The sequence below is a fragment of the Rosa rugosa genome, chromosome 1 (assembly GCF_958449725.1).
Source record: "Rosa rugosa chromosome 1, drRosRugo1.1, whole genome shotgun sequence".
NCBI classification, from domain to species: Eukaryota; Viridiplantae; Streptophyta; class Magnoliopsida; order Rosales; family Rosaceae; genus Rosa; species Rosa rugosa.
In genome coordinates this window covers 29,100,359-29,172,447 of record NC_084820.1, presented here as the reverse complement: position 1 = coordinate 29,172,447, position 72,089 = coordinate 29,100,359, and the positions used below count along the sequence as shown (strand labels likewise).

The window sequence follows — 72,089 nt, the reverse complement described above, 5'->3', positions numbered from 1 at the left end:
TAAAGTGTTTAGCATTAAACAAATGATAGTCGAGCATTAATTGGAGATCAGAAATGATAAATTTTGGAGATAAGGAAGCATAATTGGAGATAAAGAATTATGAATTTCGGAGATAAGGAGGCATAATTGGAGATAAGGAATGATGAATTTTGGAGATAAAGAAGCACTTTCGGCTCTTTTATTCCTTCAATTATATCTCCATCAAGAATTCCGAATTTGACCGTGACTTCTTCATAACAAATGTTCCACTATGAGTGTAGATCATCCTGGTCAAATTTCAGAGCTTTTCATATATTGGTTGGGCCGGAAACGCTGCTGGACCTCTTACAGGTCCAGTTTTCCAGTTTTGCTTTTGCAGAAAATTGGACTGATTGTTTGAAGACCTTACACTCAAAACTAGCTCTGGTACTCTGCATAAGAAATGTTCCACTATAAGTGTAGATCATCCTGGTCAAATTTCAGAGCTTTTAATATAGTGGTTGGGCCGGAAACGCTGCTGGACCTCTTACAGGTCCAGTTTTCCAGTTTTGCTTCTGCAAAAGATTGGACTGATTGTTTGAAGGCCTTCCACTCAAAACTAGCTTTGACACTCTTCATAAGAAATGATCCTTGGGATGTCTAGATTTAATCTGGACAGTTTTAGCTCATTTGAATTTCATTTGGTCAGTCTTCCGCCCCTCCTTCCTTGTTTAGCTCGGTTTCTCCTAGCCGAAGTAGGAAAATGTGCTAAAGTTGACTTTTCATGCTTCCATGCTTACATAGTAGGCTTTATTTAGCCTCTAAATATATATTTTGAACTTGTCAACAATATATAGCTTGAGCCACTGACATTGGCTCAATTTCTCCAAGACGTGCCTTGTCAGGCCAAAATGCTCATTTTGGGTCCAAACAAAAATGTCATGCGTAGGTAGAGTAATTACCTCTAATATAACTAAAATTACTGCAAAAATAACTCTAATTACCACAGTAACAACAATTTTTTTTTTTTTTATGAAAGCGAAATAAGGGCTGACTCATCTCCCTCATTCGAAATTTTATTAAAGTAATAAAAAATAGAGTACAAATAGGAGGGAGGACCAGGCCAAGGCCACTCCTTGAAGTGCCAAAAAACATTGCTAAAATAGAACCAACAATACATCCACAGAGAAGAACATAGTACAGAGGTGCAAACATCACTAAGAAACACGGTAGTAAGGGTACCCAAACATCTGTAAATGTTTGTTTCACAGACATGTAGGTACGGTAGAATTTTCCTAGTAAGGGTACCCAGATGTAACGGAAGGAAACCTAATTAAGGTATGCAAATATAAAAATTTAATAGTTAGGTATGAAAATAAAAATAGACTCATAATTTGGTAGGTATTTTGTAATTAATCTTTATTGGTATGCAATATTCTGTCCACTTTGATTATCTACCGAAGACTGATGCTGATACCATGATGAGAGGCTGCATTTGGTCTATGATGAGAAAAAAGTACAGTGTTTGATGATTACAGGACTATGGTGCGTTCACCCTTATCGTAGTCTAAGGCCCTCAGTAAGACAAGCTGTTCATACCACCTTGATCTTTGCTGTAAATGCCAAAAGGAATAAGGCAAAACAAGGATGCCGAGCCTCCCTCGGCATCTCACCAAAGGGTCACCCGCACAAGAGGTGGGCCGCCTCTTACGCTCCTGCTCCATTTTTTAAAACGTGCAAAGCTCATTTGTCACTTTTGAGAGTACACACTCTCCCACATTGGAAATGAACAAAGCTCCAATCCCAACATAGAGATGGGATAAGTAAGTCACCACTATCTCACTCCCTTAATTGTCAACATCTTACTTGACACTGACTTAGGCATTGATTCACATGCAATGTACGTGTGTTTCTAGCCCTAATTACCTTGAAATTAGCGAATACTCGAGCATTATTTCGTAGTATTACTTTGTTTTCTTCATTTGTAGGAAATTATGGTCAAGAGATGGAAAAGATGAAACAAAGAGCGAATTTGAGCAAAAAGTCAACTCTGACTAAAGGATGAAAAGTCAACTGATTGACCATCGGGTCAACCAACAACTTGGCCCAATAGCAAGAAGTTCAAGGCCCAAGACCAAAGAAGCACACAAGTGAAGACCCAAACCCATTTGTATTACATCTTTGTATTTAAATTTCAAATTCAAAATTGATGTAATGACAATAATAATTAGTGGACCACACCTCACACACATCACACATGTGGATGGATAAAGATATTTATTTGTGTTCACACTAGGCACACACTCACTTACATTTTTACCCTCCGGTTTTCTTTTTATTTTCCAAAATGTTTTCTAATCTCCTAATTCTCAACTTTTTTATTAGGTTATTTTAGTCTTTTCATTTTACCATTTTTCTACTTGTTTTTGAGCCCTTAGATCTAGGGTACAAGTCTAATCTTGACCCTTGAACCCAAGGGAGTATTTAAGCACCTTTGCACACACATTTCACAAGCTTAAGACCCATTTTTCTTCACCCTAGGCCTTTTGGCCGAATTTGGGACTTCTCTCCCTTCTCACCTCTTTCTCTCTTCTTCATCCCCCATTCTTCACATGTAAGCTTGCACAAGGAGGAGGCACACACATTTCCGATATCTAGCCCACCATCTCTACACCATGGCTTCATAAGGGTAGCAAGAGAAGCCATGAAGTTATGGCAATAGCTAGTGACAAGCTTTGCCTTGAATTTCATGGATTTCTCCTCTCTTTCCCTCTTCTTTCTCTCTCTTATTTCTTGCTTATGGTGTTGTTTGATGTGTATTGATATATACTTGTGTGTGACCTCTCATGGTTTTAGGGTTTTGAAACCCAAGTTTAGTTTTGTATGATTTTGTTGAGGAATTAATAAAATTGATGTTTATTCATATGTTTTGTGTACTCTTGCTTTAATTTCTTCACTCTAGATGTATGGTTTAGGTTTTCCCCTCCTTAATCTATGTTTGGTGTGTTGGAATTGGAATATTAAATTGGGGAATTTATATTTCAAATTAAATTATGGCATGAGTATGGTGGAATTAATTTGCCCATTGCATATCTCTATTTCCATTTGGATTTCTTAGATTGTGGTTCTCAAGTCACCCAATTTTGAGTATTATTACCCTTGATTGTCGGAATAGTATTCGGAATTGTTGGGTAGGGTAATTGTTATCACAAGTACTCTTTTCGACCTTATTATTTGTGGTGATGGTTGCTAGAGTGTGTTACAATCGATTGTCGAAACATAAAGCATTTAGTTTTGAGCACTTGTGGCCCTAACAAGGCATAAGGTTTGAGACTAGAATAGGGTAGCCAAAAACTAAGTATTCTTTCTTCTTCTTGTTTTTGCTTAGGGTTTGACTACTATTTTATGACAATCAATTTAGCTTTCTTTTCGACCTCTTAATGCTAAATGGAAATCCGACAAAACATTTGAAGCATCATTTGAATTAATCATCATCATTCCATATGATTTTAGATTTGTGTGGAGAACCTTGAATTCCATGGTGACCCTTGATGCGATGCATCCCATCCTTCTATCTATCTTATTTTTATGTTGTAGTTAGTTAGTTTATTTATCATTTATGAAAATCCAAAAATATTGTGACTTTCCCACTACCATTCATTTGTAAATCCATGTGGGCGTGAGCATTACAAGCACTTTTGTGTGTTTCACGGCCCTATATAGGCCTTGCTTGGTGCAAGGCCGTCTATGTGACTTTGTGTGATGCAAAGTCATGCTTGAATGAGGCTCGGTGCCTTGTTTAGCATTTTTTTTAGTTTTATTTGTTTGTGCAAGTGATTGTCGGTGACCTAGAACCATAGGATTCTTAGCTAGCTCGTAATCCCCGAGGTACGATAAACCGGGACGTAAATACTTCCCATCTTTGATGACCGTGTTGATTGTTACGGGATAGGCGAATGAAAAACGCTCAAATCAAATGGCGCCGTTGCCGGGGATTGGAGTTTAATTGCTCTAATCCCTTGGTTTATGGTCATTTAGTCACTTGTTTATTTTTCTAAGTTTTTTTTGTTTAGTGATTGCTGGTTATGTTTTCTGGTTTTGAGTTGTGCACAACCTGTTTTTGTGTTCTCATTTCTCTCCTCACCCTTTCATACATGTTTGAGGTGCTTGATGTGTATATATGTTTGTCTCTCTTGTTCAAAAAAAAAAAAAAAAAAAAAAAAAAAAAAAAATTATATTTATGTTGTTCTCTTGTTTTCCTCACAAAGATTAGATACTCATTGCTCTGCTTTCCCACCTGCAGATCAGTTGATTTCTGAGGCTATAGTTTTCAACTTATTTCAAACTGGAGGTGCTAATTTATATCAACCTCGAGCCCCACATATCTTCTGTCATTCTGTGAAAGGCCTACTTTTTCTAAGCTCTGGAACACTGATTATTCTTATTTGAAGACACAGAGGTCAATCTGCCAAAACTGTGCATTGTTTCTGCAAGTCAGACGACTTTGAAAGACCACAGTTCTTAAACTACTGGGATTTTGGGGAATTCTTGCATATGGACAGAAAGCCCTGAGTGCCTAGTTTCATATCCAAGTGACAGAGCCTGATTTCAGTTCTTGGTTTTTGACTTATGAGCATTTGAGCTACTGAAGGTCGAGCTGTCAGTTTTACTGGCGAGTTTCTGTTTTGCTTAGAAACTTCTTCACGGTGCATAAGTCCAGCTACATCCCCTAAAGAGTATAGGGCTACCAAAAGGAGAGTAAGGCAACCAAGAGTATATGATTGTGCACCCTCAACTACTTGTTCACCGGTTTGAGAGGAAAGGGATCCGTGCATTCAAGTAGTCACCATGGGAGATCAAGACCGCCACTCACCTATTGAGGCAAGCTGCACTTTTCCTTGCACCAATTCCCAGTCAGCACAATCAAAGAAGGGTAGGAAGAAGCAAGGAGTTGCTAAAGAGATAGCAGAAATCTTTGGGAAGGTCCACTTGAATATTCCTTTTCTAGATATTATCCAAGAAGTTCCCCCCTATGCTAAGTTCTTAAGGGACTTGTGTTCAACCAGAAAAAGATTCAATGAGTACAAAATGGTGGAACTTCGAGAGGAAATGAGCTCAATCATCACTCAAGGAAAAGTCCCTTCGGAAAGCTTTAGGATGGCATGCACTATTGGTGGAGTAACTTTTGATGGGGCTCTGATGGATCTAGGTGTAATCATTAACTTTATGCCTCTTTCTATTTGTAGGAAATTGGGTATGGATCACCTACAGCCAACATCTATCTCTTTGCAACTAGCTGATAGCAGTACCCAGAAACCCAAAGGCATTGTGGAAGATGTGTTATTAAAGATTGATAAATTTATATTGCCAGCAGATTTTGTGGTCGTGGACATGGAGGAAGACCCCTACAACAAGAAAGAGCCACCTATCATTCTAGGCCGACCTTTCCTTGCTACGGCTGGAGCAAAAATAAATGTTCAAAAGGGTACTCTTAGCATGAAGGTAATGAGTGAAAAAAGGGTTTTTCAAATGTTCACCCCCTCTCATACACCTGAGCAAATGCATGAAGTCTTTGTGTTGAACAAGGTGAAGTGCAAAGGTAATGAGGCAAAGAGAGAGCGAGTATTTGGACTCATTGACTCACTCTCCACTTCTCCTTCTAGTCAGAAGCAAGATCTTTACATTCCTCTAATTCCTAAGAAAGAGCATGCTAGCTGCTATCCTCCTTGGGAGAGTGATTCTGAAGATGATAGGATATGGGACGAACCGAATATAGAAGTAGCCAATGCAATGCTCAATGCTAAGATTGAAAGGTTGAGAATAAAGGATGAGGAAGGAAAAAGGAAAGGCCTATTACCTACTCCTGCGCCTCTTCTTCTTTCTGGGTTCCAAGAGGAGGAGAAGAAAAATGAGAAAGTAATGAGCTTGAAGGGAACAACAGGTAAGAGAAAGATGAAGAAAGCATCAAAATCTCTTGAGTGGAAGCCTAGCTCAAGTCCTGGGGGCAGTGGCATGAAGACCCCACACTAGTTGGAGGAACAAGAGAAAGACCGGCTTGAAGTCTTTAATCTCAAGCGCTACTAGGAGGCAGCCTAGGTGCATTTTCTTTGATTTAATAACTAGTTCAGCTGAGAATAAGGTCCTTTGACCATTGTTGGGTGGTAGGGAGGTGTGTGAAGTGAAGAAATCAAAGAGCATTCACGTTTGTGTGAAGTACAGTTTCTGCCCAGTTTTCTACAGTGAATTTGGGAGCCTATAGCTTACATCTCAGGAAGACTGTGATCATGAAAATTTCCAGAAATGTAGTCCCAAATGTTGAATATATGCCTCCAAAACAGTTTTCAGTTTGAAGCCATGGAACTCTATTTATTCAATAGTTACTGCATGAAGGTCAGAATCAGAGCAGCTTCTGTACAATGATTTTGGGAAGCTACAACTCCTACATCTGAATGAATTTTGAGCTGAAATTTTTAGGAGTTGTGCCTTGTCATGTCTATTGTATCCCAGAAAAACAGTTTTCATGTTGGTACTTCCTAGCTTCATATTTGGTGTTCCAAGTAGGCAAGGGTCAGATCCAGAGTAGGCAGAAACTGGCAGTGCAGAACAGTCAAATTTGAAGGAGAACTATTCCCAGATGTGGAAGAGTTTAAAAGTGAAATTTTATGGGAAAACATTAGTATGTGTTAGCTTTCATTTCCAAGTGGTCTCACCCCCTTTGCATCTCTGGAGCTTCAGTTATTGCAGTTTTGGTGACTGGGGGTCAGCAGCAATTGTCAGAAACAGTGTGTCAACTTTGCCTAGCTGCTGTGAGCAATCTACAATGAATATTGGGGACTTTCATACATGGAATTTCAAGCTCCAGATCTCTACGTTTTTATCATTTAATCAGATTTCCAAATAGAGAAAGGGTGAAGTTTCAGTTCCCATTCAAAGAGGCAAGGATCTTCATAGAATGCAAAACTGGGACTGCAGCTCAGTCATATTTGAAGATCCATATCTCTTGACTCACAATGACTCCAAAGGAGAAATTTACATGAATTTAAAGCTCAGGGAGTCTGGTTTCTGTTAAAATTGGCCACACTTGATTTGAAGCAACATTGAGCCCTAGAGAGCAGTTTTGATTTCAAGAGGTCAAGCTGCAAGTTACTGTTTTCATGGTGTTTTGTGAGGTGCACTTTTATGGTGGTATTTGGGCTATTTGCACAACCTTGGAGCATAATTGGAGTATCTTGATGAAGTACTTATACCTTGGAGCATAATAGGAAGTCAAGGCTTCAAGCCTTGAAGCCTTGAAGCCTTGAGGTTGGTGTCTATAGTATCTTCACCGAAGGTCGTGTGCATTGGGAGATCTACAAAGGGAGTACTCTTTAACTTTCTTGACCATAGTTGTTAGTTGTTTTGGGCCTTCGCCAAACCTTTCTTCACACTTGAATTTTTCATTGCTGTGATTACAAAATTTTATCATTTTAACATTGAGGACAATGTTGGTTTTAAGTGTGGGGGTGAGGACTCGAGCGCCCTTTAAAAAAAAAAATTAGATTAGCTTTATGTAATTATATTTTAGTGGTTAATGCCTTTTTCCAACCCCAATGACGAGACATGGACTTAACTTGTGTGATTGTGAATAGACTAAGCATGATCTAGAACTTTGAGTTTGTTTTGTAATTGAGCGTATATGTGATCTATGCTTGACTATATGTGTGCACATAGCCTATGGTTAGGTTGGTTCATCATAATTAGAGAAGCATATAGAGGATTTGATTGACTTGCATGCCCTTATTTGTGAGCTTTTGTGCCAATATCTATAGTGTATGCATCGTTCATTCACTTATTCTTTCATGTGTGTACAATTTCATAACATTGCGTATCTAGAACTTGCTTGAGACCTCTCGAGACTACTTGTTAGCTTGCGATGGGATAGAAAGGATTGAGGCAATTAGGCATAATACCACCATGGCCAAAGAAGCATGTGCCCAAAGATATTTACCACTAGATTGCCACTTTGAGCCTATTTATATATTTAGCCTTTTTGTTCATTAGCACCACAAATTCCTACCTAACCTATACACTTTTATCCTACCCTTCCATGGTAGTTGCTGAAGCGATTCGAGAGAATGACTTTATATTTGAGTGCTTCAAAAGAAAACAAAAGTCAAAAGTGTGAGGTTACAAAAGAATAAGTGTGGGAGTGAGTGATTTGTATAGAAAAAAAAGTTCTCAAAAAAAAAAAAAAGAAAAAAAAAAGAAAAAAAAAAAGAAGTAGAAGAAGTTGTGAAAATAAAAAGAAAGTTCAAGGAAAAGGAAAGTAGAAAAGGAGAGAAAAAAAAAAAGTGTTGGAAAAAAAAAAAAAATAGCTAGTATTATTTTTGTTTATAGTATAGTGTAGTGTGGGTTGTACATTAGGTTTAGAGTAAGTGAGTTAGCATTCGAAAGCAAAAGTCTAATATCTCTACAAGAGAGAATTGCTTCACAGACTTACATGGACTTTGTATTTCCCTTTCCTTCATTTCTTATAGCCACTTGCCCTTAGCCCCATTACAACCAAATAAAAGACCTCTTAATCTTGAATGTTGTGAGCTACCTAGCGGAGATGAGATCGAAGAGCAAGCATATGGCGGCGCGTGTTGTGAAATTGCTATTGAGTGAAACACATATAGCCCCTAAACACTTGAGCGGTAATATTTAGTGAACCTATGTGAGTTTAGTGGGTTATATCGGGTCTTTTATATGCCTATTTGATTATGATGGATTGATTTGACACATGGTCAACACATGCATATACTTGAGCATTTCTCACATGTGCTACTTAATTGCCTTAGAAATTCATAAATCCTATGTTGTGCTTTGTCAACCTCATGATCAAATACATAATTAGTTCTCCGAGGGTTATGGTTGGAAAGGCTAATACCACACTTTCTTTAGGTTGAGCATATGTGTTGTTTGATGTGTATTGATATATACTTGTGTGTGACCTCTCATGGTTTTAGGGTTTTGAAACCCAAGTTTAGTTTTGTATGATTTTGTTGAGGAATTAATAAAATTGATGTTTATTCATATGATTTGTGTACTCTTGCTTTAATTTCTTCACTCTAGATGTATGGTTTAGGTTTTCCCCTCCTTAATCTATGTTTGGTGTGTTGGAATTGGAATATTAAATTGGGGAATTTATATTTCAAATTAAATTATGGCATGAGTATGGTGGAATTAATTTGCCCATTGCATATCTCTATTTCCATTTGGATTTCTTAGATTGTGGTTCTCAAGTCACCCAATTTTGAGTATTATTACCCTTGATTGTCGGAATAGTATTCGGAATTGTTGGGTAGGGTAATTGTTATCACAAGTACTCTTTTCGACCTTATTATTTGTGGTGATGGTTGCTAGAGTGTGTTACAATCGATTGTCGAAACATAAAGCATTTAGTTTTGAGCACTTGTGGCCCTAACAAGGCATAAGGTTTGAGACTAGAATAGGGTAGCCAAAAACTAAGTATTCTTTCTTCTTCTTGTTTTTGCTTAGGGTTTGACTACTATTTTATGACAATCAATTTAGCTTTCTTTTCGACCTCTTAATGCTAAATGGAAATCCGACAAAACATTTGAAGCATCATTTGAATTAATCATCATCATTCCATATGATTTTAGATTTGTGTGGAGAACCTTGAATTCCATGGTGACCCTTGATGCGATGCATCCCATCCTTCTATCTATCTTATTTTTATGTTGTAGTTAGTTAGTTTATTTATCATTTATGAAAATCCAAAAATATTGTGACTTTCCCACTACCATTCATTTGTAAATCCATGTGGGCGTGAGCATTACAAGCACTTTTGTGTGTTTCACGGCCCTATATAGGCCTTGCTTGGTGCAAGGCCGTCTATGTGACTTTGTGTGATGCAAAGTCATGCTTGAATGAGGCTCGGTGCCTTGTTTAGCATTTTTTTTAGTTTTATTTGTTTGTGCAAGTGATTGTCGGTGACCTAGAACCATAGGATTCTTAGCTAGCTCGTAATCCCCGAGGTACGATAAACCGGGACGTAAATACTTCCCATCTTTGATGACCGTGTTGATTGTTACGCGATAGGCGAATGAAAAACGCTCAAATCAGGCATCAGAGGGTTATAGGCTGGTCCACCAGGTCTACCCCTGATGCTTTTTGTGTCTTGCAGGAGGATAAGCCCACCCCCATTCGTTAGGGGGAGTTCCGAGATATTGACTAGGATTCTGCTAGGACCCATCCCTCTGTCAGATTCTAGCCAAAACACAAGCAATTCAAATTTTGAGGCAACATTGCCAAACATTTCAACAAAGATGCCAGTTCCAGGGTATCATATACCTACACCACCATCAATCAGCTTTGGCGAATCTTTAAGTACAACAAGCCTTCAAGAAGGTCGTTGAACTCAGCAATTTCAGGATAATGCTGTAAATATTGCGTAAAGGTTGCATGTAGTGTTCTCTATAATTGTGCATATGTTTGAATAGATTGAGTATTGCTAGTAAATGGTTTTGTTTTAGTTTGATATACTGCAATAAAGGAAAATATGGTTTGTAGTAGGCCTCATCAAAAATCTCGTTGATTAAGTGGGCCGATGGAGGCCCGGCCTGCCAAAAAGCCTGCCTTGGTGGGTAGAGGACCAGGCTTGGTTTAGGGATTTAAAACTCGGCCCGGCCCACCAAAAGCCCGTTAGGCCTAGCCCGTAAAAGCCCGCTAGGCTCGGCCCGTAAAAACCGGTAAACTATTATATATTGCATATATATCTATATGTGTGTGTGTGTGTATTTATACTTTATATATATATATATATATATATATATATATATATATATATATATATATATATATATATATATATATATATACAGATCCTATCTAGAGCGGAGCTCCGCTTTGAAATGAACATGTGAAGTTCGAGTTTTAGGTCACTTTTCGGTCGCATATCCACATCTCGACCGTTCATTTTTTAGGTACGAATGTATAGATCATCTATGCAAATTTTCAGCCAAAATGATAATCGTTAAGGCATTGATAATTACCTTAAAGCTAGTACGGTTCAGGTTGACAGATTCAGTCCGTCCATTAGTTTAAGCGAGTTAGATACCTTAACAATCATCAATTTGGCTGAAAATTTGCAGAGATGATCTATACACTAGTACCTAAAAACTGAATTGTCGAGATGTGGATATGCGACCGAAAAGTGACCAAAAACTCGAACTTCACACGTTAATTTCAAAGCGGAGCTCCGCTCTGGATAAAATCTATATATATATATACAGATCCTATCCAGAGCGATGCCTCGCTTTGAAATTTCAAAGCGAGGTTAGGGTTTAGGATCACTTTTCGGTCGCATATCCACATCTCGACCGTTCAGTTTTTATGTACTAATGTATAGATCATCTCTGCAAAATTTCAGCCAAATTGATGATCTTTAAGGTATCTAACTCGCTTAAACCAATGGACGACCTGAATATGTCCAACCTGAACCATACTAGCTTTAAGGCAGTTATCAATGCCTTAACGACTATCAATTTGGCTGAAATTTGGCAGAGATGATCTATACATTAGTACATAAAAACTGAACGGTTGAGATGTAGATATGCGACCGAAAAGTGACCCTAAACCCTAACCTCGCTCTGAAATTTCAAAGCGATGCATCGCTCTGGATAGGATCTGTATATATATATATATAGATTTTATCCAGAGCGGAGCTCCGCTTTGAAATTAACGTGTGTGTGTTTCTATCTATATATACGTGTGTGTGTGTGTGTGTGTGTGTGTGTGGAAGTTCTCATACTTCTATATAGAATATGTGCATATATATTCTACATATCATGACTACGGTTGACCAATTCGATCAGGTTAGAAAATATGGTGAAATTGGCTAAATTTTTTTACCACACTCATAATTTATTGCAATAATCTCATCCAATAGTCGGTTTTTCCGTTTTTCCATTTTTCTTTGAATTGATAGAGGTTGCCCTTTGGAGTGTATGATATATAAATATAGGTTTATAGAGTAACTAAGTTTGACCTAGTCGATCGAATTCGAAACGATAACTTTATTTTTTTTGTCTTTCACGTTTCCTCTTTTTTTTTGTCTTCCAGTCTTCCCTATGTTTCCCTTTTAATTCATTGGTTATGTATGTGGGCACCGGAATCTTGGCATAAAATATAGTTGTATAGAATTTTTTTTTATAAGTTATAATAAGTCTTCGTATATTCATTTAAAGGGCTATATACTCTTATATACATTTTTATATGATATAAAAATTAATAAAAATTAAAAAATACAAAACCGCCTGGGCTCTCCTCCCTAACCCACCGCCCGACTAGCGCCTAGCGATTTTTCGAATCTTGATTCATAGTGGGCAACAAAGACTCGGAAAGTATACACCCAAGAGGAACTTGACGAGATGCGCATTGAAGTAGCTTACTATTTGCAGACTTTGCTATAGATGCTGACTAGCAAAGTGATTTTGAGTAAGGCTAGCTAGATTTTGTAGAACTATTTTGAAATAGAATGTTGTACAGTTTCAGGTGAACAAAACTGCAATGTAGTTATTGGAATGGTCTGTTTTGGGCTAACCTTGATGTAGGTTGGGGTCTTTCTGCCTATTTTTGGAACTATTAACAATTCTGATGTTGGACAGAAATTAATGCAATGCCCCATATTCAATTAATTAAGAATTTTATGTTGTCGAATGTGGATTAGATTGATTTTAGCAGCAATGACAAATTTTGTGGACATCATCTCATATAAAGGACATGATGTATATACACCTGTTTCAAATCAGGGTTAAACTACAAAAACGATGTCAATAAAGAGATAATATATCAGTTTTGAAACAAAAATCGATGTCTCGTTTTTCATGGATATCGACGTATTGAGTCAGAAACAATGTTAAAAAAAATAGTGGACGTCAATGTATAATATGGAGAAAGATGTCTAGTATCAATATGGACATCGATTTATAATTTGGGAAACGATGTCTAATATTAACATGGACATCGCTGCAAACCTAAAAACCTGATGTAATATAGAGAAATAAACAACACTTCATAAAAGGAAACGATGCTTACAATAATAATGGACATCGTTCATACAATACTAAAGAATGTAGATTGAATCTTAAATAGTGGGATATATGGAAAATATGCGTGAACCTCACAAACATCAGGCAAAATGAAAAGAATCTGATGTGTGACACCATAGAAAACATCGTTTCTAATATGAGTAACGATGTTAAAATGAATACTTTTGCTATTGGACCTATACTTCATTAAGCATTAAATGCCAAAATATGAAGGTTTAACAATATCTAAACACACTAATATGTCATCATAATAACGGTTTTATATTGGTTCTTGTTGCTTATTCGATGTTTATTTTTTACTGGACATCGGTTTTTGACCGATGTCTTTTTGTTCGTGATATTTAACATCACCCACTAAGACATCGGCAGGTTTTTTTTTTTTTTTAATATCGGTTTCTGGCTGATGTCTAAGGCCAAAATTCTAGTAGTGGTAATTACCTTAGGCTGTAGCTGCTTCTGAGGCTCTTAGGCTCCCCAGCTTCATGAGCGTCTCCTCCATTTCCTCAACTCCTTTTCTTGCCTCCGTTCCCGCTCAATCACCCTCTGCTCAACCCTGTCTTCACGCTCCAGCTGCTCCTCTTTAACGGTCACCATGATGGAGTTGTTGACGGCCGTATGCAAACTCAGACAGCTCATAGTCATCCGGCTGATGGTTGCAACAGTGAATTTGACCAGATCAAACATTTTGGGCTTATGTGTTGGCCATGGAATGAGGAAAGCAACAATCCGGTTGATCACCTTGGTGGACGGAACCAGCGCTCTCACTGTCACATTTTGCAACAGCGCATCAGGCTCGAGCAAGGCATTTTCGGAAGCGGCTCAAATATTTTTTAGGGTTTCCAAGAGTGTGGATGGATTGTTTCTTTTTTGAGAAGAGAGTTTTTGTTGTTTATAGGCCCCTCACTTCGAACACTCTAATTTTAATTGTTTACCCCCATTTCTCTAATTATATTTACCTCATAGGAAAATTCTACAAAATGTTAACGTATGACATGCATACAATTGCCTTAAAAGTGGTAATTTGAGTCCTCAAAATAGTAATATTAGTCCTCAAAGTGGTAATATGAGTCCTTAAAGTGATAAATTTTCTTAGTTACCACATGAGTCCTCAAAATAGTAATATTAGTCCTCAAAGTGATAACATGAGTCCTTAAATTGGTAAATTTTCTTAGTTTACCATATGAGTCCTCAAAATAGTAATATTAGTCCTCAAAGTGGTAACATGAGTCCTTAAAGTGGTAAAAATAGTTGATGTATGAGAAATGTTAACATACTATAGCTTTACCCTTACGTCATACTGTTAACTTTCAAACTTTTCATCTAATTTCTCTGTTAACTTTGTTAGCACGTGAGAGCCATTTTCGTCTTTCCAACTCTCACTTAAAAAGGCTTAATTTAGAGCAAACGATATTTTAATCACGATCAAGAAGTAATTGTCTATTTCTCATAACTTCATCCAATTGTGCCATCAAATGGGGACGTGGCACAGACAATACGACCTACAAGAAAGGCAAAGTAGACATTTTCAAAATAAAAAATATTAAATAAAAAACAAAAAAATAAAAACTCGAAAGACTGTGTTGACCTTTCGAATTAGGGGTGTCTTGGTGCATAACCTGCACCTCTGCGTTGCATTCACCACAAAATTTGAATTCAATTCGATACAAAGACCTCAGATTGAGAGAGTGCTAGAGTATTGAAGAGATCAGAAATGGAGTTGGAGTCGAACTCGGCCATGGTGAACTTGGATGATCCAAATCCAGTTGAATTGAACCTTAAATTGAATTGGGTTTGGGGGAAAATAACTATATATAAATTGGTCAACATTTCATGTCCTAACTTAGAGTTTACAAATGTTGAGACTGAGATTTACAGGTTGAGCTCTAATTCTTGGAAAACAATTGCTGATGTTCTCTTAGTTCATGGGTTTGTGTTATTTCCAAAGGCTTCAACACTGTTTCAAGGAAAGGTGTATTGGATTATGCATCAAGACTTAAACAAAGATCTAAGCATTGGAGCATTTGGAGCTGTAATCACCAAATTAGCCCAATTTGAAATTCTAGAATTGAAGATATGTCCAGCGAGAACACTATTTGAACTTAAACAGTCTAAGCGAATATAGTATTCGACTCTTAATCTACTGAGATTGCCGAGGTATGCCATATTACTGTCTTAATATCAGAAAATGTGATGATACAAAAAAAAAATAAAAAAAAAAAACAGTTATATAGTTCTTTGGGATCAATATAAATGGTAGTGAGTTAGAGCGTGTATTCATTTTGTATGAACGACACAAACTAGTTGAACCGATGGATGATTGTTGCCGAATTCAGACACGTAAACAAACCGCAAGCAGTTAATCATGGCTTGTGAAATATCTGGTCGACCACAGAGAAATAGTTTCTCCATTTTTTGAATGTGAGTTTTTTAAGTGTGAATATTTTACGTGTTTGGATATTTTTACTTTCATTTTGACTGTGCTAGATATTTTTTGAATGTGATTTTTTTCTAAAATTTCTTATCGGCCACGAAAAAATCGTTCCTCCATATGGTAGTATATATGTCAACTTCACATGGGCTTCATCTTTCACAAAACCATATTTACCCATGCTGTTGAAAAACTCGCACTTTTAAGACTCATGATAGTGAAGTGATCATGGACTACAAGTCTGGTCTCTCATCCAAAGCCTCATATCTTTATGTGTCCTAAAATTTCTCCGACTTGTTTTTTGATAAATTCCAAGTTCTATTTATTGCTGTTGCAACTCTTTGCATTTTGAAAATGCCAAAAACCGTCGACTTTCTAGAATCTCTCTTCGCCTGTTTTTGGTTATTCTCTAGCTTATAATCTTCAAAATCTCCTGCCTTGATCTCCTCAAACATGAAAATGTTCAAATTTCTCTCCATCTTCTTCCAACCATCCTCTTGATGTCTTTTTAAAAAAATAATGGTATTGACAAACTCATTCATTCACAAAGAGAAAGCTTCAGATAGAATCCATTTTTGTTGTTGTATATCTCTAACAAGAATTGATTGTAACCTATAATTCTATACTATATTATATAATTCATTATGTTCCCAATCGTGGTTATTTTCTTCAAAACCCTCATTTCCCATCTCTTCATATTTTAGGATGCAACTAATTGACATTGTAGATTGCAAATTGTTCGAATTGTATACATGTTGCATCTCACTTATAATATAAAGTTGGAATCGCTAGTATGCAATCGTTAGTCAGTCATCACTAACAACCAATGAATGTGATTGTAAGAGAAATGTTCAAATCCACACGTTCCAAATTTAGAAATGTTGTGCGGAAGCGTCAACAAATATGAAGTACATAAATATGAAAATGATAAACTAATAGAAAAATCCAAAAGACAAACTACTTAGATACATATATATTGTCACTCATAAGAACAAAAGTGACAATTAAACTAATAAATGGTTTTTCTCTATAACCCAAAGCTGCGGCTTTTTCTTCTCTCTCTCACGCTCTTTGGATGAAGCCATATGAATTTACACCATAAGTGGGTAAATGTAAAATGGGTGCGGCTATTGCCACCCTACAATTTTCTTTGTTCACCCTACAAATATTTGAATTATTGAAAGACTATATTACCCCAATGCAAAATGACTAATAAGTACATTAATTTTGTAAAATTCAAATCTGTAAGGAAAACTAAATACACAGCTTATTAATTAAATACAAAACTACTTAATTTCTCATCTGATAACATTAATATTCATCTTTTCCACCCAAATTTCAATTTATTACTATTTTATTTTTGTCTTTTTGTTGACTATTTATCGTTAATTCGTTATTCAATTCACAAAACCATTAGTCTTAGGGGGGTGTATTCAATTTAGATTTTAAAAGACTTTGTTTGAGTTTTTATAATCCATGGATTTACTTAATCCACGGATTGTTTAAATTCTATATGGACTCTGATTGATTCTAATGGATTGATTTACTAGTATTTGTTTAGATTTTACAAATTCTTATGATGTTTTTAGTAGGTTAATTTTTTTTTTCTTCTTCTTTAATTAAGCAATGGATGTATGGATCCAACTATAATGTTATATCAATGAGAAGAAAGTATGGCAATCTACCATTCTTTATGTTGTGTATAATGATATATGAACAATAAGATAAAACTAACCAGCAAAAATGTTACACAAAAAATAAAGTAGTAAACTAATGACATAATTTATTTCATATCTAATTTACAAAAGAATCATGTGTGTATGTATCATCTTAATAATACCATTGAAAGTGAGCTTCATTAGCTAAAAGGATTAAGGCTTCTAGAGCTATAGTGATAAAAATAAAATAAAAAATTATTAGATGAGAGCAGAGGCAGAGGAAGATAGTGGGAAAATAGGTCTAAGACAAAATGGATGAGTGTCACCTATTGAGACCTGCTTTTTATTTATTTATTTTTTTGGCTGAAGAGGTTCTTCATTTTTTGAGTGAGAAAAAATCCATCAAAATCTTTTGGGAAGTGGTTGGATTGTTTTTGAGTTTTGATATGTATAAAAAGCACTATAAAATCCTCCAAAATCTAGCATTTAATGAAATCCTTAAAAATCCGTATACTTTTGAATATCAGTAGATTTGAATAGATAATTTTAAATCTTAATTGAATACATCAAGATTTTAAAGGACTGTTTAAAATCTCAGTTGAATACCCACAGATTTTTAAAATACAAAAAAATCTTGTAGATGATAGGAGCATTTTAATGCGACGTTTTAACTGCATTTCCTTACATTTCTTGCGCCATTTCCTTAGTAAAACTCTGTTTAGGAAGGTTTCCATTCTTTGATTGGGAAAGTTCCTATTTGTAGAAAGTTTCCATTTTTCTTAGTTTCTATTTTCCATTTTTAGAAAGTTTCTATTCTTATAGTTTTCATTTCTCATTTCTGGCAAGTTTCTATTTTTCATTTTTAGTAACTTTCTATTTTTCATTTTTGGTAAGTTGCTATTTTTCAAATTAGGAAAGTTTCTATTTCTCATACTAGTTTCTATTTTCAGGACCTCCGAGCTAGAAAGTGGAAATGAACTCACAAATGGAAAGAGGAGCCTGCGAACATCAAGACAAACAAATATGAGAGAAAACGGTCCACACATTTGAGCAGAAATGAAGAAACAAGCTTTCCTAGTGCAACCAGGAAACCCTGCGAAATGGAGGAGAGCTTACCAATGAAGTTTCCAATGCAACTATGAAAAGAAATGAAGAAAATAAAGTGTTGTGACGTTGGAAGATGACATGGCATAGAAGTGACGCATGGAGGCCCAAAAACTCTCAAGACTTGTTGGATTTTTGGCTAATTGGATAAAAGCCCACCAAAGCCCATGGAACTAGGGTTTGTGACGCAAACCCTAGCCCTAAAGATGTTTTGCCGTGAATTTGCAAGAGAGAAACAAGGAAGAGGCGTCCAAAAATCAGAAATTAAAAAGAGATTTTCTAGGGAGATTATCTAGGGCTATTTTTATGGAAAGAAAATACTTGGAGATAAACCCTAGATGCTTTGCCGTGAAAAAGGAAGAGATAAACAAGGGAGAACGTGAAATTCCTAGGGTTTTGGACGGCAAAGATATTCCCTAGAGAGTTTTAAGGAAAGAGAAAAAGGTGGAGACCAAGAAAAGCTCAAATGAAGACTAGATACATTCCTACATTCCCTAAAGAGTTTTGGCCGAATTTAAAGACAGAAAATCAGAAATTATCTCAAGAATTTCGGCAAGAAAATCAAGGGAAATATTCTAGGAAATTATGTGATTGGTTGAGACACCTCATAGGGCTTATGTGGCACGAAGTCATTGGAGGAAATTATGTGGAAGTGCAAGCAATTGCCGTGAGCTTTTCTAGGGTTTTGGACGGCATGGAGACCTAGGGGCCGTCCCCTATATATTCCTCTCTTCTCTCAACGTCAAGGGGTCCCTTCCATTGTGTTTTACAACTTTAGAAAAAAATCAGAAAACTCTCTCTAGCTTAGCCGTGTTCTTCTCCATCCTCTAGGGCAACCACGAAGTTCAAGCAAGGCCAAGGAAGAAGAGGACAAGCCGTGCACATCATCCATCACCATCCTTGAAGATTGCTTTCGAAATTCAAGAGACCATTCATCCCATCTCCATCTCTTGGTGTAATCCGATTCTCCTTGTAACCTTTGCTTTGTAATTTTCATTGGTTATGCCCTAGTTGACACATGTGTTTGAACAATTTTCGAATTCTGAAATTGTATGATTAATTACTAATTTTCAGATTCATGTTTTGCGATTTATGGTTGCTTATGTGTGAGTGTTTGATTAAATTTGCATGATAGATAACTTTTGTATTTTAATCTTATGTGGTTGCAAACACCTAGGGTTTTTATATAATTGGTGCTACGAATTTAAGAACATGAATCAACTTTTTGGTTTTGTGTTCTTGAATCAATAAGTAGTAAAGGTTTTGTACAAAAACCGAATTTAATCAAAGAAGATTGCAATTAGGTGGACTTTTTCATACTAAGTTGCACATTTGAATTGATAGCCTTTCTAAATGATTACTGCGTTAGACATGTATGATTGACTAGCTTTCTAGGGCTTGAATGCATGTTTGATAGGATTAGTCTATGTGCTTTCACTTAGATTAATTAGCGTTGAAAGTAAAATATGGGAAATTGTTTGCTTTGAACGTTTCACATGATCAATTCCTCTTGCATGACTATGATGAACAATGATGAACTTGAATCAACTTTAATCATGGGTTTCGAATTTGATCTTTGTTCTTGCATTCCATTTATAATTTTATGTTTTTGCATTTTAATTGTTTTATTAACTTAGTTTTATTTTCAGAAAAACCAAAATCAAAAACCCCCTTTTAATTCGTAAATAATGTGCATATGTGTGAGTATTATACTTTGTTTTGATTTTAATTGTTTAATTGTTTAACAATGACAGGTGTACCCTCAATCCCCGGAATAGAACGATCCCTATTTATTCTATACTACTAATGACATTTCAGGGTTAAATTATGCGCTTGCTTTGAGCGTATCAGTAGACTCTTAATTGAATACACCCCCCTTAACTTCATCAAAATCTTTGCAATACCTTTATGAACACCGAAAGTAAAAATTTAAAACATGAAAAAAAAAAATCAATATTTTCTTCATTGCTCATGGTAACACTTACTAATTTTTTGATATGGACTTTTTTTTTTTTTTTTTTTTTTTCTTTTTCTAAACAAACATTGAAACTGAATGGAAAATATTTAAAAATGGAAGTAAATCAAATTATGATTTTATTAGGAAACTTTAATATATTTTAGTACGTTTTTCTAATTGATATAAATTAAATGAGAAATTTTCGTTAAACAAAATTTCTTAAAAAAAAAAAATTATATAATCATCTAATCTAACATGTGTTCTAACGAAACAGATGATTATGTTATATCCCAATATGTCTTTGTAGGTTCACCATGTACCTGGACTCCTAAGAACAGATTGACAAGGGATTCAAAAAGGATGCTTTCTCTGACTCTCGAAAGAGAGGTTGTGCAATGGCGGCTTGTCTCGGCGGGCGGCGGCATTGTATTTGTGACCGGGAAGGATTATGTTTTATCTTTCTCGCATCTATACATCGGAGATGACGACGGGCTTGCTCGACAGGGTCTCTTAGTTCCTGTTGTTGTCATGGGTTGTCCTAGCAGTGCGAGAGGCCGGGTGTGAGGACAGCCAAGCTATGAGGGTCGGGTCGGCCTCTGGCTTGACGACATCAAGAGGCTGTGGAAGCGACGGCCTCGGTGATGGTGCTGCAAGTTTGGATCTGGTGATGCTGATCTTGGAGCGCTGCAGATCTAGTCTGTTAATTGATAACGATGGTTTTGGTGGTGATGCGTTTGGCGGGTGGTGTGCGAGATTGGGAGTCTCCAAGCACAATGGGCGGACGGGGTTCACTAGCTTGCGAGGTGCTAGGGCGGCTATTGGTTCTGACGGTGGAGACGGAGCTGCGACTCTGGCTAGGCTTCTTTGGGCTTGGGCCATCATCCCAGAGTGGGAGTCCGTTAGGGTTTCCAAGCTCTGGGTTATGGTGGTGTGGAGATCTGGTCTGTTAAGGCCCAAAATGGTTTAGGTTTTCACAAGGCTTGGACTATCCCTTTATTTGGGAGTTGGATGGATTGGGCCTCTATGGCCCAGGGTATTGTTTAAATTCTTGTTAGGTCGCAAAGATCACATTCTCTGAGGATTCATTTTACTATTTACTTCGGAGGATGTTGATTTTTGTTTGAAATAAAGGTGTGTTATTTTCCTTAAAAGGTGGGTGTACTCAGGGTGGCCTGGGGCTTATTCTTGTAATAGAATAGGTGTTTAGGGTTCCCTAAGGAACGATTCTTTCTGTTGACCCCATAGGGGTGTTTCGTTTTTGTACTGCTTGCTGAATCTATATAATGGGCTGACCTCTTTTCATCAAAAAAAAAAACATGTGTTCTAACGAGAAGGAAAAAAAAAACGTTTGCAGCTGCCATGTCAGTGAGTTTTACTATTTTGTTTTTTTTTTTTTGTTTCTTTTTGTTTTTTGTGGGTTTTAAATAAATAAAAAATGTCAAAAAAAAGACTCAGTATTATGGAACATGACCAAATAAATGAAAGAAAAATTTTCATTGAAAAACTTAGGAAATATAAGAAATGAAAAAAAGTTAGAAAAACAAAAGAGTCAAGAGTTTTTTTTTTTTTTTTTCATATTAATAGAGAGCATTTAATAAGGTCAAACATAAATAAGGGCAAAACATGGAATGAAATTAGTTATTTTTTCAAAGTAGTAAATACATAGATTGTAATCATAAATGAATCCACATGACACAAGATAAGTGGAGAAGGTAGAAAGGAAAAGGTTGGAGGAGAAGGTTGCTAGCATTCCTCTTAAAATATAGGGTGTAATGAGCAATTAGGGTGTAATGAGCAATTAGGGTGAACAAAGAAAATTATAGAGTGACAATAGCCGCACCCATGTAAAATTCAAAGAAATGAAATGGGGAAATGATCATTTACCCATTTTTGGGGTTAATTAACCCCATTTACCCAAACACTCTAAGAGATTGCCCATTTACACAACAATTTTTATTTTTAAACCCCACTTATCCAAAACTCTAAGAGTTGGACCTGTTTTCTTCATATTTTTGGACTATTTTGCCCTGATCAATCTCTCTCTCTCTCTCCATCCCTCCAGCAGGTCGCCCACGACGCCGGCTCTCGCCATCGCCGCGCTGAAACTCCTAGTCGTGCTCTCCGCGGCCAGGCTCGACGCTAAGCCGACGGTCCTCGTCGCTGAGAAGCTCGGCGAGGCCTGGTTGGACCTTCTGAAGGAATCGACGACCGCCAGTAGAATCGGGTACGTCTTCGATTTGCTTCTGTCTCTCTCGTCGACGACTGATCATCACGGAAATCGCAACTTGATTGTATCTCCGGTCCCGGGCTGCAACCGGAGTCGTTGCAATCGGAGTCAAATCAGTGTGAAGGCAAATGGTCAACTGAAATTGTTGCAAAATGACTGGAATTGTGGGCAAAATCGTCAACCGGAGTTGAGATTATTGGGGGGCAATAATCTTCCTATTGGGGGGCAATAATGTGTCTTAATTGTTGTAAAGTCTCTATAATTGTGTTCAGTGATATTTTCCTTTATGTTTAAAGACTGCTTTTAATGTGTTTTGGTATTTCTGATATATTATGGGGGGGGGGGGGGCAATAATCTGTTTATTGCAGGGCAATAATATATTTGTTTTGTTATTTTTTGGAGGAATATGGGTGATCCTTTTGTTGTTAGGTGTATTTATTCTTGTTAAGAGGCCACCCGGGAGGCCTAGGGTGAAGCAGTTCAAGTGAAATGGAGAGTGTGAAAAAAAAGCCAATTCGTTGTGGACTTAAATTCACCAAGTATTGAATTTGAATACCTGTACTTTTGTAAACTAATTTAAAACCAAACTGAGTTACTTCTGACTATCAATAAAAAAATTATTGGGGGGCAATAAACTTTTTATGACTCCCAATAAACCTAATTATTTTGGTTAATGAATCTAGCAGCATTTTGTTCAAATGACCTGTAATAAATGAACCACAGTTAAGACATTATTGCGGGGCAATAATCTGTCTATTGCCTCCCAATAGACCACCCCAAAAATCACCAGTTTCTATCATTGACAGATTATTGTATTTTAATAAACTCAAAACAACATAAGACTTATCAAAACTCTAATTTCAGTGATTAATTAACCACAGTTAAGAAATTATTGAGGGGCAATAATCTGTCTATTGCCCCCCAATAGAACACAGTTTTGACGTCGTCAGAGACCTGCAAGCGAAGCCAAGACCCGATTCCGGCGTGGAGCTTCGGAGCTTCCCGGACATCTGACGAACAAAACCGGCGAAGCCCAGACCCGATTCCGGCGTGGAGAGCTTCCCGGACATCTGACGAACAAAACCGGCGAAGCCCAGAGGGGTTGGGATCGTGGAGTTGGATGGCGTCATCCTCTGGTGGTCCGACGGTGGGACAGAGTGGCGGCGGTGGAGGCCGACATCGACGGTGGAGTGGTGGGCGTGGTGGCTTAGAGAGAGAGAGAGAGAAAGAGAGCCTGAGACGAGGTTAGAGAAAGAGAGAGAAAGAGAGAGAGAGAGAAATCGATGAGGGGGAGGAGAGAGAGATATGTGTGTAATTTGTTAATTAAAATGAGTGCATTACTGTCAAACACTGTTAGATTGGGTAAATGAAGTTAAAAAACTCTTGGTGAAGTAAATGAGCAATTTTTGGGCTAAAATTCGGTAAGTGGTCACGGACCTAAATGAAATTAGAGCAGGTATAATAAGGATAGAGAAAATGGTCACTTTGCCCCCAACTGTGACTGACCCGCATTTCACAATTGCGAAAAGTGAGCAGGATTTCATGTGAGGATTAGAGGAAGATGAAATCCCTACTGGTCTTAAACCCACTTCCCTTGAGCCCTAAAACCCTTGCTCTTCAATTCCCACATCCTTCAATTACCAACCATGGCTGCTCTTTCAGAACCATAAAGCACGGCGCCATTTCTCTCAGGCAGCTCAGAATTCGCTCCGCTGCTTCCAACTCAGTTGCAGCTTTCGCTAACGCCGACGAAGAAGCCGAGTCCGCTCAGCTCTTTGAGGTCTGCACTTCAATTTCATTTCTCTTTGTTTCGAGAATTTTTGAAGGTGAATTGTCTGTGGTTTTCAATGTGTTTGCTGAGAAATGGAGGGAGTGAAAGGAGAAGACTTGAACTTTGTTGGAATTCAGAGTAATTTTCTTGATGAGATAAGCTAAGTTTTACAAAGGGTCCATTCGGTAACACTCTAGAGATAGATTGAAAACTCGAAACTCGAAACCGTTAAAAGAGTAAATTTTGTTCTTTCTGTTTTCATACGTGTGTCTTGAGAAAACAAAAATGTATGAGAGGGGCATTTTCAATGTTGGAGTTGGTTCGTATAATGATTAATACAATGATTTGTGTAGGGGGATATCTTGTCTACGAGAGAGAGTGTATGCTCATTTTTATTAAATGAATGTTGTTTTGTATTTGAGAAAATTGAAGCCTATGGATTAGAACAGTAGGGTAAGAATGGGAGGTGAAATCAGTAAGTGTTCTTTTCCCACTCTCTGGTACTTAGCATAAAAGCGATTTTAGATGTTTCTATAAAGCATATAATGGTTTGTAAAAAAATTCTTTTCTTTTGAAGAATATCTGGATGGCAGAAATTCACCCCCCAGTGGTGGCTTTACTGCTCTGGAGACGATTTTGACTGCATTTTTTTTTTTTTAAGTTAGATTGAGCTATTTAGCTTTTAGTTGATCGAGTGTTTTGGTCATTTCTGTCCTGTTATGTATTATGGTAGGGTTTAATAGTTATTTAAAATTTTAAGGTCTGTCTTGAGCTGTTTAGTGCCTCAAAAGGAGTGATTGGTAAAAGCTAGTGTCACTGTGTTCTTGCATTGCTGGGCTCTTCTCTATGTGGTGGTCAGAATTCCAGAATTACATTTTTAAGGTTGTTGTGATTTCTCTTCAAGATCTCAAGGCAAAGATTTTTGGGTTCCTTTTTGAGATCAGACTCCTCCATATTTAGAGCCTTTAGATATTATTCACCTATAGTGGTCAACTTTGGTTGTTAATGAATTAGGCGTATTTGTGTATTAATCCTAGGTTAGCCTCCCCATCTAATTTTAAATGGCCGTCTGTTCACTGAGAAAAAATTTATTCATGTTTGTGAACCGTATATTCTAGGGTGTTTGGGAATGTTCTTCACTTTGTGCATAAGGATTGTGGTGCTGAAATTATTAATTCTGTATCCTGATTCTGGAAGGAGCAGCTAGTTTTGGGTCTGTGAATATATAAAATCACCTGTTTTGAAGATGGATGCTGGACCTCTGGACAGTGTATATTTTCTTCTTTACTTATTTTACATATATTTTATTTTTTTGGTACCCCATAGACTTTACATTCAAAGAAGTCTTGTCTTTCTTTTCTTAAATAAAAAAGTGATGCTTCCATTTCTTGTTGGTTTCTTATTTAGTTTTCGTGTTTCTCAATTGAGTATATCTTCTAGTAGGAATCTCCATTGTTCCTTTCTTCCATCAAAGGTGACTGCCACAGTTAAAACGTTCCCAAAAACAAGAATATGCCCTAGTAACTACTCATTCTTCAACTTTGACCATGGCCAGTACATTTCAAATATGATGGTGGCTGTATGTATGTATGTGTATAAAGTACTTAACTTGCTTATAAGAAAGAAAAGAAAATGAAGCTAACTAGTTGGATTAAACTACTTACTAATTTTTTATTGTATTTTATTTTTATATAGAAATTGAAGGATGCAGAGAGACAAAGGATAAATGAGTTGGAAGAACTTGAGAAGAAGGCAAATATACAGTTAGAGAGGCAGCTTGTCATGGCTTCATATTGGAGCAGGGCCTTATTGACTATGCGTGGCAAGTTAAGGGGGACAGAGTGGGATCCTGAAAATTCACATAGGATTAATTTTAGTGACTTTTTGAGACTGCTTAACTCAAACAATGTCCAGTTTATGGAGTATTCAAACTATGGTCAAACAATATCAGGCAGGTTTTTTTTTCTTCGTAACTGTTATAATTTAACTGTGCTAATTGATTTTTTCAATTTATCTTTATTTAACATATCAAATTTGGGGCATTGTTCTGAGAAGTTTTTCATTTTAAGTTCCTGGGTGTCAGAAATGATTTCCTACCTTACATTAGTCAATGCAATTGATTCTTTCAGATTAATATGTTGGTTTTGCATTTGGCATTCAGTTGCATTATCATGTTTTATAAGACATAAGCTCTTGAACCTATTTATATATTTAGCTCTCTGTCTTTCTAGTGTTAGCTGCATATGCCATATGCCAGTATTTTTTGATAACTTGCTTGTAGATCTGTTCCATCTTTGTCTCTTAAATTATTTCTCTGAGTTTTTTTTTTTCCCTTCTAAATGATTGCCGATCTCTGCAGTGATCCTACCTTACTACAAAGATGAGAAAATGGGAGGAGTGGATGGGAATTCAAAAAAGGAAATTATTTTTAGGCGTCACGTGGTTGACCGAATGCCAATAGATTGTTGGAATGATGTTTGGCAGAAGTTGCATCAGCAAATAGTAAATGTTGAAGTTTATAATGTGGATACAGTACCTGCAGAAGTCTATTCTACTGTTGCAACTGCAGTCATATGGTCCATGCGGCTTGCCTTGTCTATTGTATTGTATCTGTGGATTGATAACATGATGAGACCGATTTATGCGAAGTTGATACCTTCTGATTTAGGAACTCCTAGCAAAAAAACCAGGCAACCACTCAAGCGCCGTGCCCTTGGATCATTAGGAAAGAGCCGGTACGTGGAGAGTAATTCTTTTATGAGTGCTTACGGTGGCTAAATGACTATGCAATATCTTTACAAACCGGAGTTCAGTTGATATGCTCCACCACACTTGGTTACTGTTAAGTTATTTTCGTGTCATTACCTTGAATAGATATGAAATTTGTTGCAACAAATGGGTAGCTGAAATGTTTTTTTTCATATGCCAAGAATTGTTTCTGAAACTAACAAGCTTGGCCGCCCATCAGTTTGTGAGTTACTTGCAAGATTGTAAAGTGGTAGATGCCATATTAATATTTCTTTCCGAAGTGGGCTAATATATCTCTTGTTTGTAAAATTTTCCACCGTTGTTCAATTTGGATTTTGGGGAAGTCCTTTTGTGCCCGTATTGGAAATCATGGGATTTATTTTGTCCCTGTATGCACAAAGAATTTAGAAATATTCAAGACTACTGATTTTGTAGTTCAATTTTGCAGAACTTTACGCTAGGAGAATTCTACTCTTATAACTTGACAACATACAATATTCTTTTTCTTAATTGGAGAAATAAATTTTGCTAGCATGCACTAGAGTTGGGGTCTAACTATAGCTGCTTTTTCACCAGGGCCAAATTTATATCTGCAGAAGAATCTACTGGGATTACCTTTGATGATTTTGCTGGCCAGGAGTATATAAAGAGGGAGCTGCAAGAGATTGTACGGATTTTAAAGAATGATGAAGAGTTTCAGGACAAAGGCATCTATTGCCCGAAAGGTGTACTTCTCCATGGACCTCCTGGAACTGGTAAAACACTGCTGGCTAAAGCTATTGCTGGTGAAGCAGGCCTGCCATTCTTTGCAGCAAATGGCACTGATTTTGTAGAGGTATGAGTGTATTACCTGATTTTGCAGTAATGGTTTCAAAGATTGAAAGAATCAGAATGGCGTTCAAAAACAAATCTTTTTGAGATTGAACAACATAATATTGTAACCATTTAGATTATCTTTAACCATTACATGGAGCAGTTCTGGATTTCCTCTACTTAGATTTCTTGTAGTTTTCCTCTTATTTATTGCTTTGATTCTTGATGATATACTTATTGTGACACTTACTTTCATCCCAGAATTGCTTGTGGTCTGTATTAACTTCTACCATATACTAGAATAATTTTTTTTTTTTTTTTTAAGACAATAATCTATTTATACATTTTTTTCCCAGATGTTTGTTGGTGTTGCAGCATCTCGTGTGAAGGATCTATTTGCTAGTGCCAGGTCCTTCACACCCTCCATTATATTTATTGATGAGATAGATGCCATTGGTAGCAAACGTGGTGGACCGGATATTGGTGGGGTAAGTTAACAGACATCTTTCTTTTATTTTCCCGTCTTCAATCTCGTATGTCTTCGTAAAAAATTGGGGAAAGGAAACATACCAAATAGTGGGCTGTTTTTGGTTTCTAAATGGTCTTGCTGCATTAGGCTCCACGTACTCCATGTTATATGGCCACACTCTACCTCAGCATATGACCTAGCTACAACTGAGGCTCCATGCAGTCTTTTCTTAAGAAATTCTCATGAAAAAGTGCGTTTTCACATCAGATGGCTCCACAGGTTATCCAATTTTGTGGCTAGAGATCAGAGAACTTGGATAATTTTTATGTTGGCCAGTGGTGCAACAGTAGGCATATAATATATATATATATATATATATATATATATATATATATATATATATATATATATATATATATCTGTGTGTGTGTGTAATCTTTTCTTTTGTTTTTTTGGAAGAAACAGTGCTTGTATTAGAAAATCAGTCTTCATCCCGTTTATTAGACAAGCCAGTGGTGCAACATTCTTTCAATCTAGGTTTGTGTATAACCTTTAGCTACCAACCTAGTTTTACATCTTTCAACAGATCTACCACTTTATGCTTCACCGAAATTACTCCATCTCTAACCAACAGGTTTTTTACCATTAGGCAAACCAAATCCAAAATAGAATTTCTCTGGTGTGTCTGCATCTAGTTGGCTTAGCAGTATTCCACTTGAGGTTTCTTGGAGCACTCTGTAAAATACTAGGAATGGACACAGATGACAATTGATTTGCAAAGGTTTTATATAAGACAAGCAGTGAGATGACAAAAAGTCAGATATATGATACTTTACAGCAGGTTTACCTTAAGGACAACCATAACCATCAGGAGGACGAAGATCTCGTAGGATAACCATGTAATTGATTTTCATTTTGTGTATTCAACTGTATCAAACACATTTGTGCCATCTAGAATACTATCTGCTGGAATATCAAGGTAGAATTAAATGACCTTGGTCCTGCCACTTCTTCAAAATGCAGATACAATTATAATGCTGCCTAGTTGGCACAGAAGACACCACCAAATATCGCTTTCATTTTCTATGAAGTTTATGTGAATCTGTAGTTGTTCCTATCTTAATATACAACACCAGCATTGTATGAGTGTGCAAATTGTTTTATGAAGGGTGGCGCAGAACGAGAACAAGGCCTGCTTCAGATACTGACAGAGATGGATGGATTCAAAGTAGCTACTTCACAGGCATGTCTTTCATCTCTTCTCGAATTTGAAAAGGATATTTTGTAGCTTGGCTGCTAAACATGCTTTTTAATTGTTCAGGTGCTGGTTATAGGTGCAACAAATAGGCTAGATATCCTAGATCCTGCTCTATTGAGGAAGGGTCGTTTTGACAAGATTATAAGAGTTGGTTTGCCATCAAAGGATGGTAGATATGCCATATTGAAGGTACTTTTACAAGTCTTTCAGCATTAGAAACTCTAGAATTCTAAAAGTTTTGGAGTCCTTGCATCAAAACCCTACTTTTTGTGCAAAACTAGGTGCATGCAAGGAATAAATTTTTCCGTTCTGAAGAGGAGAAGGAGACTCTTCTTCAGGAAATTGCGGAACTTACAGAAGATTTTACTGGAGCAGAGCTGCAGAACATACTGTAAGATATATTTGTTTTTTGGACAAGTACTGTAAGATAAGCTTAATCCCCTGATCAAATAATCAATTCATCATCAAAAGGGACATGCTTACATTATTGTAATTGCATGGCAGGAACGAAGCTGGTATTTTGACTGCCAGGAAGGACTTGGATTACATTGGACGAGAAGAGCTACTAGAGGCTTTGAAAAGGGTCGGTGGAGTTTTCTGCTTTCAGCACTCCCCCTTTGTATATCTTGAGTATTGAAATTAGGTAGACTAGTATACTGTCTTACATGTTATTTGTTTATCAAATTTTGCAGCAAAAGGGCACTTTTGAAACCGGCCAAGAAGACAGTACTGCAATGCCAGAAGAATTAAAACTGAGATTGGCGTATAGAGAAGCAGCTGTTGCTGTCCTGGCATGCTACTTTCCAGATCCATATCGTCCTTTCATTGAGGTTAATGGTGTTACTGTGTTTCACTCCGTGGCGCAAGTACTTCCTGGTAGAAACATGCTAATTTCGTTATTTTTTCATCTTCTACAGACAGATATCAAATCCATTAATAGTCAGCCCAATATGCGCTACACTGAAATATCTGGCAAGGTCTTCTCAAGAAAATCAGATTTCGTAAACGCAATAGTGCGTGCATGTGCTCGTAAGTTACAAAGAAATTTTCTATAGTTAGCAAAATCATTTTCTCTCGTAGTTTCATTTTGTCTTTTTTGTTCCATCATCAAGTTTTATTCTCAGTACATTTCTTGAGTCGAGATACCAGTAATTCTGTTTTTGAATATATTAAAAATCTACTAGTGTAGGTCTACATTAATAGTTGTGTTGCATGATTTGAGAAGGCTGTTAACTTTGTTTTCACTTTCTATTCTGCTGATTATAGGTGTTCTATTATGGTACCTCTTTGTGATATTTCAGGTGCATCTATATATGTTTTTAAGATATAATCTTAATTCTGGCTTACCTTTTGAGGTCCAAAATTTGAAGTTGTATTAGATAAATACTTCATATTTGTTTACATCGAGAGGCTTTTTCATTCAAATAATAGAACCTGCATCTTCTCAACATTATTGCAAGAGCAATTGAGAATGAACGCCTTTGTTGTCCTGTGTCAAATACCAAATATAGCGGTTTTGTTAGGTGTATGAATTAGTAGGTTGGGGTAGGTCTCTGAACAATTAAAGGGCCAGAGTACACAAAGCCTCCTTTGGTCTTGTGTACAAAGTTTGTTTTGATGTTGATTGATGAAGCTTGTAAACTTCACTGTCTTAGTTTTAAGCCGGTGATGAAAGGATCTTTTAGAGTATCGAAAGGGTACAGCTTAAAACTTTACTGCTAAAATTTCAGGACTGATTAAAAGAAGTGAAAGCTGATGACAAATAAATCAAAGTAGGCCGTATAAGATGGGGACTCTGGCCTCTTAGGTTGAAAATATTTGACTGGATGGAGTGGTGGCGAACATAGGTTTATGAAAGATGGGAAGGCTTTGAGTTCATTAAAAAACTGATGGTTGAATAAGAATTAAGGGTGTAGTAAGGAGTTTGGGGAGTGAAGAAAGAAATGAAGTATATGGAGGTCAATATACAGGATCTCAAAGCTTTGTAAGAGAGGGAGGGGTTAAGTGATTATTTGAAAAGGAAAAGAGGCTGTTTCGTGAAGTGGACACAAACAAAAAGACAAACCTGAGGTCAAGATAAGAAACTGGATGGTTTGGAGAGGGATGGAGGGAGGATTTGAGAAACAGATTTGATGAACGGCAATTTAGGGAAGAAACATTTTGGTGGGAAAGAGCTGAGATCAACAGCACAATGGAGAGCCAATAACACCAATTTTTTTTTTTTTTTTTTTTTTTTTTTTTTTTTTTTGCATAGCCGGCGGTGGGTTGGGGGCTAGTAGATGATATATGCTTTTATGACAACTATATTCTAGTAGTGGGGTGGAGACTCAGATTCAAGCATTTTTGGCAAGCTTGCCACTGGAATTTCTGCCATTTTTTGTTTTTTTCACAATATTCAAAGTGGCGGAACTTGAACATAAGATTGAGGCATGCTTTTGGGTTGGTACAGGGCAAGGATAAAGGATAAGTTCATTAATTGGGATTTGGTTTGCAAAATACAGAGGGGCAGATTTGCCTCTAGTAGGAAATAAATGATGGGGAGGTGGAGGAGCTATCTTTGAATATCATTGCTCCTGGAAAGTGTTGGCTGGTACCCTTCTAGAAACAATGCAAGGAGATGATAATCAGAATATTTGAAATATCTCAACTAAATCTCTTGGTATATTTTTAGAGCAGATCTACTTAATTTCCAATTTCGTACCCTATGACCAGATCTGGAAAATAAAAGCCGCTTCTAAGGTCAAGATTCTTTCTTGGTAGTGTGGAGCAGGGAAAACACCTGTGAAGGAACATGGTTCAAAGGAGAAGACTGGGTGTTTGTCTGTCTTCCAACTAGTGTATAATCTGTAAAATGGGAAGGCAACCATGGATCACGTTTTTCTCGAATTCTAAGATGCTCATTTTTGTGGTTCAGCTGGATACCAAGGGGGTTCTCTTCTATCGGTAGAGAAAAGCACTAGGTACCGGTGGGTTGTTTAGGGTTTAGGCCTGAAGATAAAATTGGGGTTGGTCAGGACTCAGGATGTTTAGTGTTCTATATAATTCATCACTTTGGGTGTCATTCAGAATTTGGGAACCATCCTTAGTTGGCTGTGCTGATGGTTGCTGTGTAGATGCCAAGTTTCAAACTTATTTTACTGGTCAGGCATGATTGTAGTTTTCTGTTTTACTTGTCTTGATTGGAATTTTTCTCAACTTTATTGCTAAATCGTTTGAAATGGATTTCATGTTTACTTACATGTAATTCTGTATGATGCACATGTGCTTGAGTGCATTTGTTTTCAAACCTTGAGATGTAAGCCTCACTCCTTTCAGGTGCCATTTCTGATTATTAGACAATGGAACCTAGATGAATTTGTCCTGCACCTGCTGAATTTTATTTCTTGTGTTTACTTGGGAAATCTTAGCAAATGTGGAAAATAAATATTTTGATTTTCTGTTTGCTTCAATATGTAGCTAGAGTAATTGAGGAGGAGATGTTTGGGGTTGACAATTTGTGTTGGATCTCTGCAAAAGCTACATTGGAAGCCTCAAGGCGTGCAGAATTTCTGATTCTTCAGACAGGAATGACAGCATATGGGAAAGCATACTATAGAAATCAAAGTGATCTTGTGCCAAATGTATGTTACAGAGATGGAGTTGAAATTCCAATCTTTTGTATCCTTTTACAATAGCTTGTCTGGCACAAATAGCATCAGTAATATTTGAATTTAAAACAGCTTGCAGCTAAGCTTGAAGCACTTCGTGATGAATATATGCGTTATGCTGTTGACAAGTGTTCATCCGTGTTAAGGGAGTACCATTCAGCTGTAGAAACAATCACAGGTTAGTAATCTGTATAATTCTTTTGTTAACAGATTTCAACAATCGACTACCATGACCTTGTTGGCTTCAATTTATTTATCTGAGAAGTTGTTGTAATTATTTACAAATTTGTGGTTGGCTGTATGCTTTCATGTCTTCCAGATATTTTACTTGACAAGGGAGAGATCAAAGCTGAGGAAATTTGGGACATATACAAAAGGGCTCCTCGAATACCTCAGGTAATCCTTGAAGTGAGAAATCAATAGTAATGGTTCATTGTGCAGTTTTACCTTGGCAATTTAAGACAGTATTCTAGGATGTGTCAATCTACTCACAGTGTTGGTGAAGAGACGGAAAGATGGGCTAGTAATGGCTTTTGTAGTTCATTTACCCATATGTGTCGATTCTGACTGTTCGGTTTCACCATTTTATCAGTTGGGTGTAAATAATACATCTGAAGAAATTTAAGCAGAACAAAATGTAGTGAATGTCAAACTTTCTTCCTTATATCTGTGTTTGAAAATCTTTTGGTGTGTTCCATGTGTTTTGTTAGAAAGGTTTGCTTTAGAAGATATTGATGGAGGTAAGTTTTATTCTAATTCAAGTAGATTTTGATTGGTTAAGCTTAGAATTAGGTTGATTGCTTTTAAGTAGGATAACCAAGCCAATTAGTCCTTAGTTGTAGGACTGTTTGAATCAACTTTTAGAGTGGGCTTTTGGCTTCACCTTGAGCATCAATTAAATTTAAGATGTTCCATTTTCTTTATTTCCTGCGACCAGGGATCTTTGTTTCTTGAATTTTCTGTGCCCCTCATGTTAATTTTGCTGTGCAACTGTAATTAGAAGGGAATTACAATTCTTTTGTTTATTGGTTGACTATGGGAAAGCACTTACTGAATTTTAGTCTAATGCTGTATTTGTTTCTAATTAGAAGAGAAGAAGTAAAATAACTTTTTTGAGCAAGTATATCCTGTGTTTTCCCTGCCTTTCCTCTAAGTCATCAGTTGGTCTTTCATATTATAATGCGTGGTTTTTTCTACTAAAACAAAAAGCCATCTTTGAAGATGTTTTTATTGCAAAGGAACCGAGATAAGGCTATTATCTGATTTAAGTGTTTAAACGGGTGGTCAGAACTCAACATTTATATAATTATTATGGCCCTGGTATTAAGGATGAGGAGGAAAGATTAATTTCTAGTCCAAATGATCTGAGCATTCTAAGTTGTTGCTCTTGCTCGCTGTTCAGCCTGCAGTGAATGCAGTTGATGAATACGGAGCCCTAGTTTATGCGGGGCGTTGGGGAATACATGGGATTACACTTCCGGGAAGAGTTACATTTTCACCTGGAAATGTTGGGTTTTCAACCTTTGGTGCACCCAGGCCTATGGAGGTATTTGAACAATTAGTCTTGCTGCATTTTTCCCATTGCACTGTATTTTGACAACATGCTACTTGGTTGTTTCTATGATTTGTTTGCCAGACCCAAAGAGTCAATGATGAAACATGGGAGCTGATCGATAACATCTGGGATAAAAGGGTTCAAGAAATTAAAGCTGAAGCTTCCGCTGAGGTTGAAGAAGACAAAGAAAGACCACAACTTTTGATGGCCAGCCATTTCTTTTGAAAGTAATTTCCTCTCTTGTATTGTTGTTGCTTTTAGTGAAGTTGTTGAGAGTCCCACTCTGGGAACTTAATGCCTTGCCTAGCTACTTATAAGTTCTTGCGTCTCTCCACCTATTGCCAATTGGTTCTGGGCTGGATGCTCCAATTTCTTCATGGTGCTATGTCACATGGGCATAATGGCCACACATTCTCCACATTGCCCACATGTTTGGCTCAAGCCTCAAGTCATTTGAGCCATTAAAATGCTACTTTTCCACACTAACTTGGCTCTTGACTCTTGAGTTAAAACTATGTCTCCCTTCATCAGAGCTGCCATGACAAAATATGGGGAAAAACAAAGCTCTGGTTTGACTCATGTTGTAAAACTACACACAAACTTTAGAGGATGGCTGAGCAATCCATGTCTATGTGAATTCCTTGTCTTGACTTGAACAATTTTGTCTTCTCTCCATAACATGTTTCTTCATTTTCATTTTGATTTAGTCAATTTAACCATCTTCACCACTGCCTTAATTTCTAACTAGCCCCTTAACATGTGCTCCACACGTGTCAATTGGTTTTTTTTTTTCTAATTTAAAAAGTTATGAGCAGTTTCTCTCCTGATTTTGGGGAAGCTTCTCCTTTTTTCATGGGAAATTTCAAATATGATAGTCTGCTGACTATCTTATCCTCATATAGAAATAATTTGTTTACTAATATCTATATCATGTGAGCCTGTGAGGGCATATATGGTAGTTCAAAAGTTTAACCATTCCCTCAAGAATTGGCTTTATTATATAAGATATAAGATATCCGCAAGACCAGTACTACTATATAGCATGACCCATACTTCGGTATGGCACTTGAGTGCGACAGTCATCATGAGCCTTTCACATCCAGGAACAAAAATCATTCCAGCTACAACCATTGCATCCAGTATCTAGAACTCTTCATAGTGCTGAAGCTTCTTTTTGGTTCAATCTATGATCTTTAATGTATTTTTGTAAGATTTACTGTTAACAATACTTTAACATAATCACTTGGCAGGGATTTGATTATTAACGGAAGGCCATTTCGAGGTTGATGAACTGCACTGCAATTTATTGTCCATGAACCTAACATGTAGACCTATTCCAAGGTAAAGGAATTTTCGAGCATTCACATTCACTATGGCAGAGGTCTTATTCCTTAGAGTTTTGAGTTCATTCTCTTTTCTTTTTGGGTATTGGTATAACCTTTGATTTTGTTTCATGTGTCTGCAGGTATTTTTGTTGTTAGGAGTCATAATTAATAAATAGAAATTCGTATGATCAGAGGATGCTTCAAATCAAGATTTTTCCTCGAGGACATAAATACAGTTGGCAGTGGTGAATTTTGGTAGAGGTGAGTATTGTTGTGTGGTATGTGGAAACGCACTGATAAGTACAATCACGGGATATGGAAGACTGTAGTGTCTACTATAGGTGAGCATTCCAGTGTTTTGGAGATCGTGTATTCTATAGACAGGACAAAATTTATAACACTGCTGGGAATTTTGAAATAGTGGGAGAAAGATTACTGGACATACTTTCAATTAGTTGGTAATATAGTAGCTGATTTAGAGAAAGATTTGTATGGTAACGTTATTTTAGTTCAAACTTTATATATAAGGTTCATCATTTCTCTTTCAAAACAAGTTGAACTGTCAGTTTACCAGTTCCAATATGTATGCAATTTTGGTTTCTGTTATTTCATGCTCCCAAGTTTACTGGTTTTGGTTTCATGGTATTTTTTTTCCTGCTCATGCTAAGCATATGCATTTTTTTTATTTTAATTTTTTTTTTCTTTTGCTTAACCTGTGCATAATCTGCAGTCTTTTGTTTAATCAATACAAAGATTTTATCTCATATGGTTCTGAAGATTTAATTATTTTTATTTGAGAAGGTTGTTTACTTGAGGACTGACAGATTGATAATTAATTTTGGTGAAGTTCCAACGTAGTATAATGTATAACCATTGAAGAATTTTGTTTTTATTGGCAATCCACCGTTTGAATTATGATATTCATGAATATAGAGGATTTGAGATTAGCAATTTTAGTTTTGGTGAAGTATAATGTTTTTGTTTTGTTTTTGTTGTATTAAGCATTTTATGGATGTTATTGATCTAGGATTCGAGATTAGCAAATTTAGTTTTGTAAAGCAACATTTTAGGCATTGATACAATCAACAAATACCATGTACATGTGGTAGGGTTGCTGGTTTCCTTTGATTTCTACTATTGGCAACAGGTATAGAGATGATATGACTTACGGCATTTGGTCTGTTGTACCTCTGCGGATATGTTTCAACTGTGTTCAGGAAATGTGCTGAAGATGATCATAATTCTGAAGTTCCATTACTTGAGTAGGTTTTCAATTATTCTTCGTTTTGGGGAATGACATGTTAGGCTTGAAAACTATATGCACATTTGCAGCTGCAATAGTAGAAAGTTGTGTCAAAGAGATGAGGAATAACCTCAGATGTAGACTGGCTTATGAATTAGCAGAGACTAGTTTTGGACTACTCTATCTTTTATTCAAATTGGTCTACATCTGTATCAAACGAAGTGTACTTGATATATCAGTATATTGATGTACCATAGAATTTCTAGTCACACCTCATGGTTTTTACCTTTGTTTGTTAACTCACTTCACTGCCTAAAGGTTCCTTTCCACATACTCTGTTCGAGGAGACTCGTGGTTTGTTAACTCACTTCACTGCCTAAAGGTTCCTTTCCACATACTCTGTTCGAGGAGACTCGTGGTTCTTGGTTGCTAATGTAGATGGGTCTTCTCCTGCCATCATGCATGTGCAACCCGAAACTTTTTTGCCGACTATTGTATGATATATTTTGAAATTCCTTCACCTATGATATAATTTTGCATGTTGCGTAGAACTCTTATTCCAACAAAAAAATACCATGGTTTCAAAGACATAAAGGTTACCTACGGATGAGAGTCGAATTTGGAGTCGAATTTGGGTACTTTGATATTATAGAACTATTCTTACACCAGCAAGAGATACCATACCATGTTAGTTTGCTTCGAGAGGTTTTGTTTTTGTCCCCCCCTCTTATTATCTACTTTTTCTTTGATTAATTCAATAGAGTGGTACTCCTCCCTTTCACTCATCTTTCAGCCAAAAAAGAAGAAAAAAAAGAACCACTTATTGCATGCCATGCAAGTCTGTCACTACTTGTGGAGTTGTGGCTTTGGCCCAGCAATGACTGTGAATCTCGTATGAAAACGTGGCACCACACAAGATGTTTGCTATAATATCCAATACAAAGTAATTAAAAGCAGCTGCTTAATTAGGTCGATAATCCGACTAGGAACAGCATTAACGACACAAAACGCTCGCCACATTATTAAAGGTCCCACATCGCTCATAACTATTGTAGGCTTTTTTTTCCACTTTACGCTCTATTACATCGCTATCTTTGAAACTTACGCTTGAATTTACTCACCACATTATTAAAGGTCGTGATACCACCTCTTATACCAGCAAGAGATACCATATCATATGCATCTGAAAAAAAAAAACTAATAAGAATTGGAGTTAGACTCTGTAGTGCAAGAGATTGATGTCTATGTCTTGCTGAAACATACGCTTAGGAGGAAACTTCGGCAAGAGACTCGCAATGCGCGTAGCCGTTTCCAAATATGAGGCAAATTTACTAATTAGTAGCCCTTCTTGTTTCTCTGCATCATTTGTATTAATGCAGTCTTGTTTAAGTGTGTCCTGGCAATTGGTCTTCTTCCTAACAGCAAGTATGCTTTGGAGTTCCTTCTTCTTGATAGTCCAGCTGCTTCCTCTTCTGGGATTGAAGTTATATAAAGAAAGAAACCTTTGTCCATAAGCTGCTATAAACTCCAAGGCAGCTACGATGAAGTCGAATTCATCATTTGAAATGTAGTAGGGAAAACTGATTCGACTCCATCCGGGTTTCAATCCCACATAGCCCTTCTGGATGGCACATCTATAGGCATGCGAGCTAGTCTCGTCGATTCCGAGAAGAGCGTGGCCGTACGGCCCTGCGCAGTCGCAGCCGCCTCTAGCCTGGATACCAAATAGGTCATTGAGTAAGGCCGTAAAAAGGAGCCATGGAGGGGATTATATCTTGTGTTCCCTACTGTCTCATTCTCAGTCTCTCCCCACATGTTGTACTCAATGCTTGCATTTGAAGTAGAGGTATTAGTTGTAGAGTAAATGAGTAAAGACAAAATAGCTTGTCTCTTGGTACTTGTATTTCCCAAAATCCTTATGTTTTTATTCGGGAGGAGCCTTTGCAGTGCCTTTCTAACATATATCTGCTCTTGTTTCTCTATCACTTCATAACCAATGTAGTCCTTCACCCAAAAAGCCAATGCTGCTCGAATTGTTTGTATTATCTGCGGTGTACCCCCATTTTCCCTTTCTTCAATGTCCTCAATATATAATGTGTCCTGCATTGCAAGTCCTGCTATTAATTTTCAAGAAGAAAATAAAAATAATTTGGTAGTCATTTCTGAACGTGGATTGAAACAATTTCTAGACACCTTGATACACTTTCCATCACAGAACCTCTTACTTTCAATTATTTCGATTTTCTTCAACGTGTGTAGTTTGTTCATCATTCAAATCAGTGACATTGAGTTTGTTGGCAGCTTGATGTGTATTTATGAAGTTTGGTAGTTTTTGTTTTTTTTCTTTCTTTCAATCCCACCCCTCCTCGCCCTTAATGGAGCTCGAAGAGCTAATGAAAATGATGTGAATCATGTGATCTAGAAAGAAAAGCAGATATTATACAATTAAGATATGATCTATATAGATATTTTCATTAACTCTCGGGTTGAATAAATTGACAACAAAATGCGTACCTAGTCTAGAGGATCATGTATTTGGTTCACCAACTTTCCTGCTAGTATGAGTTTCAATTATGTTCGATTTACGGACATTTGAGATCTCGAAAGGTTACTATATTTATTGTAATGTAATTTCTATGATACATACAAAGAGAATAGATGATCAAGTTAAAATTTATGGAACCTACCTTTTCACTGAAGCCATTGACATAATCAACAGTTCCACCTCCACAAGTGGACGGTGGAGAAGATCTAAGCTGATAGAGAGCCTTGCTCATAAGGAGAATGCCTGGGGAACCAGGTCCCCCAACAAACTTGTGTGGACTAAGAAAAACACCATCGTACCCGTCTATCTCCCCTGACCTCATATCAATTTCCACATATGGTCCGCTGTATATAATTCATGGACCCAGAAGCAAAAATTAATAATAATTAGTTATTCTTCAAAAGATATGCCTACATTCGACCAGCAAAGTTCGCCAACTCATCACTAATTTAACAATTATTGGTCGACCATAAATACAGAAACACGGCTATTTAAAACAAAGTTTTGGAAGTCTAAGCAAAAGCTTGGAACAATTAAGACCAAGTTTGAAAAATAAGGAGCTACTGGCAAGCATTTCAAAAGTCATTGAATATGCATGTTATCAAATTAGCTTTTGTTGTGTAAAAAGGGAGTGCTATCCACAGAGAATTAGTGAAATGCAAATTGACTCTCTCAGAGTGTTAATGATCACACTGAAAAAAGATAAGGCACATGCATGCACAAAGCCACAAACTGACGTACCTTGCGGCGCAATCAAAGCACACAAATCCTCCATATTGATGAAGAAGTCGTGCAATTGCTCGTGTGTCCGGATAAACTCCGGTGACATTACTACAAGCCGAGAAGGAACCCAAAATTGGGCGGTTAGCAAGTTTGAATGACTCGAGTTGCAGTGTAAGAGCTTCCATATCCAGTACGCCTTCATCATTTAGACCAATCTCAACTACTTCAGCCAGGCTTTGCTGCCACGAAAGAAGGTTCGAGTGGTGTTCATAGGGACCAACAAACACCACCCATCTTTCTTGGGTACCAAGAGTGTTTATGACCCTCTCTCTTAAAATTGATGGTACGGTAACGCCCATCACCTCTTGGAACCTTTTAATTGCTGAAGTGGTGCCCTGGCCACAAAACATGAGTGCATCCTCTTCTCCACCCCCTAAGCATTTCTTGATGTATTTGCCTGCTTGATACACCATTTTTGTAGTCCGAAGACCAACATAACTCTCGCAAGTGTGAGTATTTCCTACGGATAGATATGTCCCAGTAACCCTAATTAGCATGTGTTGTCAATAAAATTAACTTGACAGGTGAACAAATTGGTTCAAAGCCATTTTTTAATTGAAGTTTTCGGAAATCATTTTGATTTTGGTTCCTCAACCTATTTAGCAAGAAAGCTAAATCCCTGGAAATATCGGACAATGACACGGACAGAAAATTGGTTTGAACCCGAAATTTAAACTCAAAGAATAATATTTGAACAATGAAAATGAAGTACAGATACCAACCATAAAAGGGAAGAACATTATTGATGATGAAGCTTTCGATATAGTGAAGAGAGCGGCCGGAAGCAGTGTGATCAGCGTAGGTGAGTCGTCGTTTCCCAAAGGGAGAATCGAATTCTACGGAAGCACCGATGACTTGAGAGCGAAGCCAAGACAATCATAGCTCCGCCGACTTGGTCTTCGGAACCTCCTGCTCCAGCTTCCTGAATGATTTATCAGAAGTAGTACTACTGCTGTTGCAAGGATCATTAGACTTGTAAAGTGATGATTCAGCAGCTCGAGAAGAACCTGTTTTACTTTTATTTTTATTTGTGCTTATTTTCGGACAAGTAACACTAATATTAAGGATCTCTCTCAACCTGAACTGCATGTCCATGTTTTGTGGAGCGAGAAAGTAAGAAACGAAAATGGTCGATCGAATGAAGAGGAAGAAAAAGAAGAAGAAGAAGAATGAGTTGGATGGAAATGGAAGTAGAAGCTATTCTAATTCTAAATATACTAAAGACATGTTACCTGTTCACACATGTTCATTGGGGGTTGAAAGGTCGGTTTTGCCCTTACTAAAGACATGTTACATGTTCTCACCTTATTAAAAAGTTACTAGCGGCAAGCAAGAACACAATTATATAAATGGTTGGCAACCACGAAGAACAAATGAGTAATCGAAAGGAAAGATCAAGGAGCAATCTCACGGGACACAGATGATTGAATAATTCCTCTTTTATTGATGGTAAGACGGTAAGGGAGGCAAAAGTACATGTGTTTACCTATACTAATTCCGTAGTCCAAACTATGCCGACTAGGAACCCCTCCCTAAAGAACATATCGGCCTTACATGAACATGGCAGGAGGACACATGAAAAAGGCCGAGGAGACTAAATGCTAAATAAAATAAATTACATAATTTATAAATTACCAAAACATCCCTAGCACACAAGCAAACCAACCAAAGGCTTGACTAATGACCCTGAACAAGGTTGCTTGCGGCATTACAAGTGCGGCCCCTAACACTTTGCTTCTGTCTCCAGGTTCCTCTCTCTCTCTCTCTCTCTCTCTCTCTCTCTAACTATATCCATGCAGCCCCTTAACCAATCACACATACAAAGGTTTGATTTGTGTCTTTGTTTTATAATTTCTTCTAATTGATTGCCATTTAAAGTCTGTATTCAGTTGTTAGTATTTAAAAACACTGTTGATTTTTTGGCCTAAGAAATATAGAAGAAATGTATAGATTGTTTACAGAGGACTAATATCTTGGTTTGGAAATGACATGCTGCATTGTCAGTTTATCCTCATATGAAAGCACTTGCACAATTTCTGTTCAGTTTAATCTCCTTTTTTTTCCCTTTTTTTTTTTTTTTGGTCTGGAAGTCTAACCTCTTTTAGTGATGACAAATTTTTTCCTCTTTTGAAGCTGTGGTAGAAAAGAGAAGAAGAGGGATTGAAATCGGTAAGATTCTAAAGTTTGATTGAAATCAGTAAGGTTCGAAAGTTTGAAGCTGTGGTAGAAAGGAGAAGAAGAGGGATTCAAATGGGTAGGGTTCTAATGTTTGAAGCTTTCATTTGGTTAGATTTTCAGGGTTGCGTTTTTGTTGTTTTTTGCTGGAATTGGGTTTTGGGTTTGATTTGTCGTTTGGTTGTCTTTCGCAGTTCTAAATATTGTTCACTGGAATATCTAGGAAAGAAGAATAGGGACTGAAATCGGTAAGATTCCAGAATTTGAAGCTTTGATATGATAATTTTGTCGCGTGATTGTCACGGTCGATTGTACTTGGATCTCAATATTGTGTTATTATGGGTTTTCGGTTTAATCTGTTGTTTGGTTGTCTTCTGCAGTTCTAAATATTGTTCATTGGAAGGTTGATTCTTTTGATATGAACTTTGCTGAATGGGCCAACTTCTGTTAAGAAAGAGAAAAAATGGCTCTGACTCTCTCTCGAGAGAAATATCATCGTCTCCTCTCTTCGGCGGGCGGCGGCGGCAAACCTTCTCGCTTGCTTCTCTATTCTTATGGCAGCGGCGATAAATCTCTTCGTCTTCCTCTATCTTCGGTTTGGGGAGGCGATTTTGCTGATGTTGGTGGGATTGGGATTGGGATTGGAATCGTGATCGTTCAGATCTGGTTTGGTAGTCCTGTTGATAGTGATGATGGATCTGCTCTTGATCCGTCGATTGATGGTGGTGGTAGCGACCGACGCGGTGGCCAGATTGCTTCTGTTGGCAGTGGTAAGGCTTGGTGGCGGGCTGATCGTTTCGTTTTCTGCTCCATCTTCTCGTTGTATTCAGATGATGGTGGTGGTGCAGGGGGTTGTCTCTGGTTCATGACGGCGGAGTATCTGGTCTTCGATGGTGGAGGTGGTACTTTGTTTGGAGGCGGCGGCGGTTTCTGGTTGGAATCTGATCCCCTTGGGGTTGTGACCCACGGTGGTGGCGGCGGCAGTTTGCACGGCTGTGATGGAGTGCGTGAGGTGCCCTTACCAATTTCGCCCTACTGGGCTAGCTGGGATGACGGCGAAGGCAAAATTGTTGGGGAGGCTAGGGTTTCTCCTAAACTGGCTTGCTAGGCTCTAGGGTTTACCCAACTTGGGCCTTGGAGGTGGTTAATTCTGACAGGGTGTTGGGCCCATTTTGGGTCTCCTGATGCAGAGGATAATGTGGTTGTCTGCCACCTTCTACTGCTATTTTAATTTAATTTCTTTTTGGGTCGCAAAAATCAGTGCCTTAGTTGTCATTGAAACCCAATAAAATTCCTTAAAAGGTACATCAAACATTGACGGTAACTGTGAACTTAATCAAAAGAAACTAATCATGGTGACATTTGAGACAGATTTAGAGTTGCTTCCATATTACCATATCGTTGATAGAAGAAGATTCCTTTTTGAAAAATGATAAATACTTTCGTGAAGTCATGGAAGAAGATTGGCAGAAGAGTAACAATAAGTTGCTTTTGATGATCTCAGCAATACATAAACGTAAGAAGCAATTGATAGCATAATCATATCTCAATTGGGAAAACCCATTGTTAGAGAATTGACATGACAAGAGACATCAGTTGTCAATATTTTTCCTAAAATTGTTTTCAACTCTGATAAAACTAGAGTAAAATATTCTAGATCTTATGCTAATTTCAATATTTTGACATCGCCAGTGCAAGCAGATTGGATGAAATCACAGACTCAAGCCTCCCAGTATACCAGAGCCCTGTTGCGAGGCGCAAAATTTCTAGTGGCTCTCCTCCCATTAAGCCCAACATGTAAATTATAGCTTTTGTAGGACAACTGAATATTATGAGAAAAAAGAAAAAGACAGCAGAAATTTATCTCTTGATTTGCAGAGACAATCAAATGGACACAATCAATCTCATTGAGATGGAGGTCATCACTTAACTTCATAGCCTACAACAGTAGGAATAATAATATGAGCAATTGTTTGGAAATGTAAATGATGAAGCAAATTTGCATTACCTGAGTGGGAAAATATGATAAAAAGAAGAAGCATATAAGACAAGGCTCAAAATCCATATGCAGAAAACAATATCATCAATAGTTTTTTGAAATGTAAATGAATGGAGAGTTATAACAAGAAGAAGCCCAGCCTTCCGTTTGATCAAGAAGACATCCGAATAAAATGCAATATGATATGCTTTGCTAGTCAAAAACAGTGAAATTCAAACGTATTATCCAACCACATGAAAAGCCAAGTTACATCTATAGTCACAGTAGCCGAACAACCTGATCATTAAAAATTAGAAATTCTGGAAAAATCAAATCAAAACTCAAACACCCATAACCCTAAAATTAACTCTCAAGTACCAAATTGCTCCATGAAACCTCTCTATTCTAACCCCAAAGTGAATTTGATTGCCAAAAAAAAAAAAAAAAAACAAAACCCAATGTCAAATAGCTCAATCATGGAGTGGAATCAGTTCAACAAGCCTCCTGAAAGAGATACTTACAATAGGAGCGGCGAAGAAGAGTCGGAATCAGAGTCGGAATGAGAGAAGAACAAGATGGGTATCACAATTCACAATATCCAGCTTTCATTCACAATTTGGGAATTGGAAGCGCGCCTATTAACTTTTGGAGACCGCGAAATTTCTCGACTATGAAAACTTGCCGCTTGAAAATTCACTGAAGAAAAATGTAAAGTTGTTGGTCACTAACTCCAAAACGACAACGTATTTCTGCAAGTGTTATTAAACTTGTAGCGGCCAAACCAAAGCTGGTCACTATTAATAATGTAGGGTCATTGGCCAAAAACTCTTTTTTTTTTTTTTTGGTCGATGATTGTATTAGAAGATCCAAAGGATCAAGCAAAATACAAGAGGTACAATAGACCCCAGATAGAGAGGCACATGGGCCCAGATAAAGAGGCACATGGGCCCAGCAAATGAGGCACACAGGCCCAGATAATGAGGCACACAGGCCTAGATAAAGATAAAATAAAGCAAAATACAACAAACCCTAATCCAAAAGCCCAAATACAATTTGAAAGCCTAAACTTGAAAATGAAAAACCCTAATACAAAAGCTAGCAGCCACCAAGAGAAAAACAGCTCCATCCCAAGAATACCCCCGCCGCCACCACCATGTCCAAGCTTGAAAAGTATCAGCCACCAAAGCACCGTCTTGCTTCCTTCAACACCGGTTGGGACACAACACACAGGGCACAAAAATGCCCAAGTAACACCAAGTAACCTAGCAGAGTGTGATTGAGGAAATCGAGCCACTCGCTGTTTGGGAGTGAAAATACACCAACGGGCGTAAGTTCGTTTAAGGGTGGTGGAGAACGAAGCAAAACCAGAAGCACTAGCAACAAATGCCATCCAAAGAGGACATGTACAGTTTCGAAGGTAGACCTGGACTAGAGGAGTAGAAAATCGGTGACAATAACGAAAAACATAAAAACCAACAAAGAACAACATCAAAACCAACAATAACAACCCAGGCAGAGCTTGCAGCAACATCGGCAAAGGGAGCCCATGCCCAGACATCAAGGATACAACACCGGCAACCGACTGCCTCCTAGGATCGCCACGCCGCCGTGCCGGAGCTAAGCGTCGTCGCACCACAGCATCCCATCGCAGGCCAACCCAGAACCTAAACCGGATCTCAAAAGGAGCCCGGCCCTCACCATCCACAGCTCGATCAGAAGAAAGAGATCGCAACCTCCACACCGATCTCCAACGCCGACAAGCCGCAGTCCCGCCTACCCTCGTCCACGATCCAGGAAGGACAGATCGGAAGCGATCCGTCCACGCTGTGCATGACCCGTCTCCCAGTTGCCAAGGAAACACGCTGCAAACCCATATCAACATCCTCTCCCGGGCCGGAACGCAGCGGCGGGAGGGCCGGTGGCGTTCGGCCGGGAGAGATCGCACGAATCCGACTGTTTTCCTGTCTCTCTCTTCGCGCGCGTGGGGCGCGTTCTATTTAATAAAACTCTTCCTATCTTTGTGCGTATTGAGCTGGAGATTGGCCAAAAACTCTAAAATGAGCCAAAGTTATCTCACTTACCCCAGCAACAGATTTTTATTCCCAATTTGAATTGAAATAACAATTTTACCCTTAGTCTAATTAATGAATTATAACCACATGCCTCTCTCTCTCTCTCTCACACACGCTCCGAACTAGGTCTGGGATCGGTTCGGGTCCTGTTAAAATTGCAAGGAACCGTCACCGAAATCATTTTATGAAATCGGTTCGGGTTTGACGGTAAAAATTTCTGAAACCGTTGTGGAACCGAACCGAAGCCAATCGGTTCGGTTGTTGCCATTTTCCGGTTCCTAACAGCCACCACCAAGACGGCAGCAGCTCACTCTGAGGGCAACCTCTTCTCTCTTTGCTCGTTCTGGCAGTTACGATCCCAGACGTCGTCATCTTCCTCTTTGACTCAGAGACTCAGATCCTACAGATCGGCGTGGACGGAGATCGTTGTCGTCTCTAAGAAGCTGGGAACCGACGGTGGTGATGAGTCGGCAACAGCGGCGTAGTCTCTATCTCATCGAGGAATCCTATGTCTCAGTAAGAGCAGGTGACAGAGGCATCTTAGACTAAGTAAGAGACAGTGATGACTTCTACATCTCAGAAGAGTCGTAGAGTTTTTTGAGAGAAGAAGAAGAGAGAAGAGGAAGAATAAGAAATTAAAAGAAGAGTCAGAGAGTTTAGGGAGAAGAAGAAGAGAGCAGAATAAGAAATTAATAAGTAATGGAGGAGAGAAGAATAAGAAATTGAAAAGTGATGGAGGAGCCCGAGAAGAAGAAGAGAGAATAATAAGAAATTAAAAAGTAATGGAGGAGAGAAGAATAAAAAATTAAAAAGTGATGAAGGGAATGAGGGATGCCCCACACTTTACAGCAAATTGGGGATGAAAAAGTATTTTTTATTTTTCGATTAGGGGGATGAAAAAGTGTCGGTCGCGACTGGGTTTCAACACATGTTGGATTACCTGTGACTTGGTGTATTTTAGGGAAATAAGCTCAGGTAAGTATCCAATTGTAAGATGACACATATACTTCGGTTCTGCATAAATTTAAAAAATCAGAACCGGAACCGAACCGGTTTCGTTGTGTGAAGAACCGAACCGAAAAAAATGTGTGTTAATATGTTGAAGAACCGAACCGAACCGGGTTTTTCGGTCCGATTCGGTGCGGTTTTACCGGTTTTCCGGTTCTAAGTCCCAGGCCTACTCCGAACCACTCTCTCTCTCTCTCTCTCTCTCTCTCTCTCTCTCTCTCTCTCTCTCTCTCTCTCTCTCTCTCTCTCTCTCTCTCTCTCTCTCTCTCTCTGTAAGTATATTGGCCCATTGCCATTCAACAAATGATTTCCCATTACGACAAGGAAACCGGAGCTTCAAGAAAGATTACAAGATCGGATCTTGAAGAAAAGATCAAGCCAAATCGAGTCACTGATCTTGAGTTTAATGTGTATTCATTCCATATCAGTTGGTATAAATTGATATGCATATCGGTTATATTGAGTCAATAATCTCTTTGCATTAAAGTGGTTTTTAACATGCATATCAATTTGAGATCTTGTTTAGGAAAATGTCGATTGCATATTCAAAAACTGTTTTAAACCTTTCCATGTTTATCTTAATTAATTATTAAGAAAAGATTTGATTGAGGGGGAGTTTTTCTCCCTTATAAAAAGGTTTCAAAACTAAAGTTTGTGTTGGGGTTTTTGACGGCATAAATTGTTTTCTATTGAACTACTTGGTTTGTTAAAATCGTTTTCTAAAAACCCTCTTTACTTGTTTCATGTGTGATATTGCATAATCATTCATACTCACTCTCAAGATCAGTGATTCATTTGAGAGAAAGGAAGGTTGAAGATTGATTGCCTAGAATGTTGAATTAAGAGTTAGAACGGTTGTAAATCAAGTTAGCATTTTGTTGCTAAGAGAAAGTGTTTGTTATGAACAACACTACGTGTGTTTTGTAAACTCTTGTGTTTAATATTGGATTGTTTTTTTCGTGTTGGCTACGTTAAAAGCCACGCAGTGAAGTTTCCTCAGTGGAGAGGTTTACATTGCGTTAGCAAATCTTCGTGTCGCGTATCGTACTTCCTTTGGTTAATTTCATTGAGATAAAATATTTTATCAATACCTGTTCCATCTAGTTTTTACAATTGGCATCAGAGCGGGTTCTAGAACTCTCTAGAGATCCCAGGAAAGATGGAACATTCACGTGATAGGGCTGCTGGGGGATCTATAAATAGTCCTCCATGGTTCGAAGGTGGATGTGAAAAATATACTCAATGGAAGATTTACATGAAGTCATACCTCTATGCTCAAGATGAACACATGTGGAACATCGTAGAAAATGGCTGGAATGTACCTATGGCAAAAGCAAAAGAAGAAGGCTCTTCCACTGCCACTCCTAAACCAAGGAAGGACTAGACTGAGGAAGAAGTTCGTGACTTGCAAGCAGATTTCAAGGCTAAGAACAGCATCTTCACAGCCTTATCGGAGCGAGAAAAACTGAGGATAAGTCATTGTGATACTGCCAAGCAGGCATGGGATCTCCTACAGACTACCTACGAAGGAAATAAAAAGATACGTGCACAGAAACTGCAAGCACTGATTTTTGAATTCGAAACCATGACCATGGCAGATGATGAAACCGTGGACGACTTCCATGGTAGAATTCTTAAGATTTCCGGTCAGTGTCGCAGTCTAGGAGCACCTTTTGATGAAGATAAAATAGTCAAAAAGATACTCAGGGCTCTGCCAGAAAAATTTCACTCAAAAGTCACTAGCATAGAGGACTCTTTTGATATAGATGATTATCCACTTGATGAGCTCATCGGAAATTTGAAAACCTATGAGATGAGGTTAAAACCTGAGAAGAAAAACAAGGGTGTAGCTTTCAAAGCTGTGAAAGAAATTGAAGAGGAAGAAGGATCGCTGGACCTAGCTCTACTGACAAAGGAATTCAAAAAATTTCTCAAAAGCAAGAACTCCTCTAAAAACGCAAATGCTCCCAGAAGGAATAACTATACTGGCAATGGTAGCAACAATGACTACAATGGAAAGAGTGGAAGAGGAAGCTTCAAAGGAAATCAATCAGGAAAACCAAAGTGCTATGAATGTGGTGGTTTTGGTCATATATCTACTGACTGTGGAAATAGGAAGCTTGGAAACAGCAACAACAAGTCTCTCCTTTCAACTTGGAGTGATGATGAATCTCAAGAAATTGAAAATGTGGCCCTTGTATCATCACTGTTGCCTGATTCTGAAAGTGACGAGTATTTCTCTGATGATGATGAAACAAATGTCCGCTGCAAACAACTCTACAAAGCTTCAAAGGCTACTCTGATTAGAAACTTGAGCTTGGAAAAAGAAGTAGACTTCCTGAGAACTGAAAAAGAAAAGGTGGAGCATCTATTCGAATCCTCACAATCTGCATGGAAGTTGGAGAAAAGCAAATTATTGAGTGAATCAGCAGATCCACAAAGTGACCAAGAGATACTGACGTGGAAGAATGAAAAGAATGAGTTTCTCAACAGGATCAAACTACTAGAGCTGGATGTTAAAGGACAAATTGCCTTGAACTTGGAATTGTTGGCGAAAAATGAGTCTCTTCAACACGAGTTAAAATTAACTCAAGAAAGATACATCAAGTTCAATATCAGTTCCACTTCCATGTCCAAGTTGCTCGGATCAGGAAAAGCTCCTCATGATACATGTGGGCTAGGATACACTGGAGAAAATTCCAAAAGCACCAAGTTCGTACGAGCCTCAAAACCATCTGTAGAGCAGAAAGATGTCTCCATTGATGATCATGTCAATAATATAAAGGAAGGTAATTCAAACCAACACCTTCAGGTAAAACTTGACCAAGAATCCCCCACTGGTCAACCCAGGTACGCAAACCCTAGAACCTTTATTCCTACTTGTCATCACTGTGGTAAGATTGGCCATATCAGACCTAGATGTAATGAACGGTTTTCAAACTTAAAATTCTCTCAAGAAAAATGTACTGTTGAAACCCTACAGGTTGAGCTTAAAGAACAAAAGGAACTTATTAACAAATTAACCGAAATTGTTTCTAAGAAGAATCCTCAAGCGGAAAGAAGAAAAGATGTCTGGACCAGAAAAATTGAAAGCAAAAATCATAGGTCCCTTGTTAATGAAACTGATGATACATGTCTTTTTGTTTGTGCTAGCCAAACTCATCAACGCTCTCACATTGAGGCAACTTGTTTAGTAGCTTTAACTGCATTAGCAGACAAGCGACGAGATTTTTGGTATGTAGACAGTGGTTGCTCAAGACACATGACTGGAGACAAAACCTGGTTTACTTCATTTGAGGATGAAAATACCACTGGATCAGTCACGTTTGGAGATGGGAGGAAAGCTAACATTCTAGCTCGAGGTACAGTAAACACTCCAGGTATACCTAACCTTAAAAATGTGTTATTCGTTGAAGGATTAACTGCAAATCTGATTAGCGTCAGCCATTTGGCTGACGACTATGAAGATGTCTGGTTTAACAAACAGAGATGTTTGGTCCTAAATCAGAAAGGAGAAAATATCATGGGAGGTAAGAGATCTGTCGATAACTGTTACCACATTCAAGCTAATGAATCTTCTAGTTTGCAGTCTTGTTTGTCTGTTAAATCCACAGAGGAAACCTTTGAAATTTGGCACAGAAAGATGGGACATGTCAACTATCAGGACTTGCTAAAATTATCTTCCAAACAATGTGTCCGAGGCTTGCCAAATTTAAAAGGTAAAACTGACAAGATGTGTGGAGACTGCAAGGTGGGAAAGCAAACTAAGGCACCTCACAGAGTGATAAATTCTGCAACAACCACACAAGTATTGGAGCTATTACACATGGATCTCATGGGACCAACTCAATCTGAAAGTCTTGGAGGTAAGAGCTACATACTAGTGGTTGTGGATGATTTCTCAAGATACATCTGGGTAAACTTCTTAAAAGACAAAACTGAAACGTTTGAGTCCTTTAAGAATTTGAGTCAAAAATTAATCATTGAGAAACAGTCATCTAATAACTGCTTAGTGAGAATAAGATCAGATAATGGAATTGAATTTAAAAATGTCTCTTTTTCTAACTACTGTCATGAGCTTGGTGTGTCACATGAGTTCTCAGCTCCAATCACTCCTCAACAAAATGGGATAGTGGAAAGGAAAAATAGGGTATTGCTAGACATGGCTCGAGTAATGCTACATGCTGCAGGTTTAAGCACAAACTTTTGGGCTGAGGCGATTAGCACTGCTTGCTATACAATAAATAGAGTATTCCTCAGACCAGGTAATGATCAAACTGCCTACGAGCTGTGGAAAGGTAAGAAGCCAAATGTTGGACACTTTCATGTGTTTGGCAGTCCTTGCTACATTCTACGAGATAGAGAGCACCTCGGTAAGTTTGATGCTAGAAGTGATGATGGGGTGTTCTTGGGGCATTCTCTGAACAGTAGAGCGTATAGGGTTTACAATAAAAGAACTCATGTTGTGATGGAATCCATTAATGTTTCTATTGATGATCAATGTGTGAAACAGGAAGTGAAACAGGAGGTGATTCTCGATGAAGTTGAGGCGTCGACGCTGTCGAGGACGCGCAGCTTGCCGGCGACGGTTTTGGTCGGATCTGACGGCGCCGGTTATCGCTGCTTCTGAGCGACAAATTAGATTTCTGTCTCTGTTTTGGAGGAGTAGAATCTCCGGCTAATCTGCTGAGATAAGCGACGTGGCGGGGGTGGTGGTGGAGCTCCGGCGGGGTCGATGGTGACATCAATCTCTCCCTCCCCGGCGAAAGTTCACCAGCAAGCCCACCTAAGGCGGTTTTCCGGTGAGATCGAGCACGGCTTCACAGCTTCACAGAAGGGAGAAGGGTGCCAATCGACTTGAACTCGTAACTTACTGCTTTTTCTCATTTGGACGAGCTCTTTGATTTTTTATTTGTATACTTACATTTGATTTATTACTTTTTCTTCATTTGAAAAACACTTGCTACTTTTTCTCATTTGGACAAACTCTCTGTTTTTGACACTCCACAGTTCTTCATGTAGATTAAGGTCCCACGTGAAAAATAATGTCCACTGACTAGATTTGTTTCTTTTCTCGCATAACATTAAATTATTATGTTGGCAGATGCGTGTATTATTGTACACATATTCAAGGCCAAGGTACGTATTCGGTATTTTGGACATTTCATTGTCCGCTACAAAATGGTGTTATGCCAAGGGCAATAGACGTTTATTATGGGGCAATAGATGTTTTGAATTGATGTAATCTCCTCGTTTTTTTTCTTTAATCAAAGTTTTATTTGTGTAGTTTTAGGAAGATTAATTACCATTTTGGTAATCTAAACGTCTATTGGGGGGCAATACATGGCTGATAGTCGTCTATTGGGGGTCAATAGACGTCTATTAGGGGGCAATAGACTATTGGGGCAATAGACGTCTATTGCCCCTCTATTAGGGGGCAATAGCTGTCTATTGGGGGCAAACAAACTTTTCGGTGAGATTTTTAGCAAATTCCGATGGGCGGCAGCCGGTGACTGGATTCCGGCGGCCGGTGACGGGCTCCGGCGAAGTCACCTATGGTTTCTCAAGTAACAAAGGGGTGAGGGGTAAAATGGTATTAAAAGAAAAATTAAAAACAAAAAAAAAATCTTAATGGGGTATTAGGGAAGACTCCCTTAGAGTGTATTGGGTAAGAGGGAATTAAAAAAACTTAATGGGGTAAGTGGGAAAAAAATCCCTAGAAATAGGGTACATGGACAAAACCACAATAATGTATTTGGTCACTGCAATGAAATTAGGAAAAATTTTAAGAACAGTACATGAAGTGTAGGCCGTTCCGAAGTTCGGTGTATTTGGTTTCAAATAATTAACTTTGGTACATGAAGTTCCAATCCCGACCCACTTTTAGTACATGACGTCAATAACACCATTAAATCTATGCAATTATTCAATTTTCAAAGGGTAATTTTGGGTTTTTACCTCTCTCTCTCCCTCTCTCTCGGACACCCAATTCTGGGTATCTTTTTCATTTCTTCTTCTTCTTCCTCCTTTTTCTCCTTCTTCTTCTTCTTCTTCTTCTTCCTTCTTCTTCCTCTCTCCTTCCCCGATTTGATTTGGATACCCAGATTATCTGATTTTCTCCTCCTCCTTATTCTTCTTCCTTCTTCCTTCTCCTCCTCCTTCTTATTCCTTCCTTCCTCCCTCCCTCCCTCTCCGATATCAAGTTTTATTTGGACACCCAAATCTAATTTTCTTCTCCTTCTTCGTTCTTCTTCCTCCTTCTCCTTCTTCTTCTTCGTTCTTCTTCCTCCTTCTCCTTCTTCTTCCTTTTTCTTTTGCTTCTTCGTTCTTCTTCCTTCTTCGTTCTTCTCCTTCTTCTTCGTTCTTCTTCCTCCTTCTCCTTCTTCTTCCTTTTTCTTCTTCTTCTTCGTTCTTCTTCCTCCCTTCCTCCCCGATTTGATTTGGACACCCAATTATGGGTACCCAAATCTGATTTTCTTCTTCTCCTCCTTCTTCCCTCTTCTTTTTCTTCTTCTTCTTCTTCCTTCTCCTTCTTCTTCTTCTTCTTCCTTCTTCTTCTTCTGCAATTTTTTTTTGTTAATTCATGAAGAGACGGATTTGCCCTTATAAATTTGACTAAAATCAGATTGACTAACGAGTGTCATAACGGCATACACTGATTTTGGGTCGGGATTGTAACGTCATGTACCGAAGTTAATTCTTTAAAACCTGATACACCGAACTTCGGAATGGCCAACAGTTCATGTACTGTTCTTAAAATTTTCCCATGAAATTATTAGGCGGGAGTTTGTTTTTAGTGACGAATAGGTAATGTGGTCATTAATTCCAGTCTATTAATGACCAACTACACAAGTTGGTCACTAATGTCCATATTTGTTGTAGGCAATTAATATGGCATGGACGTGGTACAATTTGAGAAGGATACAATCATCCTTAATTGCTTGCGATCATCATATATGCACAGTGGATTAATTAAGGAAAGCTACATGAAGATATGTGCATATCCGAGAGTCAGTCATTGAGGCAATTACCTTGCCTAGAGGATGACTGCGGCGAAGAGGCAATTAACGTTGCCTAGCTAGAATATAGCTACGACACAGGGGTAATCTCATATTGCCTACGCTTTAAGTGTTTTGATTGTGTTCAAGACCAATAACTATGGCCTAAAATATAGTATATATATCCTCTGAAGGTATTTCACTCCTATTAGGAAGGCAAATCTGCATTAACTAGTCTATATATAGAGGCTAAAGACGAAATAGAAGACACAACCTCTCAATCAACTAATCTCTCAAATTACCCAAAATCTCTCCGGAGCAACCTACATTCAATCTAGTTGAAATCAGGGAAGCTAGCGTAACGCCCCAGCAAACCAGCAAAGCTAAACTCAAGCTTTAGCAAAACCTGTGTTTTCTCCTACTTCCCAGTGATTGATCTGCTCAACCTACAAGGTTGAGCATCGATTCTGTGACGCAAGAGATCACAACAAAAGTCCTTATCCATAAGGCAGAAGAAAGAACCTTGTGACGAGATTGTGCTCTCCTTGTCCACAACGGTTTAAAAGAAGTCAGGTCAAGGGGCGCCGCGACAACTACACTCTCGGTGTTGGCACGCTCGCGCAATCACACCAGCAAAAAGAGACTGTTTGCTAGCCAAACTTGGTCGTAACCAAACAGCAACAATGATACGTCTTATGGCATTTGGTCTGTTGTATCTGCTGATATGTTTCAACAATGTTCCGGAAGAGCGCTGAAGATGACCGTAATTTTGAAGTTCCATTAGTTATGTAGGTTTTCAAGTTTTCTTTTTGTTTTTGGAAATTACGCTTGAAAACTATATGCACATGTCAGGTCAACACTTTATAGAGAATATGACCGATGGACTAGCAGTTCAGTAAAATTGAAAAAAATAGTAAAAAAATTATTTTACCTTCTTGACCTTAATACCCTAAATCACTTGTGCCCTTGCACTTCTAATACATCATTGATGTATTTATACTTATCAATTTCAATCAATACTGCCTAACTCAGAACTGTTTTGCCAACCATTGTGTGATATATTTTTGAAGTTCTCTTCACTTATCATATAATTTTGCATGTTGTGTTAGAACTCTTATACCAGCAAGAAATACTATGATAACAAAGACATAAAGGTTCTTACCCATGGATGAGAGTCGAATTTGGGTCCTTGCATATTATAGAACTCTTATACCAGCGAAAGAAACTATGTTTGAACTAAAGAAAAAGAATCAAATTCTATGTATAAGAATTAACAAATGTGCATGTATGGATACATATTGATATATGCATCTGGAAATATAAAAAAAATATACATATATATATTGAGTTAGACTCTGAAGTGCAATAAGCTGATGTCTATGTCCTGTTGGAGCCTACGCTCAGGAGGGAACTTGGGCAAGAGACTCGCAATGCGCGTAGCCGTTTCCAAATATGAGGCAAATTTACTGATTAGCGGCTCTTCTTGTTTCTCTCCATCATTTGTATTAATGCAGTCTTGTTTAACTTTGTCATGGCAGTTCCTCTTCGTCCCAACAATTAGGCTTTGGAGTGCCTTCTTCTTGATAGTCCAGCTGCTTCCTCTTCTAAAATTGAAATCATATAAAGAAAGAAACCTCTGTCCATAAGCTGCTATAAACTCCAATGCAGCTAAGATGAAGTCAAATTCATCATTTGAAATGTAGTAGGGAAAACTGACTCGAGTCCATCCGGGTTTCAATCCCACATAGCCCTTCTGGATGGCACATCTATAAGCATGTGAGCTAGTCTTGTCGATTCCTAAAAGAACGTGGCCGTACGGCCCTGCGCAGTCACAGCCGCCTCTAGCCTGGATGCCAAATAGGTCATTGAGTAAGGCTGTAACAAAGGAGCCATTGAGGGGCTTATCTCTTGTGTTCCCTACAGTCTCATTCTCAGTCTCTCCCCACATGTTGTACTGGATGCTTGCATTTGAAGTAGCACTAGTAGTTGTAGAGTAAATGAGGAAAGACAAAATAGCTTGTCTCTTGGCACTTGTATTTCCCAAAATCTTTATCTTTTTGTTTGGGAGGAGCCTTTGCAGTGCCTTTTTAACATAGATCTGCTCTTGTTTCTCTATCACTTCATAACCAATGTAGTCCTTCACCCAAAAAGCCAATGCTGCTCGAATTGTTTGTATTATTTGAGGTGTGCCCCCGTTTTCCCTTTCTTCAATGTCCTCAAAATATAATGTGTCCTGCATTGCAAGTCCTGCTATCAATTATCCAGAAGAAAATGAAAATAGTTTGGTTGCACGTTCGGAAACGTGGAGGGAAACAATTTCTAGACCACTTGAAATATTATCCATCACAGAACGTCTTACTCGCAATTATTTCAATTTTCTTCAACGTGTATAGTTTGTTCATCAGTCAATAATTTGTGAAATTGAGTTTCTTGGTAGCTTAATGTGTATTTATGAAGTTTGGTAACTTGATGGATTATATCTAACTTTTTATAACGATACATACGTATCTGGTTTTCTCTCTAGATCACATCATTTTCATTAGCTCTCTGGTTGAATAAATTGACAACAGAATGTGTACCATTGTAGAGGATCATATATTTGGTTTAACAACTTTCCTGCTAGCTGACTTTCAATTGTGTTCAATGTATGGAAATTTGAGATCTCTAAAAGCTACGATCTTTGTTGTAAAGTAATTTCTATCATACGTTCAAAGAGAATAGATGATCAAGTTAAAATTATGGAACTTACCTTTTCATTGAAGCCATTTACATAATCAACAGTTCCACCTCCACAAGTGGATGGTGGAGAAGATCTTAGCTGATAGAGAGCCTTGCTCATTAGGAGTATGCCTGGGGAACCAGGCCCCCCAACAAACTTGTGTGGACTAAGAAAAACACCATCGTACCCGTCTATCTCCCCTGACCTCATATCGATTTCCACATATGGTCCACTGTATATAATTCATGGACCCAGAAGCAAAAATAATAATTAGTTATTCTTCAAAGGATAAAATTTGCCAACTTATCACAAAATTGTTAAGTTATTCGCGGACGACAATTACTATAACTTTTGAAAAAGCTTAAAACAAGATCAAGTTTACCAAATAGGGAGCTTCAAAAGTCATTGCATATGTACGTTTTCAAATTAGTTTTTGTCGTATGAAAAGGGTCGACTACGCAGAGGGCCGGGTTAGGAAATGCAAAGTGAATCTCTAACTGTGTTGATGATTTTATTAATTGAAAAAAGATGAGGCACATGCATAAACTAGCGTACCTTGCGGCATAATCAAAGCACACAAATCCTCCATATCCATGAAGAAGTCGTGCAATTGCTCGCGTGTCCGAATAAACTCCGGTGACATTACTACAAGCTGAGAAGGAACCCAAAATTGGGCGGTTGGCGTGTTTGAATGACTCGAGTTGCAGTGTAAGAGCCTCCATGTCCAGTAAGCCTTCATCATTTAGACCAATCTCAACTACTTCAGCCAGGCTTTGCCGCCACGAAAGAAGGTTCGAGTGGTGCTCATAGGGACCAACAAACACCACCCATCTTTCTTGGGTGCCAAGAGTATTTATGACCCTCTCCCTCAATATTGATGGTACGGTAACGCCCATCACCTCTTGGAGCCTTTTAATTGCTGAAGTGGTTCCTTGGCCGCAAAACATGAGTGCATCATCTTCTCCACCCCCTAAGCATTTCTTGATGTATTTGCCTGCTTCATACACCATTTTTGTAGTCCTACGACCAACATAACTCTCGCAAGTATGAGTATTTCCTACACAATGATATGTCCCAATAACTCTAATTAGTATATATTTTCAATAAAATTAACTTGACAGGTGAACAAATTGTTCAATGTCATATTTGATGATGAAGTTTCCGGAAATCATTTTGATTTTGGTTCCTCGATCTGTTTAGCAAGAAAGCTAAATCGACAGGGATGAAACTCGAAATATCCGACAATGACACGGACAAAAATTGGTTTGAACTTTGAACCCGAAATTTAAAGTCAAAGAATAATATATGTTTTTTGAAGGGGTCAAAGAATAATATTTGAAGAAAGAAAATGAAGTACTAACCATAAAAGGGAAGAATATTGTCGATGATGAAGCTTTCGATATAGTGAAGAGAGCGGCCGGAAGCAGTGTGATCGGCGTAGGTGAGTCGTCGTTTCCCAAAGGGAGAATCGAATTCTACAGAAGCACCGATGACTTGAGAGCGAAGCCAAGACAGTCTTAGCTCCGCCAACTCAGTGTTCGGAACCTCCTGCTCCAGCTTCTTGAATGATTCATCAGAAGTAGTACTGCTGTTATTGCAAGGATCATTATACTTGTAAAATGATGATTCAGCTGCTCCAGTAGAACCTGTTTTGGTTTGGTTTTTGCTTGTGCTTATTTTCGGACCAGTAACACTAATATTAAGGATCTCTCTCAATTTGAACCGCACGTCCATGTTTTGAGGAGCGAGAAAGTAAGAAACGAAAATGGTTGATCGAATGAAGAAGAAGAAGAAGAAGAATAATGAGTGGGATGGAAATGGAAGTAAGAAGCTATATAAATCTAGAAAGATATATGAGATCCAGTGGGTTGATAAACTAGAGGTTGCATTGAATCCATGGGACCTATTTAAATATTGTTGGTTTTGTAGTAAAGGCCTACTCCAACTGGCACGGTCAGATTATTATAGATATGTTTAACTGTTTAAGATGGCATTTGGCAACTCGGTTCTTTGTGAAAAGTTTGATGATCTGGAAGCTACTAATCTTGAAAGTTTGTTTATTCTGACATTTAGAGATACGCAGCCCATAGGTTGACGTGTTTTAATTCCAGCTGCAAATTGCCAATAAAGGTTTAATTGGGGCTTATGCGGGGGAGGAAATCAGCTGTTCCCAATTTTCCTGTCTCAATTCTGTCCCATCAATGCTATAATGACACATGTCAACCTACTCAACACTACTTAACAGAAGTCTAACTCTGTTAAAAAAAATTACTAAAAAAAAAAAATTTACTACAAAAAAAAAAAAAGAAAAAAGGGAGGATCTCCACGCCTTTCCTTCTTCCTTTCTACTTCTTCTCTTCTTCTTCATCGTCTGTTTTTTTGTTTTTTCTCCCATTAGTTTCTTAAATAATCTTCTTTGTGAATCTCCACAGACCACAGTTTGAAACCATCATAACAGAGTTAAGATTGTATGGTTTTTTAGGGAAAAAAAACCTTGGATTGTATAGTTTTTTCCGGATTATTTAATTCTAACCCAGATTCTTACTGTTTCTTTTCAGATTAACAAACAAACAAAAAAGGTTTTGAGATTGTATTATCAATTCAAAAGCTTCCAAGGATAATTCAAAAGTTGGCACCGAGTGAAACCAGATTCAATTCTCAACAATCCCCTCTTACCGGAAAGGGTTATAAATTAATTTGAAGTTGGAGAATGGGTCATCGTCGCGGTCGCCGTCGTTTTGGTCTCCGTCGGAGTCGGGTTCATCTTCTCCTCAAACTCAGATTCTGAAATACTCCTCTTCAATACCAGGTTTTTGTCCTAAATCCTAAATGTAGAATTTGAGTTGGGAGAAATGGTAAGCTTGGTTTTGCAGATGAGATGAACGCTGGGTTGTAGAGTTTTTTTTTTTTTCCCTCTACTTAGAATTGAGTATTAACGGTGTTAACCCGAGTTGAGTGGAATTCCACGTGTCTGGTTTTAATTTATGGGACAAAATTGAGGCGGAGAATTAGGGACAGCCGATTTCCTCCCGGCTTATGCACGTAATTAAATTCTAATAGTTTATTACAGTTAATCTCCCACAGATCAGCTTCATTTGGTATAAAAGAAAATATTAGATAATGTCATAAAAAATGAAAAAATTAAATAAGACCATATGTATATCTATACTATTATTTTTTTGAAATGATATATCTATATCTATACTATTATTAAGAGAAGAGGGTTTGTTAGCCAAAATCCAAAATTTTGACAGAAATGACCCTAAAAAATTAATAAACTTTGTGAATTAATTAAATCATAAGGACAGTTATGACATTTACAAAATATATTTTTATTAAAAAAATAAATAAAAATATAACCCACAACCCACTTTTCTCTCCTATTATCTCTTCTCTACAATAACTGTTTTCTTTTTTATTTTCAGAAAAGAAAAAAAATAGCAAAAAAATACTTGCACATGCAGAGCATGTGTGGAGAAAGACTAGTACTATTATTAAGAGAAGAGTTTTTGTTAGCCAAAACTGATTTTTTTTTTTTTTTTACTTTTTTAACCCTCAAAGATTAAAAAATTATAGATAAAATTTTATTCATCAGGAATAAAAGTGTCGAAACAAAATAAAAAAATTAATTTAAATTTTTTTCTTAAAACTACCTAGCATAACTATCCCCACTACTCCCACACCCATCGGGTGTAGTCAATTTCTACTTTCTAGTATATATAAGTCCATTTTCACTTCCCCTTTTTCACTTGGTTAAATCTATATATATAGAAAAATAAAAAAAAATTATACTCCCCAGTTATACAATTTTGAGTCCGGTACTGTATGAGGGCCAATCAACTACAAAAGTTGACAAAAAAACGCTAATTTAGACTTGGTAGCTCACTTGTGCGGCACGGCCACTAGCCCACTGTGTAGAAATAATACTAAATTTGGCTTCACAAGTTCACATATATTAGTGCACAACACCAAACTTGGTATTGCAATTGACACAAAAAATTTGTAATTAATTAACCCATTGTATTTGCACTCCTTTTGAAATCTTATATCAATGTGCCCTACTGACTGGGTCATTATTGTTCTTGCACCCTATTTTTATGGACTTATGGTTGTTGATCTTGTACCCTATTTCTTGCTATCGACAATTGACTAGTCATGGGATTTGATATTGAATTCACTCTTCGATTTTCTTAGGGTAATAGAGATCATTGACTTGCTGTTGACATCACATTCACATCCATGGTTTCTCTGGAAACAAACAAACAAACAACAGGTTAATAATACTATATAATATATGCACCAAAAAGAACCCAGCTTACTTAGAAACCAAGTTATGCAATACTTTGAAAGAGCAACCACGGGTTAGGGATCCACTGGAAAATAAGCATGCACTTTTTCACTTTGTCATTCAATGGTTTGACGTTGGAGGCCAACAGTGTATGAGAATGTTCCCATACAGATTATGACTACTTTCATCAATCGGTGGGCCAAATTGTTGAAAGCAATATGTGGGTGGAACCGTGGAAATAGTTGGATGGTGTCAATAGATGAATAGTCGGAATAGACACATCTTGTTTGATCGTCTTAGTCATGGCCGCTTGAGAGGCGATTGTATTTGATTTTTTTCGTTTGTATTTTCTTATTAAAAAAAAATGCATATACATGAGACTTTAATGGGGATCAAGCAGGTGCTTGGGATTTGATGGATTAGGTTGAATCAGATTATTCTAAATTTGAGGTCATTAAATAAGGATATAATCGAGAGAATTTATTATCAAGGTTCTAAAAAACGCTAGGCGGTAGCTCGGGGCCTAGCGTCCAGAGGCCTAAGCGGAAGCCTAGGGGGGGGGGACTAGGCGGTTTTTTATTATTACTTTATTTTATTTTTATTTTTATAACATATAAATATATATATAAACAAGTGTGTGTTTTTTAAACTTGTTTTCTTTTCTTTTAGTTATAGTTATCTCCACTATGTTATCAAAGTGTTATGATTGTAATTATATTAATTAGGGTAAGGACATAATTGTCATTTTCCAATTAACTGCATTCTTCTTCGTGAACTCTCCCATTTTCCTCTCTGCAGTCTCGCGTTTTCTTCCTCTCTCCATTTCTTCTTTCTCTCGCCAAAATTGACAACCAAGCACCTAAGATCTTCGCTGCCTTCACCAAGGAAAGCTCTAGTCATCGACCAATTGATAAGTTTTGGTGATCAGACTCAAGATTTGAATTTTGGTCTCTAGCTTTCTCTCTCATCGGGTTCATCGTCGGAACCACCACTGTCCAATCAAGTCGTCGACGTTGGGTTGTCAATTTTGAATCAAGGGCTTAGTCAAGGACTGGGTTTTAGTTCAAAGGGTAATCTCTAAAAGCTTTTGAGTTTTGAATCTTCTTCTTCATCCTTTCGATACCTGACCAGAATCAAAAGAAAAAAAAAAAGAAAAAAAAATTCAGCGCCCAGCACCCAACAGGTCTTCCTAGGCCGCCTACCTTCCGCCTAGGCGGCCGCCTGGAGGCTCGATGCCTAACCACTTCACCCAGGCCAAAATCGGAACGGGATGCTGACGCCTAGCGCCTAGTCGGCCGCCTAGGCCGTTTTTTAGAACCTTGTTTATTATTGGTCGTCCTCAAATCAAATTTAGAACATCCCACTTAAAAAATTGTATCACATCCCTCATGACTCAACTAGTTACATTACTTAAAAAGGTTGCCATTTGCAAATAGGTACAAAATGAAGGGCTGCGTAGAAGACATAAGAAATAGCATATGACCGGGTAGCAGTATTGTGTTTTTTTCCCGCCTCTTTTCCTTTCCTCTCACTCTGGGTTTCCTCTCTCCTCTAGTGAGAGTCGGTGGAGAGAACTTCCGTCCTTCATGGGCGCTTTTGCTCAGGCGATGGCCTGTTTTTGAGGCTTCTTGCCTTCTTTTTTCAATTCTGTTCTTCAATTTTTGTTTCCCTTTCGTTATGGTCGGTTCTCTTCGACTTCGGTACTTGCCTTTCCCGATCCGAAATTCGATTACCTCTCAGACCCAATTCCTTGTTTGGGTGTTGCTGTTTCCAATGACTCTCTTCTGATGCCTTCAGTCGCCGTTTTAAACGGGGTGTGCCAGTTATCGCACATGGGTTGGATCCCAATTGTGCAACACAGGATTGTTCATCCTTTGGGTGGCTATCCGGTAGATCCCTTTGTGGATCTGTTTACTTTTCGTCTTGCTTCGACTCTTATGTTTTCTAGGGCTGGGCACGGTCCCAGACCGGCACTGCATTTACAGGGACCGGGACCGGGAAATGAATTTCGGGCCAAGCTTCGACTTGCCGAAACAGGGACCGGCCTAAACCAGAATCGAGACTAAACAGTCCGGTTTGTCCGGGCTTTCGGTTCTATATCGCTGATTTCTTTATCCCGAAAGACAACATTGATTCGATGATTTCTCATCACAAAACTAACCATAATCTTTATTTTTACAACAATACAAAACTCTATACATATAGATCAACTCGAAAACAATAGAACATGATAGATCTATCAATTTTGAAAAGTCAAAAACAGAAGCAGAACAGGTATTGTGGTCGGAGACCACATCACAGAGCACAGATCGATCCCAAACTTGTTTGTCATCAAAGAAAATAAAAGCCTGGATCACACTTACTACCTAGACATTGATGCGAAAGGCTATCAAATACATGCATGTCCTGATTTCGTCGAATTCTAGCTCTGAATGCCGAAAATTCTGGTGCTGCCAGTATTGATTGGGGTCATAGCATCAATAGAAGAGAGAACTCTGAAGTGCCCCTTCAATAGACAAGTGAATGGACGGTTGATACATCCATCCCCCTTTAATAGAGAAGAAGAGAGAAGAAACGTTAGTTGAAAAAAAAAAGAAAAAAAAAGAGAAAGAAGACGCAGAGAGAATAAAGAAAAGACTGATAGTGATAGGGGAAGACCAGAGAGAAGAAAGAGAAGAGAATAAAGTAGGCTAGAAGATGTGTTTCTGTGTAAAAAGAGGGAGATGATAAATACAAAAGATAAAAAAATATATTACTAATTAATAATATTCGGGCCCATCGGGCCTTTTATTCTTTTAAAATTCAAAATCGTATCCGAATCTGGTCTGACTCGGTTTGGGATCGGACTAGGCTTTTTCTTCAAATATTTCTCCAGAACCCGGACCGAACCGGTTTGTTCGGATCAGTCCAGGTCGGTTTTTCGGTTTGCATCTGTTTTTTTTGCCCACCCCTAATGGTTTCTACTTTGGGGATGGAAGATGTTCTCCGTTCTGAGATGATCTGAGATTTATGGCTCCTTGTGTGTTTGGAATTGGGATGTTCCGGTGCTCTCGTTCGAGTTCGTTGTTGGCTCTTTCTAAGCTTTTTGACTCTGTCCCGATGATGATCTTCAAAATTGGTGCGACTTCTGTTCGTTGTGGTGCTATCACTGTGGCAGTGTCCGTTGCTTGGCTAGACTGGGGTTTGGATGGATTGGGCTCGCCTGGTTTGAGTCCTTGTTGTTGTTGTCTTTGTCTCTGTTTCTGTGTTTGTGTTGTAGTCTGGGTTTGGTTTATGTTGCTTTGTTCTTTCTTGTTCCTATTTGTTTGTTCCAACCCAGTTTCTGGGTTCTATAACCTTTCTTCATTTTAGTGTTAGTTGTTTGCTCTTTGCCAAAAAAAAAAACGCAATATTACAATTTGTAAACATTGTACCACAACGTAGGCTTGAGTGCTTGACTAAAGGCTTGAGCCAACAACTTAATCTCACTGACAATTAAGTCACTCTTTCCACCGGGGGTTGTAATCAAGAGCACTTGTATGATAGATCTGGGAAGAGCGAAAGGGTTTTAAGGATTAAAATATATGTATCTACATATCTATTAGAACTTTGAAAAAGAGATATATTAGAAATATCGGGGATATGTGAGAAAATATATCTTTTTTGAAAAGAGTCACTTTATTATAATTACATATAAATACATATGAATGTAAACTTTATCTACATCCAAAAAGATATTCTAGGTGGTTGACAAGTCGCTCCCTAGATCAGACCAAGACATATGACCCATATAGTACGAATTGATTCATCATGAATTTTCCTCGCCTAGATTCATCTTCAAGGAATTTCTCCTCACCTGGATTCCAATCCTCACTTGGATTTTCCTCAAAGGGAATACTCTTCACCTAGATTTGCTTTGAAGAAATTTCTCATTACTCATATTCGCCTTGAGGAGATCTCTCCTCACACAGATTTGCATTTAGAGGATTACTTCTCACCCAAAATCGCGTTGAGGGGATTTCTCTTCACCAAGATTTACCTTGAGAAGATTTCGTTTCACCCAAATTTGCCTTCAGAGGTTTCACTTTGAGGTATTTTTCCGAAACAGGTTAATTTGCCTCTTTATTAGGCCATATCTTGACTAGAAACCGTTATTAAAATTCTACACCCTGATATAACTAACTGAGTTTTTTTTCTTTCTATTTTTTTATTTGTTCTTTCATCACAAATATTTCTTTATTTTATCGGGGATATATCCCAAATATCTAATATATAGGGAATATTTGATGATATTAGAAAAATTTTCCAGAAACGGTGAAAAATAAGATATTTTCCTCTATAATATATTGGTCCCTCCAAAAATAGAGATATCGAAAAATATTACGGAAATATCGTAGATATTTCAACTAATAATTAAATTCACTACATGATCGGAACCTACCTACTACTTTTTAATCTCCCTTCAAAATTATCTTCGCAAGATCAAACACGTATTCACATTAAAAATATTGAAATGATTATGACATGCAGTAAGTGTTGTAAATATTATTATCTATATGGCTGTCCACGTAAATACTCATTAGTTGTGTACTTTGATGTAAACCCTACCTCTATATAAAGGAGACTAATGAGACTGAATGAGAGATACTTCTACTTCCTCCCAACTATTCTTTCTCCATCTTCTCTCTACTTTATAACACGTTATCAGCACGCTCTATCTGCTTTAAAAGAGTTCTTTCTTATAACTCTATGATGATCAAAGTATTCTTGGTGCAACTTTGTTGCTTCTAACCATGATTCGTGATCTATGAGTTTATCTTAGATTCAAGTTGCTTTTATTTTTGCTGATGTAATTGTTACTATTCCATCTCTATAAACATTGGACGACATATATATGTATAATTGAATAGATGTTTACTTAATTCCAGCACCATGACGATTCATTTTTTTTGTTTTTGTATTTGAGTATGATACGTCTTTTATAAGTCTTGTCATGCTTATAGATAATATATCTCGATAACTATTCAAAACAGATTTGTTTTTTCTGTGTCATATATATATATATATATATATAGAATCATTCTCAGGTGCGGATATCCGCACCTAAGAAAAAAGGTGCGGATTTCCATTTTTTCCCCACTTTTCGATCACATTTTCACATCTTAGCCGTTCAGTTTTTAGGTCCTAATGTATAGATCATCTCTACAAAATTTCAGCCAAATCGGTGATCGTTAAGGCATTCAAAACTGCAATTTACACGAACGGACCGAATCTACCGAACCGGAACCGTTCGTGTACATTGTTGTAAATTGCAGTTTTGGATGCCTTAACGATCACCAATTTGGCTGAAATTTTGCAGAGGTGATCTATACATTAGGACCTAAAAACTGAACGGTTAAGATGTGAAAATATGATCGGAAAGTGGGTCAAAACTGGAAATCCGCACCAATGAAAAACTGCGGACGTCCGCAGTGGAGAAGGCCTGTATATATATATATGTATATATGTATATATATATATGTATATATGTATATATGTATATATATATATGTATATATGTATATATATATATATATATATATATATATATATATATATATATATATATATGCTTTGTTACATGATCATGAGGCGCAGACTCCGCAGAGTATTTCGGTTTGGAATTAACTGCCTTATTACTTTGGTCGGGCATATGGCGCACCAAGCTCTAGTATATCATTAATCAACAAATACCAATCGAGGCCTTGACGTACAGTATGATCATGCATGATGGGGATGATTAATAGTTGGATTCCAGAAGAAGAAGCATTTTGCCCAAGTCGATCTCGAAGGATGGTGGTTGATGGTGAGAGGCAAAGGCACTAATTAGGCAATTAATCTGAACACATGTGATGGTCAACTCGATCTCCATCAATCAACACGAACAAGGCTGGGATCACCGTTCACATATGGAAGACTTGCAGTGAGGAAATAAATTTGTTTGGTCTATATCAAAACAATTGATTTCCTTTGGTCTACAAGCCGTATGGGTGAACTTAACTGACCGAACAAGAGGGCCTGAAGTTCCTCGATAATTACATAATCACAATTGCAATATGAAGTTTTTCAGAGTTTATACAATTACGAGGGCCAGAAGATCCTCAAAGCTATGCAATTGAGTATATGAACTTAAATGTTTCTTAATCTCTAATTATAAGAGGGCCTGAAGTTCCTCTAGTTATTTTTTATGTTGGGTCCCTTCCTCCTTATGACTATTTTTGAATTTGGAATTCAAACCACCTTTAGAACCTGCAGTTCAAAGTTGGACAATCAATCGAAGCCAGAAGCTTTTGACTAGCATTTAGATCAGAGAACTTGGTTCTCCTATTGTCTTTTGTTAGATGAGATACAAGATTATCATGTATCATGAAGTTAACCAGACCAGAAGTTCTGTGTATTTCTTCATTAATGGAACCAGAAGTTTCCACAATTAACTTTATTGCATAATTTATCTATTTATTTTCCCTGCAATTTTTCCAATTTGTTATGTACTTTCATTACAGTACTTATCTTTTAAATTTTTTTTGTTACTCATACGGACCAGCAGTCCTATACCTCGAACATATGAATTTTGAGTGTAATATTTTTGAACCAGAAGTTCAAAATTTCATAGTAGAACCTGAAGTTCTAACAGTAAAACTCAAACCCGAAGCTTTGAGTATAAAATATAAATTAATTAGTTAAAAGTGAACTTGAAGATTCACTTTAGTCACCTTGAGCCTGAAGTTTCGAGCACCAAATTTATTTGAACCCGAAGTTCAAATTACAAAATCTTTGAACTTGCAGTTCATAGAAAAAAAATTCGAACCTGAAGCTTCGATTACACATATAATTCATTCATAGTTTATTTGACTTTATGTCAACTCGAACTAGAAGTTTCGAGTAAATTTTCATATGTCGATTGATACATTCTTCTTTTATGTCTGCTTAAAGCATTCCACCTTGGAACCTGAAGTTCTAATTGTGCAGACTCGAGCCATAAGTCTCGAGTGAATATATAGACAATTTATCATAAAGTTTTAATCTGGGTCAACCTCAAACCTGAAGCTTTGAGGGGATTATTTTGACACCAATTTAAAAGTAAGCAGATATTTAACCGTTGGTTTATGACGAATGAGTATGAGTATACCCCAAATTTGTGATCGTGAATTTTTGTAATTAAAAGAGATCAGAACCTGTAGTTCATTGATCCTTAATTACATGAGGACTTGAAGTTCCTCCATGATCAAACTAACTAGATGACCATCTAAAGTCCTTCACTCATAAGTTATGGTCATAAAGTTTAAACTTGATATTTCGAATAATCATTTTGGCCAGAAGTTCAAAATGCATTTGATGTTATTAATCTACATCAAACAACAACACAATAATTGAACGTCATGTTTTACCTGTATAACATGAACCAGAAGCTTCGTGTATATCTTATGAGATCCATTGTTCAATTCTTGCAAATTTGATTTGTGTCCTCTTCAAACCTTATGTTTTGAGAAAATTTTTGTAACCTCTTGAGTTTCCATTGAAACTAAATGTTTCTTAATCTGATTATCTTAGAACGTCATGTTCCTCAAGAAGTTGTTACAAAATGGAAAAAATCGAAATCTCAAGTTTCTTGGATCTCCGATTATATGAGGACCTGAAGTTCCTCCTCTTTATGACTATAAATATATACGTGACAGAGAACTTGAGGTTCTCCATGTGATAACGTGATACGTGATAATGTTACTCTATTATTATGGATTATAGTCTTCAACTTGAAATTTTCGAGTATATCATTTTGGCCAACAGTTCAAAATGAATTTGGTCCATTCCAATTATCAGTATTTCACAATTAATGTTTACTGAAGCTAAGGTAACACCCATATCAAGAGTCGTAGATCTTGATCTATGGCTCCGAATGAGCTACTATCATGTTACCAAATTTGAAATACTGTTGCATTAATTACCTCCTATATGGTTGGAGAAGACTTTATGCCATCAGATATATACTGTATCGAATTTTATGCAGTAAACTCAGTCATATGATGTCATGAACCTGAAGTTCCTTGAACCAAATACACTATTTTGGCATGACTGGTTACATCATCTTTTGTCTACCATGTTGCATGGAATCACTTACAAGTTTTGATGACTGCTAACCTTACTCACAAGCAAATTGTTTATTTCCCGCATATTTGCGAGTTGTCACTTTAATGAGACAATCCTCCTGCAATGAGGGGGAGAAAGATTGTTCCTGAAGAACGATATGAATTGGTGTGAGATATCTCCATCGTCTCATTTTGACTTCGAGAAATATCTAAACTAGTGAATTGATAAAAGAAAGTGACAAAATTATATGCTAAATGCAAAAGCATCTGCTTGGGTTAAAGTCCTTGAGACCAACCATATTAATACAAACAATGTAGACTCCATTTGATTTGTGGGATACAAGTGTATCCAATTGACATGGTTCTCCTGAAGAGAATGTCATTAAACAATATCACAACTCCTAATATGGCTACACATACAGAGGGTGTAGGTATGCCATTAGGAAATGATGTCTTAGTGATACAATAATAAATCAATATGGTTGATGCCAATGAATAAAGCATGTTTTGACCTAAATCTTGGTTTGGGCTCGCCACCAACCAATGAGCATCTTCACTTCAAAGAAAGTGATAGATTTTTGAATGCATCTTTTGAGCATGGTCAAAATAAGACAGTCTTCCCGCCGTTAGGGGGAGAAAAGACTACTGTCATTTGAATAACGGCGTGAATTTGTGTGGATTATATCCACCAGGTCTAAAGTTTTAAACTTCCAAAAATGGAAGATCATACAAGCCCTATAGTGCTCGACATGAGATTATACGTAAAAAGATCCACATTCTACATAATTCATCTATGAGAGATGATTGTCCTAGAAGTGACAATGTATGCCCCAGAAGTGGCATGGGTACCCAATATCAATAAGCTTATTATAGCTAATGCATGCATATAAGAATGTGTGGGATCTATGATTGTTGATCATCGATGATAATTTACATTTGGTAGCTACCAAAAATCATTAAGGGCTGTATTGATGTTATACTACATTTCATTATGAATGTTGACAAAGTATATTATTGGCCAAATTGGAAAGAGGCAATTCCAATGAAATTGAATATTTGAAACGTGATGAAATACTTAGACCTTTAACCCTACAAGTTACAAAAGGGTATTTACAAAAGTGAAGATAAATCACTATGACACAATGTCTATTTATAGAGACATGAGATTGTGAACATCTTCCCTTATACGAATGACAATTTTCTATAAATACAGTGTTACATATAGCTGTTATATTGACGAGAGATTTATGGCACGTTGTCATCGTATATTATGAAGATCTTAAAGACATTGCTAAAAGTAAAATCTCAAAAGCAAAGTGTCATTACAAGCGTATTGCTTATCAAATCCTCAAGGGATTCAGATACATGAATGATTCAAATGCAAGTCCATGAAAGGTTGAAAGAGCCTGAAGCTCACTCATGGAATCAAAGAGTCTAAAGCTAGCTCATATGTACTCATTTCGTTCTAGTCAACGAGATCTAAATTTCCTTAATGAGTACTATGATGAGACTACTATCGAATTCGAATTATGATTATTGTGTTGCAACATATTTTAACTTCACGAAGTTATGAATTACTTAGAGCTCTTGAAGAGCCTGTATGAGACATATATATCAATACACAAAGATATTGATGTGTATGGCTAGGTATGCCATGATGATTTTTCAATGTTTTAAACTATACAAAGTTAAATGTGTCAATTTCTTTCTATTGTTTGGCTATTACTTTGTGTATGAATTTGAGCATATGAGATTGTTTCTAATATGATCATATGAGGTAAGGCTTATTGAAAATCTTCTAGCTTTGTTGGTATTGCTTAACCTTTGCAGGTATGAAAATTTGGGATGAGTCCCTATATGCAAAACACACATGGTCTCACTTCAGTGATAGACACATCAAACCACTATACATGGTACATGTAGCTTATCGCATACATAATTAAGGCTTGCAACAATCAGGGGGAGATCCTCATCAGGGGGAGCATCCAGAAGCATGCTACCTAAGACATATGCGCGTTGTGCTCTTTTTGTCCTTCGACCAGGGTTATTTTTGTTCCACTGGGTTTTTGTTACCTGGCAAGGTTTTTAACGAGGCAACAATAAGCGCGTCCAATATCATCATTCATTGGTGGACATCCAAGGGGGAGTGTTGTAAATATTATTATC

At 37.5% G+C, this 72,089-nt stretch overlaps 3 protein-coding genes and 1 pseudogene across 4 annotated transcripts; 2 read left to right on the top strand and 2 right to left on the bottom strand.

The window, feature by feature from the left end:
• Positions 1-23,915: 23,915 nt before the first annotated feature.
• LOC133724547 (probable inactive ATP-dependent zinc metalloprotease FTSHI 4, chloroplastic) lies at positions 23,916-36,577 on the top strand. 2 transcript variants are annotated; one of them, XM_062151305.1, is made up of 18 exons: positions 23,916-24,206; positions 25,893-26,148; positions 26,557-26,932; positions 27,522-27,780; positions 28,115-28,246; positions 29,396-29,470; positions 29,549-29,674; positions 29,767-29,876; positions 29,990-30,068; positions 30,178-30,315; positions 30,403-30,514; positions 32,942-33,105; positions 33,205-33,310; positions 33,452-33,528; positions 34,535-34,678; positions 34,769-34,914; positions 35,938-36,028; positions 36,153-36,577. In XM_062151305.1, the coding sequence occupies exons 1-16, from the start codon at positions 23,988-23,990 to the stop codon at positions 34,910-34,912; spliced, it is 2,517 nt and encodes an 838-aa protein (XP_062007289.1). In that variant the 5' UTR covers positions 23,916-23,987; the 3' UTR covers positions 34,913-34,914; positions 35,938-36,028; positions 36,153-36,577. The 2 variants fall into 2 exon arrangements, with proteins under 2 accessions (XP_062007289.1, XP_062007290.1); XM_062151306.1 differs by lacking the exon at positions 23,916-24,206 and adding an exon at positions 25,351-25,467.
• Positions 36,578-38,056: 1,479 nt separating this feature from the next.
• On the bottom strand, positions 38,057-41,678 carry LOC133724546 (uncharacterized; annotated as a pseudogene).
• Positions 41,679-49,401: 7,723 nt separating this feature from the next.
• On the top strand, positions 49,402-52,446 carry LOC133725706 (uncharacterized). The gene has a single exon (XM_062153071.1). The coding sequence runs from the start codon at positions 49,402-49,404 to the stop codon at positions 52,444-52,446; it is 3,045 nt and encodes a 1,014-aa protein (XP_062009055.1).
• Positions 52,447-56,044: 3,598 nt separating this feature from the next.
• On the bottom strand, positions 56,045-59,420 carry LOC133724545 (uncharacterized). Its single transcript, XM_062151304.1, has 4 exons — positions 58,895-59,420; positions 58,089-58,590; positions 57,564-57,765; positions 56,045-57,047 (listed from the first exon to the last, which is right to left on the bottom strand). The coding sequence occupies exons 1-4, from the start codon at positions 59,265-59,267 to the stop codon at positions 56,163-56,165; spliced, it is 1,962 nt and encodes a 653-aa protein (XP_062007288.1). The 5' UTR covers positions 59,268-59,420; the 3' UTR covers positions 56,045-56,162.
• Between the last annotated feature and the right edge of the window lie 12,669 nt (positions 59,421-72,089).

Coding starts and splice junctions, on each gene's coding strand:
- LOC133724545 (XM_062151304.1), bottom strand. CDS start 59,267: ATGGACGTGCGGTTCAAATTGAGAGAGATCCTTAATATTAGTGTTACT. Junction 58,591..58,894: donor CAATATTCTTCCCTTTTATG/GTTAGTACTTCA, acceptor ATCATTGTGTAG/GAAATACTCATACTTGCGAG. Junction 57,048..57,563: donor TAAATGGCTTCAATGAAAAG/GTAAGTTCCATA, acceptor CTTGCAATGCAG/GACACATTATATTTTGAGGA.
- LOC133724547 (XM_062151305.1), top strand. CDS start 23,988: ATGAAATCCCTACTGGTCTTAAACCCACTTCCCTTGAGCCCTAAAACC. Junction 24,207..25,892: donor AGTCCGCTCAGCTCTTTGAG/GTCTGCACTTCA, acceptor ATTTTTATATAG/AAATTGAAGGATGCAGAGAG. Junction 33,311..33,451: donor AGCTGTAGAAACAATCACAG/GTTAGTAATCTG, acceptor CATGTCTTCCAG/ATATTTTACTTGACAAGGGA.
- LOC133725706 (XM_062153071.1), top strand. CDS start 49,402: ATGACCATGGCAGATGATGAAACCGTGGACGACTTCCATGGTAGAATT.